Genomic DNA, 72089 nt, shown 5'->3' on the forward strand with positions numbered 1-72089 from the left:
ACACCTAAATGGGAACAGCTCTGATTGGATTTCCAGGACAATATTCTAACCTGGAAAGTCTCAGACTATTCACATACAGTATAATAAAGTGGATACACAGCCCTCAAAACTGTTCTTGAAAGGGTTTTTTTCTTTTATACAGGTTCCGTGCGTTTGGGCCAGTGAGATGTAACATGACTGGGTGATACATTTTTGAATCCTTTACAAACTTATTTTGAGAAACAGCATTCTTTATATGTCAACTTTCAATTTAGTTGTGCACACAAAACAAATTGATGTAGGTTATGATCTTCCTTATCACAAGGTTGGAATGTGGCCACAAAAGGTGCCTTACCTGGGGGGTGCCAAAATGGCCAGAAAAAGCTATGTAAAAATCCTTAAAGGGAAACCAAGGTGAGAGGGATACAGAGGCTGCCATATTTATTTCCTTGTAAACAATGCCAGTTTCCTGGCAGCCTTGTGGGTCTTCTGGCATAAGTTGTGTTTGAGTCAAAACCCTGGAACAAGCATATGGCCAATCCAGTAAAATCTGTGTCAGCTGATTCAGAGTACCTGATCTACTGCATGCTTGTTTGGGGTGTATGGCTAAAGCTATTAGAGACACAGGAGGACAGCCAGGCAACTGGTATTGCTTAAAAGGTAATAAATATGGCAGCCTCGATATCACTCTCACCTGAGGTTCCCTTTAAATCAGCAGGCAGAAAGCTGTCAAGTATATTAGACGTAGTGAAAAAGTATTTAAACACCCCCACAGGTGCAGCTGATTGGGGGGGGGGGGGTGTTAGGAGGAGGTGAGAAAACTACTGTCTGTAGTAGATGAGCCAAAATTCTGTGCCAGCTTGTTATTTTTTAAAGTGACAGGTTCTCTTCAGCTGTTTTTGTTGTTATGTAAAATGAGTAGTATATTTGGCCAGCCCCCTGAGCCTGAGATCTCTGATACCATCCAATGATGTGGCTGTGAAATAAACATGTTTTTTTTAAAGATGACATAAGAGGACAGCTCCTGTTTTTTTATTTATATTTGTATTTGAAAAGAAGTGTAAAGTGATAGTAAACATTTTTCCAGCCACCCTGAACTTGTGCTCTCCTGCAACAGCCAATCATCTTGCAGGGCGAAAAACAAAAACAAATCTCTCAACTCGATTGGCTGCTGGAAGTCAGCCTGCATGGACAGAAGTGATAAGACAGTCTTATCTTCTCTCACCACGAATGACATCTTCACCCACTTTATCAAAAAATAAGTACCAGCAGGTCACGGTCTCCTGTGTTTTTGAAATTATGCAATTTTGTAAATTTTTTTCAACAGCAGTATTCTGAAATGACCCCCCCCCCACAAGGAAAAAAGAAACTATTTTTCGTTGGGAAAATATTTTTGATAAGTAATCCTACATTATTTATCTTTTTTTTTTGGGGGGGGGGGGGGGGACACACAATTATCAACCAAAATAACTTTAGAAATGACTACAGAGTACTTCCTATGTCTGAAATAGCACAGAGTACCACTAACATTGCAAATCATAATTATAAAAATAAAAGGCATAGAAAAAACAAAACAACAATCTAAAAGCAAAATAAACAGCTCTCCTCCTAAGGTGGAAAAAATACTATTCTTTCTCCTTCAGCATATAAAGCTGAATTTTAGCTACTTATTGTTCCAGAAGACCCTTAAAGAAACTACTTACTACAAAGTCATATTCAATTTAGAACTGTCGTGAATTAAAGAATGAAAGTAGCCAGCAATAAAGTGATATGCTGAAAAAGTACAAAAATAGTATAATAAAGCATGAAGGAAAAACAATAAAAATAAAGAACACAATAAAACAAAAGGTCATTAAACTAAAACAGTAGAAGAAACAGGACGGAGTGAAAACTTTCCTGGAGTTTGGATGGAGTTTCCAGCAGAATCTGCAGCTCACTGAAAGCATTTTGTATACTGGAGTTTATTATCTGAGAGAGGCAGAGGGAGGCAGAGCTGGTGGAACATTGAGAACGGGAGAAATTGGCAGCCTGGTACAGACTCTCTACATCTATGCAAATCTCCCTTCCTTCTTTTGTGGAACACCCCTTTCCTCTCACAGACCACCCAACCCCTATAAATAAACCACCAGCCCAACTTTTTCTCTCAGAGTTCTACTCAAACTTTGCTGGGAAGAACTTTTAAAGTTTTTTTTTATTACTATTATTTTTTTAAACTTATTCCTAAATTAGGGGAAAAAGGTTTACCAGCCCAAAATGGCAAGTGAAATCAAGAAGAAAGCTTTCTGGAGGGCAGTCATTGCCGAGTTTATCGCCATGACCCTCTTCGTCTTCATCAGTATTGGGGCAGCTTTGGGGATCCATGTCCCCATCGTAGACCATTCCAACAAGACCGTGAGTCGGTCGCAAGACATCGTCAAGGTGTCCCTGGCCTTCGGAATTTCCATCGCCACCATGGCTCAAAGTGTGGGCCACATCAGCGGGGCCCACCTGAACCCGGCCGTGACTCTGGGGTGCCTCATCAGCTGCCAAATAAGCATCCTGAAGGCGGTCCTGTACATCATCGCCCAGTGCCTAGGGGCCGTGGTAGCCACCGCCATCCTGTCCGGTGTCACGTCTGGCCTTGCTGGACATGAGCTCGGACTCAATGGGGTAAGCCAATCTTTTAATTTCCCAATTTCATACTGAAATCGTATTCAGGAACTTTTTGGGGCGGCAGTGATACTTTTTTGGTAGCAAGCTTTTGTAGATTATTGATATAAACTAATATTGGTTTTGTGCTATCAGTACTGAGGCTGACTGTCAACGTCAGGTGTGAAGAATCCCAGGGGCGGGGCGCTAGGCGCAGAGATCGACCAATCAGGTTTCAGCTACTAAATAAAAGAAGGATTTTGGCTGATGGTTCTGGGTTGCACTTCTTCTTCGCCAGTTTTATTTGCACCTGTCCTTGCAATCTCCCTCCACTGTCCAGATTCAGAAGGTATCCAAGATCTTGTGCACTCTACTGCAGCATGGAATAGAGGGGGCAGGAACAGGAAGCAGATTCGAAAAATGTGATTATTAAAAGGAGTTGTAAGATGGTCAATGAGGGCATAGGGAATAATAGGCAAATGTCTATCTATCTATCTATCTATCTATCTATCTATCTATCTATCTATCTATCTATCTATCTATCTTTTCCTCTCATCTCATATATGTATCTATTTTTCTATCTATATCTGCCTGTCTATCCCTCTATCTATGTTGCATTTTATCACATATATAAATGGCCTGGGGTCTAGTAGGACGCATTAGCTATTGGGCTATCCTTTGCGATTTTCACATTGCAGAAGTGCTGCGATTTCCTTTGCAATTCCTGGAGCGTTTGCGTTTTTAGCCGTCACTCCGCGATCGCAACACTGCTGTGGAATCAGCTCCATAGGGTTCCATTGGCGATGCAAAAGCACTGCTAGGGGGTCCCTAGACTATATGTATATTTATATCCCTATCTATAGCACTGCTAGGGGGTCCCTAGACTATATGTATATTTATATCCCTGTCTATAGCACTGCTAGGGGGTCCCTAGACTATATGTATATTTATATCCCTATCTATAGCACTGCTAGGGGGTCCCTAGACTATATGTATATTTATATCCCTGTCTATAGCACTGCTAGGGGGTCCCTAGACTATATGTATATTTATATCCCTATCTATAGCACTGCTAGGGGGTCCCTAGACTATATGTATATTTATATCCCTGTCTATAGCACTGCTAGGGGGTCCCTAGACTATATGTATATTTATATCCCTATCTATAGCACTGCTAGGGGGTCCCTAGACTATATGTATATTTATATCCCTGTCTATAGCACTGCTAGGGGGTCCCTAGACTATATGTATATTTATATCCCTATCTATAGCACTGCTAGGGGGTCCCTAGACTATATGTATATTTATATCCCTGTCTATAGCACTGCTAGGGGGTCCCTAGACTATATGTATATTTATATCCCTGTCTATAGCACTGCTAGGGGGTCCCTAGACTATATGTATATTTATATCCCTGTCTATCCATTTATCCATCCATTCATGAATTTTCCAATGATCTTATCTATCTATCTATCTATCTATCTATCTATCTATCTATCTATCTATCTATCTAATCTAAAGCCTGGCACACACTTTCAATAATGAATGGCCAATCACTGACCAATTATGCTTCCTCATGTAGTATGAGGGTCATCAGGTATTGAATACTATGAGCAAAGCAGATTGTGTTGCGTTTGTACAGCCCTTGTCTTGCCATTAGGACCCATTCACACTGGGGATCGCAAAACGCTAGCGATTATCACAGTAATTTGTGGTGGCGGTTTTTTCACGGTAAACACATTTTTTTTAACTGTACATTTTCACGATTTTTGAACAATTGGGACAAGCCCTTTTTTCACATTTCAATCACAATCACTCAAAAATCGCAAAAACACTGCATGCATCGCGTTTGCGGCAAATCGCAGGCGATCGTGGCTGTGAGATCAATGCCATATAATTTACATTACACTAGCGCTTTTAAAAGCACTAGCGATCACCAGCGATCCACGGTAAACGCCAGTGAATCGCCCCAGTGGGAATGGGCCCTTCGTTGGTTGTAAACGAGTAGTAACCTTTGCAGCACAGGCAGCTGTGACTCCAGTCCTCCCAGCCAATGAGCCTCCCGGTGGAGATAACGGTCCCCCTTGCTCAAGGCTGAGCACGGCTTGGGTACACACAGCCTGTACATTAGTATTCATGTCAGCTGTGAGCACACTTTGATGTTCCCTGGGGAAGAAAACCACCACTGTTCCCGGGGAGAGGGGAAGCTAAACTTTCAGGACAGCACAGAACTCCCAGCTATAACTCTTCCCGACACCCGGTGAAAGCCTCTCCTATAAATTTGGGAAAACTTTATTGCTTGGTGCTACTGAACACATTAACACAGCGATTAAAGTTGACCTTCAGTCTAAAATTTAAGCTGAGTGTCTAGCAAGTTCCCAGGTAAAAGATACGAGGTCACAAGGGGCGGCTACCGTGGGAATGAAGAGTTTGCGTTAAACGCTTGCGTAGACCTCGGTGTCCACTCCAAATCACTTTTATGTGTTGCTATGGTGATTAAAGGGGAACTGAAGAGAGAGGTATATGGAGGCTGCCATGTTTATTTCCTTTTAAGCAATACCAGTTGCCTAGGAACCCTGCTGATCCTCTGCCTCTAATACTATTAGCCATAGCCCCTGAACAAGCATGCAGCACATAAGGTGTTTCAGTGGTTCAGACTTTAAAGTCAGATCTGACAAGACTAGCTGCATGCTTGTTTCTGGTGTTATTCAGATACTGCTGCAGAGAAATAGACCAGCAGGGCTGCCAGGCAACTGGTATTGATTAAAAGGAAATAAACATGACAGCCTCCGTATACCTCTCTCTTCAGTTCCCCTTTAAAAGCAATTTCCTATAAAAATGTTTGCATCAAGGGAATTAGCAATTTGTGAGTTTCTAAAATCGTCTTATACTCGGTACACACCATGCAATTTCCCGTCAGATTGACAGGTCAAAACGATAATTTCTGACTCCAAATCTGATTTCTGATTGTTTTTTTTGATCGATTTTGTATTGAAGTGATCGGAAAATCAATAGGAAATCAGATTAAACCTGTTGGATATTATCGATTCAACCTGTCGATCTGATGGGAAATTGCATGGTGTGTACCAGGCATAAGGCGCAGTTCAGACCAGCGTCCTGCATCGTTGCGTTTAGCCGATGCTAAACACTTCTTTGCAAACGTCGTTTGGCAAACGCGTCACGTTTTTACTCCTACAGGGGGACACAGAAGTGCCGCAGTTACCGATTCTGGATTCCACATGGAGTGTTCAGGACAAAACGAGACGACGGGAAGCGATGGGATCGGGCGCGGTGTTTGCGGCAACAATGGTAAATGATCGTACCAAGCACTGTCCATTCATTAGAATAAACAGCGCTTGACCGATGAGTGCTGCAGCCATTGTTTAACGTCGGTTCACCGCCCGTCTGAACCGGTCGATATTCATCGTGTTTTATTTTGCGGTACAGTCGTACTACAAACATTACATGGTCACATTCAGTGCCTGCTCTACGGTCCAGGCACACAAGCTCAGAGGCGGGGTTCACACCCGAGCACCTTTTGTGTGCGCCTTCCTCGCATGCAAATTTGCATTAGAACTGGCAGCCTATTTAAATGAATGGGCTCGGTCACGTCTAAAGCCATTAAAACGTAGGCAGTGAAGCATTTCTTCTGCAGACTGCGTGCATTAATACAAGCATTAGCTACTGTCACTTCTTGATAGATTGTTAGGGTGACAGTTTGGGGAGCAAGGGCTGCGCAGACTCGCTGTTTGGCTACAAATGAGCAGCATATGATGTTTACTGGCAAGGGCAGGAGGGACCACAGGTGGCACACAAGCAAGTGGCATGGATAAGTAAAAAAGATTCATTTTATGTCCAACCTCTGATTGGATTTGAATGCTTGAAAATGTTTTTTTTTACTTAAAGATATTTCAAGATTTTGCTATCCTTTGTGACTGGACGCCAAAGTGGCTAAAGAGGAGCTCTGATGGCGTATGCTGAAGAAGGGTGTCACTGTAATTTGGCCACCAGTGGAAACCACTAGAATATCTGTAAAATTGCCAATATTCTATTATTGGATACTAGTAGTAGGGAAGGGGTGAATCTGCTTGTATAGAATACTTATATATGTAACTAAGGGGTTGATCCACTATAACAAATAGCGTGCCTTATCAGAATTATCATGCCTTATCAGAGTTAAAGTGCCTTATCAGAGTAGCATAGCGAGCGCTATAAACTTATGCCTGCTAATTGGCAACGGCACTCGTCCTGCCCTGAGCCCCTGCGGGTCCAATCACTTTAAAAAGGACATTATCCCCGCACTTTGATTGGCCCAATAGGCTGCCTCTCATTTGACAGGAAACTTGACAGGCAGCCTATTGGGCCAATCAAAGTGCGGGGATAATGTCCTTTAAAGTGATTGGACCCGCAGGGGCTCAGGGCAGGACGAGTGGAGCTCTCATCATTGCCAATTAGCAGGCATAAGTTCGTAGCGCCCACTTTGCTACTCTAATAAGGCATGTTAACTCTTATAGGGTGCCTCAACTCTGATAAGGCGCATTAGCTGATAATGGGCTTGATTCACAAAGCGGTGCTAACCTACTTAGCACGTCTAAAGTCTTTAGGTACGCTAACCAGGGTGCTAAGTAGGTTAGCACCGGTTTTCTCAATCAGTTCACTCGCTAAGTACCGTGCGCAAAGTTTTAAAGTCTTATGCGCACGCTAAGTCCCATAGGCAGTGCGCGCGTAAAGTTTTACGTGCATAAAATTTTGTGCGCGTAAAGTTTTATGCGCGAAAAGCTAGTTTAGACGTGCTAAAGTGGTTTTTACAGGCGTGCTAACAGTTAGCACCGCTTTGTGAATCAAGCCATTTATATGTTAACTCTGATAAGGCGTGTTAACTTTGATAAGGCATGATAATTCTGATAAGGCACACTATTTGTTACAGTGCATCAACCCCTATGCATCAGCTGCAAATCTAAGGAGAATCGGGAATGTGAAGGGAGGTTTTCTACAAGTTCCTCCTGATGATTATTTGGGGTAGGATTAGTGGGACAGATATTAGTCGATGGACTGCAGATGATGTAGATTCAGGAGAGGAGCCACACATGGGATTGAGTCACGATTGTAGTTCAATGAGCTGGATAAGTCACATCCTGATAGTTCTCTGGAAATAACCACTGAGTTGCTGAGCTAAGCATTAAGGGGTGAGGGGGTTTAAGGATAGGCACTTTATAACATCTTGAGATGCCAGTACACTACTCCCTCTGTATAAATCACTTGTGAGGTCACATCGGGACTCGGGAGTATGGAATACAGGTTTGGGTACAAAGATTACTATTATTATTTAGTATGTATATAGCGCCGACATCTTTCACAGCGCTGTACAGAGTATATTGTCATGTCACTGACTGTCCCTCAGAGGGGCTCACAATCTAATCCCTACCATTGTCACATGTCTATATATGTATCGTGTAGTGTATGTATCATAGTCTAGGGCGGATTGTAGAGTGAAGCCAATTAACTTATCTGTATGTTTTTGGGATGTGGGAGGACAGCAGAGTACCCAGGGGAAACCCACTCAGGGAGAACATCCAAACTCTGTGCAGTTAGTGCCCTAGCTGTGATTAGAACCGGGGACCCAGCGCTGCAAGACAAGATCGCTAACCACTACGCCACCATGCTGGCCACTACACACCCTCCTGCCCAAAGATGGGCAACTAATCAGTGGAATGGAAGGTTTCACTTACCAAGAAGATTTGGAAAACTAGATTTATTTAGCTGGGAAAAAAAGACACAAGGGATATTAAACATGTATAAATTCATCAGAGGACAATAAACAGCTTGGCAGATAAGCTATATGTCCTTTGACTTGTTGGGGACAAGGGGACATGAGTCGGAAAAAAAGTTGTCCATTTAGTTAGAAAGGGGTTCTTGATAGGAGTACAATCACTGGGCAGCTTTACCACTTCCATGTAGTATGAGGGCAACAGATTCTGAGAACTATGTACAGATTGTGTAGATAAACTCTCATACTATATAGAAGTGATAAAATTGGACAATCATGGGCCAATCAAAAACTGGGCGTGTGCACACATCTAAAGGCTGTACTATGCCGTGGGAGGAGAAGAAATGGTTAATGAGATGTTAAAGTGAACCTCCGGACTAAAAATCTACTCAGCAGCACTGAAAAGGCTTGGTGTTACTTTAACAGTTTCACAGCATCAGAACTTTGTTTTTCTTACCAAAACATCATTTTTAGCTGCATTTTTATTTAAGCTCCACCCATCAAAGAAAAAAAGCCCGGGCTTGAGCATGATGGGATTTCCTATGTTGTTATTCATGTTGCCTAGCAACTGGGAGAGGTGCTCATGACACAGGACAGTTGGAACTGTGTCTCATGCTCCCTGTCACCTCCTTTCAACCAAAAAGATGGCTGCCCTCATGAATCACAAACATTTGCCTGTTCTTTTAAAACAGGGTGGGTAAGAGATTATATTACCTATCTATTCGAATTAACATAACTAATGTAACTTAATGACATTATGTTTGTTTAGGCTGAAGTTCCTCTTTAAATCTGGCTCACAATCCAGATTGTATGAAGCTTGGATTTGGACCAATGAAATGCATTTCCTGATGATTTTGATTGGCCCAATTTCAAGCTGCCTACAGCTGACAGCCACGTCCATCCGAAGGGGAAAAATTAGGTTTGGGAGGACAGACCCTTTACATTGGGGCGTGACGGTCATATGTCTCCCTTTCGCTAGGTGCACGATTGTCGCATAGTAGTCATTTTGCAGCGAGATTCAGAATTACAATGTGGAATCATAATGGAAAATTTCAGATTATTGTGAAATTAATTTCACGTGTAATCGTAATTTTAATGTGTAATTTTGCAAGACTTAATAAACCTCTGGGGCTCTAGTGGTTAAAAGCACACCTAAAGTGGGAGGTATTTGGAGGCTACAATCATGAATGGAAGTGTATACCAGGCTTTACTAATCCTCTGCCCAGACAATCATTTTGCACTGTCTCACTCGATCATCTCGCTTAGCGATGTATCGCACATATGGCGCACAGCAGGATTGTGTCATTCATCATGGTTGGCTAAAGCTTGATCTACAAAAGTGCCGCCTTAATGATCGATTAACAGGCCCGGATTTACATCACAGGAGCCTATAGGCACAGATGTCCTGGCACCCTAGACTTAACCCTCCATGAACCTAGAAATCGCCACTGAACCGCACCCAGGGGCGTATCTGGGTAATATGGTGCCTATGACAAACACTGAAATTGCGCCCCATATCCATACTGGAGGTTTGACTCCAGTATGGATATCCAGAGTTGTGTACACCCTAGTATAGTTAGCCAGAGGTGCCCCCCTCCCAGCATAGGTATTTAGAAGAGCGCCCCCCCCCCCATATAAGTAGCTGCCCCAGTATAGATTGCTAACTCAACTATAACCCCAACTATAAGTAACAAGTGGCATCCTTCAGTATAGTAGTGGAGCACGAGAGAGGAGGGGGCAAAGGGAGGAGGGGGCAGCAATAGCGCCCATGTTGCTGCGGCGCCCATGGCATGAGCCATGCCTGCACCCCTCTAGATACGCCTCTAAGGTCCGCACCGCAAGTGTGCAGGCTGTCCCACTGTCACTCCTCCCTTACTTCCGCTGCCCGGTGTAGTTAGCCACAGGTGCCCTTTAGTATTAGCCTATTAGGTATCCAGAAGAACCCTCAATATTAAGAAGCTAGAGGTGATCCCAAGTATTAGTTACCTACAGGAATCTCAGTATTAAAGAGAAACTCCAACCTAGAATTGAACTTTATACCAATCAGTAGCTGATACCCCCTTTTACATGAGAAAAAAATATTGATTTTCACAAACAGACCATCAGGGGGCGCTGTATGACTGATTTTGTGCTGAAACCCCTCCCACAAGAAGCTCTGAGGACCGCGGTACTTTTGGCAGTTTGTTACAATGTAACAAGGTTCACAGACAGGAATTAGCTGTTTACAGCTGTCTCTAACAGCCAAAACAGCTAGGAGCAGCTACATAACCTGCCCACAGTAACAATGTCACCATGTAATAAATGTCAGAATGTAAATCAGGGAGAGGAAAGATTTTACAATGAGCAAAAACGGACTAAATCATTTATACATAATTATGGTAAAAATAAAGCACTTTTTTTTAACTACATTATTTTCACTGGAGTTCCTCTTTAAGTAGCTACAGGTGCCACCCAACTGAAGGGAGATCTTGTCAGTGGAATGCCAAGAGCAGGGTGAGTAACCACTTATTTACGCTCTGCTCAGGACTCTGTATAGGGATGCAGGGAGGGAGGCACTAGGTAAGGGGAATGAGCTAACCTTTCCATCATCAGGCGCCTGTAGGCACAAGCCTACAGTGCCTTATGGTAAATCCGGCCCTGTCGATTAACGATGCGGACGGCAACCTAGGGCATGCACAAGATTTTTGCCCTATCAAACACAGACACAGCAGCATTCATATTTGCAGGTTTTGCTAGCGTTTGCATTTTTTGCCACTTCGTTATGTGGATTTGTTCGTATTTGATAATATTGCAATCCATGTACGTTATAGAAACTATGCAAACCACATTGATTTTTAAGGAAGTAACAGAAATTGAATGAAGGAAGTAACAGAAGCGTGGGAATATATGCCCTGTACTATGAAGGACGTGACAGTTAAAAATGGCGCACAGCGCCAGGGGAACGAAAACGGCGCCGCATAGACTTACATTATATAACGCTGTTTAGCGCTATAAGTGTTAAAAAATGGCGCAGGCAGTGTGCCTTGAGGTGGCCACACACAACACAATAAAATGATCCGATTTTACGGTAATTCGATAAAAACGATCGGATCTCCCGAAAAATCGAAAGCTTCTTTTTCATTCGACTGAAAAATCCGATCGGATTTCCCGTTTTCTTCGATTTTAATCGATCCGGACTGCCAGATATTTTTCTTCAATCTTTCTAAAGATTGTATGGTGTGTGTTGGATTGTCAATGTATTAATATACCCACTCTAGCAATTTTTTCAGTGTTTCCATTCATTTTTATGATAATTGGGGGGAAAATTGAACATAGGTGTGTGTGGTACATTGGTCATATTTTTGAAATGTTACAATCAGTCAGAAAAATTGATTGCAATTCTTAAATTGAACAGATATTTAAAAAATTGTATGGTGTGTGGCCACCTTTACACTTATAACACTGAATAGCATTATAAATCTTAAAAAATGCACAGGCCAGAGGGGTCGGGAGGGAGAGAGGCAGCGGGACACTGGAGGGAATAGGTATCCGGGGAGGATGTGTGTAACATGCATACATTACCTTGTCCCGGCCGCCGATCGCTCCTTCACTTCTTCCGTTAGTTTGCTGTAGCCGGCCAATCACCATGCGGGGACTGAAGCCACATGGTGATTGGCCGGCTGCAGGACTACAAGCAGACGAATGGAAGAAGTGCAGGAGCGGAGGGAAGGAACGATCGGCGGCCGAGACAAGGTAATATATGTATATTACACACATCCTCCCCCGCTGCCTATTCCCTCCAGTGTCCCACTGCCTCTCTCCCCCCCGACCCCCGCTTCCTGTACTAGCCCCCTGCATTTTTTAATGGCGCACCGTTCTGCAATAAATGTATCATAAAACGCTATTTACCGTTTTAATGTATTTACATTAAAACGGTAAATTGCGTTTTATGATACATTTATCGGCAGAACGGTGCGCCATTTTTCTCCCTGCGCCAATTTTAGAGTAACGCTATGAAGGAGGCTGGCCCGTGGGTGTCCACAGAAAGCAATGTGTATATATGTTTATTTACAAAGGTGCCTGAATAAAAGTTACACCAGTTCTGCCACATGCTTGTTCAGGGTCTATGGCTAAAATGGATCCATCTGAAAATGGCGCCTGCGAATAATGGCGCACGGTGTTGCCGCTAATCCATTTGTCGCTTATCGTTATTTAGCATTAAAGCCTTATCGTTATTTAGCGTTAACACACAGAACCCTCTCTGTACCTATCCCTATCCCTGGTGGTGCCAAACCCTAACCACCCCCCTGGTGGTGCCTAACCCTAACCAACCCTAACCACCCCCCTGGTGGTGCCTAACCCTAACCAACCCTAACCACCCCCCTGGTGGTGCCTAACCCTAAGAACCCCCAGTGGTGCCTAACCCTAACCTTGACAGTGTTACATTAAATCCATTTACCGTTTTGCAGTTAAATAACATCTGCAGTTTGGCTTATGTAGGGCGCTATTGATAAATAAAGTTACTGTGCACAATAACATCTGCTGCTTGGCATATGAACTATATGCTATATGCTATTACTAAATAACGTTAGTGTGTGCCACTATTGATAAATAACGTTACTGTGTGCCGTTTTCCATCTTTTTTCCCTGTGCGCCATTATTATGCAGTACTAACGATAAATAGCGATAAGCGTATCCTTTTAATGTGGCGCCATTTTTATGCATAGGCGCTGTGCGCCATTATTCACTGATCTGGGCTAAAATAGAGGCAGAGGATCAACAGGGCTGCCAGGAAACTGGTATTGCTTAAATGGAAATACATATGGCACCCTCCATATTACTCTCACTTTAGTTATCATTTAGGACTTGTTCACATCTAGGGCACTTTTGTAATTTTTTAAGTGCCGGTGATTTGCAAAATCGCCCTGAAAGCTCTTGTGCAATGATTTCCTATGAGAGAGTTCACATCTGAGCGGTTTGTTTCCGATCCGCTCAGCAAAGCGCTGCCTGCACCATTTTTAGGGCAATTTTGCTACAATGGAAGGTATAGGAAAAGCGCAAAACACTCACAAGATCGCTTTGTGCGGCGATTGCGTTTGCGCGTTGATGGTTAAATACATCGTATTTATTCATTTCCGGGTCAAAGAGTTCACTTCCTGACGTGTATCAGGAAGTGAAAAAACAAATCGCTCTACAAAAGCGCTTTGAAAAGCGCTGTACACAAAATCGAAGTGCGCAGGTAAGTGCCGGGAGGAGAAAAAAAAACTTGCAAAAAATTGAAAATCACTGGCGTCAGCGATTTTAATTTCAAAAGAGAACAAAGCCTTAAAGAGAATCCGAGGTGTGTTTAAAGAATGTTATCTGCATACAGAGGCTGGATCTGCCTATACAGCCCAGCCTCTGTTGCTATCCCAAACCCCACTAAGGTCCCCCTGCACTCTGCAATCCCTCATAAATCACAGCCATGCTGTGAGGCTGTGTTTACATCTGTAGTGTCAGTCTCAGCTGCTCCCCCGCCTCCTGCATAGCTCCGGTCCCTGCCCCCGTCCCTTCCCTCCAATCAGCAGGGAGGGAAGGGATGCAGGCGGGGACTGGAGTTCTGCAGGAGGTGGGGAGAGCAGCAGACTGACACTATAGAGATAAACACAGCCAGCTCTGACAAGCTGTTTGTCAGCAGCGTGGCTGTGATTTATGAGGGATTGCAGAGTGCAGGGGGACCTTAGGGGGGTTTGGGAAAGCAACAGAGGCTGGGCTGTATAGGCAGATCCAGCCTCTGTATGCAGATAATATTCTTCAAACCCACCTAGGGATTCTCTTTAAAAGGGGAACTGAAGTGAGAGGGATATGGAGGCTGCCATATTTAATTCCTTTTAATCAATACCAGTTGCCTGGCTGCCCTGCTGGTCTATTTCTCTGCAGTAGTATCTAATTAACACCAGAAACAAGCATGCAGCAAGTCTTGTCAGATCTGACTTTAGGGCTGGTGCACACCGAGCGGCTTTTTGGGCGTTTTCAGATCCGCTTGCGGCTGCGGATCTGCTTGGTCAATGTATCTCAATGGGGTGGTGCACACTAGAGCGGCAGGTGTTTTGCAGAAACGAAAAATGCCTGGGTGAGGCATTTTTTGGATTTCGGATGCGTTTCTGCCTCAATGTTAAGTATAGGAAAAACGCAAACCGCTCTGAAAAACGGCTGTTCAGAGCGGTTTTGCAGGCGTTTTTGTTACAGAAGCTGTTCAGTAACAGCTTTACTGTAACAATATATGAAATCTACTATACTGAAAACCGCAGCAGCAATCCGCAAAACGCTAGCAAAACGCCTCATAAAAATAAAAAAAAGCGTTTAAAAATCTGCTAGCATTTTGCGGATCTGCTAGCGGGTTTTGGTGTGCACCAGCCCTTAAAGTCTGAAACACCTGATCTGCTGCATGCTTGTTCAGGGGCTATGGCTAATAGTACTAGAGGCAGAGGATCAGCAGGACTGCCAGGCAACTGGTATTGCTTAGATGGAAATAAACATGGCAGCCTCCATATACTGTACCTCTCTCTTCAGTTCCCCTTTAAAGGTGTCCATACATTACACGATTTGCGGCATAAATATCAGGACCATTGGATCATAATGATTGAATCTGGCAAAGGTCTATGCTGCAACACAGCTGTTCAATCAACACTTACGGTACATCTATTTCTCTGAAAATCTTGTTTAAAGTGGACCCAAATTAAAAATACAAGATTTCAGAAATAAAATCTATTTTCTAAATTATAATAATAAATAGAAGTCTTTTTTCAGCTGCATGATGACAAATATAAAATATGTTACATTTATTGGAGAAACCCCTCCCTTCCTTTCAAATTGCCGGGATTAACTGGTGGAGTAGATGGTGTCCGGCAATGGAGGAATTGCTAATGGCTGCCACCTGTGTAACCCTAGTTATGAAAAGAGAAGGGTGAAAAGCATGCACTGAAATGCTCATAGGCTTGAAGGAGTGTTTATTTATCTTTGTATGTGTCAGAGCGGTGCAACTACATATTTTTAATTAAAAAAATATTTGGTTTGGGTCCGCTTTAAAAGGGCTCAATTGGGTGTGCAATGCTAGCAGAATTCAATGTCCTGACATATGGGCTCTATCTAGTATTTAAACAGAGCTATGTGTGGCAGCTGCACTGGTAACCACGGGGATTATCAGAAACAAATATAGGTACTTATCCGTTAGCCGGGCGCATCCTCTAGGTGGCGACAAAACTCCACCAGAGTTACATCTTTCCCTACTATCCATGTCGGCCTGGAGGGGGAATAGTAATTAGCGCCACCTGCCGGATGCGCTCGGCTAACGGATAAGTACCCAAATATATTCTGATAGCAACACCATATTGATAAATTATACATTCATTTATTCAGTAGTTAAAAAAAAAAATCTATATTCAGTGGAGTTCTTCTTTAAAGGACATCTGAAGTGAGAGAGATTTGAAGGCTGCCATATTTATTTCCTTTTAAACCATACCAGTTGCCTGGCTGTCCTGATTATCTCTCTGGTTTCCAGTAGCATCTGGATCACACTCCGGAAACAAGCATGCAGCTGGCAACTGAAGTCCGACTAGATTAAGACAGACTTCATTAAGAGCACCTGATCTACATGCTTGCTCAGGGACTATAGCTAAGTATATTAGAGGCAGAGGATCAGCATGGCAGCCAACTGTTTTTTTTTTTTTAAAGGAAATAAATATGGCAGCCTCCATATCACTCTCCGTTCAGGTTTTTTTTAAGTCATACCTACCAACTTTATGAGATGAGAAAGAGGGACACTTAAGCCACGCCCCTGTCACACCCCTGATCACGCCCCCATCACACCCCTAGTCACGCATACCATAAAGATTTCATAAGAAAAAATATGTTGTTTTAAAATTCAAAACACACTGGTCCTTTTTATCCTGGTTCGTTTTCCTTCATATCAACATTTTAAAATTAGTAATAGATCAATTTAAAGGCTGGGAATAAAGTTTACAGTCAATCAAACACATTTTTTTTAGTAAAGAAATATATATATTTACATAGAAAGCGGGACAAAATCCTGAAGGAGGGACAAAAACTGAAAACCAGAGGTGAAATTGTGGTTGGACCTGTGCATGTTGAGAGTTGGAGGCAGGGGAGCAGTCCCTGCGTTTGCAGGAGGGCCCTGAGCTGTGGGGGACCCCAACTACTAACCTTCCCTCCCTCCGATACAGGGGAATATACTTCAGACATGGCTCGCAACTGTCCCTCTTTGGGAGCCCTGTCTCTCTGTCCCGCTTTCCTCCTCATTTGTCCCTCTTTCAGGACTTTGCCCCTCTTTCTATGTCAATATTTGTATTTCTCTACTGAAAAATGTGTTTTATTGACTCTAAACTTTATTCCCATCCTTACCATGTTAACCTCCCTGGCAGTACGCAGTTTCAGAGGCTGCGTCCGCGGGAGGATTTTTTTTTAATAAAATGTTTTTTTTAAAAAAAAATGCTTCGCTAGCTAACTATGTCCCCCAAGCCGCGCCGCCGGCAATATTTACCCCTCCACGATCCCGCGAGAGCAGCAGCTTCACTCGTCGCTATGGTGACGATCGGACATGACGTCTGACGTCATCCACGTCATGCGCAATCCCGATCCTCCCCATAGTGAAGCCGGGAGCTGATTGGGAGGCTACGCCATCGCGGGATCCCTGGGGGGGGGGGGTACGTATTACAGCAGCGATCATGGGGGATCAGTGGGGAGCGGAGAGACTTGGGGGACATAGTTAGCTAGCCAAGTGCTAGCTTAAGCAGATACAGCCAGTTTTATAAAAAACAAAAAATCCTCCCGGGGCCATGTGATCCTTTTCGGCGGCTAGCCCGAGTGTAGGTTGGGCTTACCGCCAGGCTTGTTAATATGAAAGAAAATGAACCAGGATAGATAGGACCAGCCACGTGAGTTATAAAACAACAAATTTTTCTTATGAAATTTTTATGGTATTCATGACTAGGGGTGTGACTGGGGCGTGATCAGGGGTGTGGCAGGGGTGGGGCTTAAGAGTCCCTCTTTCTCATCTAAAAAAGTTGGGAGGTATGCTTCAGGCCAGGTGTTTTTGTGGCTACACTTGTTATAGATGTGAAGATCACGATTGCCGCACTTGTTTTATGACCCTTGTGAGATGGGCCCCAAGGCCGTGAAGGGCATCAAGGGGAGGCAAGCAAAGGGTTGTGAAAATTGAAGGGGGGGGGCCTAATCAAAGTTTCACTGGGGGGGGTTGTCCATGACTTGTACGGTAGTTACACCACTAGTTGGAGTAGTTTTGAATAAAGAGCCATACATGGTCCAGGCTGGCTTTAGTTGAAGAACTCGACACACATGTAATTCAATGTCTTGTGTTTGTCTTGTAACCCTTGGGAACCATATTCTCCACAACAATTTCCTATTATTTCACTGGCGGGTGACACAAAAACAAAGAATTTCCGCATGGCCGTATGCAGAAGAACTCAGACGAAGTGCGCCCAGTCGCTATGTATTTCCAATCCTCCCCATCGTGCAGGCAAATTCTACTGCAAACTAATATTATTATACGTCTTGTTCCCGTAGGCAGAACCAAATTCTTCCACTAATATCAAGCAGAAAATTTGCTAAATGTAAAAATATGTGTCCCAAGGCAAAAGGAAGCGGTTTGGCCATATAAAAGACATGAACTGCAGATCTGTTAACTGGCATCTGATCAATGAACACAGCAGGACCGTTTCCAGGCATAGGCGTACAGAGCTATGGGTTATTGATCCGCCTAAACACGGTTTTCATTAAAACCCTGGTTATATCATTCTGATCTTTTGGTTGCAGTAGTGCTTGAGTCACACGTGGAAGAATCTTAACCCTCCTGGCGGTTTATAAAAAATCCGCCAGGGGGCATCAAAGTCTTTTTTTTAATTTAATTTTTTATTTTTTTAAGTAGCGAGACAAAGTCTCGCTACATGATAGCCGCTGCTCAGCGGCATCCCCCCAAAGAACGGGATCTCCTGGAGGGCTTCCTCCGTCGCCATGGCGACGGGCGGCATGACGTCACCGACGTCATCAACGTCGTGACGTCATTGGGAGACCCGATCTACCCCTCAGCGCTGCCTGGCACTGATTGGCCAGGCAGCGCACGGGGTCTGGGGGGGGCCTCACGGCGCAGCGAGCGCCGCGTAATCGGTGCAGAGCGGCGGCGATCAGAGGGCACAAGCAGCTAGCAAAGTGCTAGCTGCGTGCTGCAAAAAAAAAAAATTATCAAAATCGGCCCAGCAGGGCCTGAGAAATCCCCCTGCGCGGCATAGCCCGTGCTCAGCACGGGCTTACCGCCAGGGAGGTTAAAGAGGTTAACCTATTTTGGTTTCTGGACGTAGAAACTACGTCCAGAAACCATGTGCGCTACCGCGCGCCCCCGCGGCCGATCGCGCGCGTGCACGCGCACTCCCGGCCGCGGATTCGGTAGTCAGGGAATCAATATATCGGGCTATGAAGCCCGATCACTGATTCCTCTCCCCCGCTGAAAAAGCGACAGCTTCTCTCGGAAGCTGCACCTCTTCTGGCTGTTCCCTTCCTGATGCGCCACTCTAAGCGTGTGTTACGCTTAGAGTGACGTCATGTAAACAAACTCATGGCCGCCATCTTGTGGCCAAAAAGTAATACTACACCTGAAAATAAATTAAAATCAACACACATTTACATTATAAATCTATTGTTTACCCCCCACCCTCCCAAAACTACCCAAATAAATTGTTTACTATAAATAAAAAAAACCATTACAATAATAAAAAAAACAACATGTAAATATTTACCTAAGGGTCTAAACTTTTTAAATATCAATGTAAAGATTAAATATTTCTATATTTTTTTTTATTTTAAACTTGTTAATAGTGATAGATGCAAAATGGAAAAAATGCACCTTTATTTCCAAATAAAATATTGTCGCCATACATTGTGATAGGGACATAATTTTAACGGTGTAATAACCAGGACATATGGGCAAATACAATACGTGAGTTTTAATTATGGAGGCATGTATTATTTTAAAACTATAATGGCTGAAAACTGAGAAATAATGAATTTTTCCATTTTTTTCTTATTCTTCCTGTTAAAATGCGTTTACAGTAAAGTGGCTCTTAGCAAAATGTACCCCCCAAAGAAAGCCTAATTGGTGGCGGAAAAAACAAGATATAGATCAGTTCATTGTGATAAGTAGTGATAAAGTTATAGGCTAATGAATGGGAGGTGAACATTTCTCTCGTGAAAACCACGGAACCTGAATGGGTTAAAGAGAAACCATAACTTCATTGAACTTCATCCCAGTCAGTAGCTGATACCCCCTTTCCCATGAGAAATCTTGTCCTTTTCACAAACTGATCATCAGGGGGCTCTGTATGGCTGATATTGTGGTGAAACCCCTCCTACAGTGTGATGTCAGGACCATGGTGTTGACATCACACTGGGAGCCTTGTTGCATTGTGGGAAATAACAGCTGTTTCCAACTGCCAGAAAAACAAGCAACATCTCCTTCCACTGATATCACCTGCCAGCAGTAAAAATGTCACCATGTGATAAATATCAGAATATAAATCAGGGAGAGGAAAGATTTTACACTGTTTGTTTTACAAACACGGACTAAGTCATTTATACATAATTATTGTAAAAATTAAGCACTTTTGTTCATTCCATTATTTTCACTGGAGTTCCACTTTAATCCTACCTAATAAAACCTAAGTGTCTCTGCGTCCCATGTTATTAAACGGGCTAAGGTCACTAGTAGTTTTTATGATTTTTCAAGGTGTCAAACAAGCCAGACAGGTGTAGAAGAGGTCAGTAGAAGTAGAGAGACAAGGAGCCCAATGGTGCTGAATCGTTAGGTATAGGGGAACGCAAGTATAAATAATTATATGCTGGCAAAGGTGGGATGCAGCTCCTACAAACACTGTATAAGCCTGCAGGGAATTCCCCGTCCCGCTCGGAGCTTCAGACGGTCGCTTTCCTGTAGTTCGATACAGGGCTGGTTTAAGCAACAATGGGGCCCCAGGGAAAAATAAACCTGGGGGGCCCCCCAACAGATACCCCAGAACAAAAATTGTCATTAAGGGACTTTTTTTGCAGCTGGTATAGTCAGGGTGTGAAGCCCCAATCGGTCGGAGCTCCACATTCTGGCTATCCCAGCCTGCATGGGGGACAAGGGGTTAAAAGGTTTCAGGAGTGGGGACCCCACATAATTAAAAAAAAAAAAAATTCCCACACTCTAAACATAAAAACAAAAAATTGGGAAAATAGGAAAAAATGCCAGGGATCTTCATACAGCCATATCGCGGCTGTATAGCGATCCCTGGCCAAAGCGCTGCGGCTGCGTATGGACCCCCTGGAAACCCCGTCAGGAAATGTATTGCTCTTTCTTTTGATACATGTAAAATTACACTACCGTTAGGCTTGCTACTAAAAGTGACATTTACCGCATTTAAATGTATACTTTTTTCCTTCAAAACTTTAAAATCAATTTTCTCAAAAACTATAAGGTCTTTTTGAGAAATTGTTTTTTCTTCTTATTCCCAATGATCTCCTTAACATATCCTGCAAATTTAGGGTTTCTAGCATTTAAGGTGGATTTGCTATTAACCATTAAAGTCGACTGGTTTTTCAATGTGTATTTTTTTTTCATTTGAAACTTTAAAATCGATTTTCTCAAAAACTATAAGGTCGATTTGAAATTCCTCTTGTAGCCACTGGGGGCCCCTACAGGCTCTGGGGCCCTGGGGCAATAGCCTCCTTTGCCTCTATGGTAGCGCCGGCCCTGGTTCAATGCACTTTCCAGAAAACTACAAAACTATTAGCTCCAAAGGAGGTCTGACATAGAAGGGTGGGGTGGAGGAGCACACAATATATGAGTGTTACAACTTTAAAGCATAACGTGTAAATGTAATCACCTACCTTTCGAGAAGATTCAGATACCAGTTCAACTAAAAAAAATGTATTAAAAAAACTGACAACGCGTTTCGCGGGATATGGCTCGCTTCCTCAGAACAATACAAAACTGCTCCTTATGCCACTGGCCAGTGGCTTCCACAAACATTCAAACCGCCCAAATCAGCCCACAAACAATTACTGTGTGACTGACAGCGCATGTCTCTGGTCAGCATCAGCACACGAGTCAGCAACTGTGTTCACACTGGGGGGAGACTCCCCAACCAATGAAAGGCCTGGATGGTCCCCGCAGAGCCTCAGGTAACTTAGCTAGTCTTCCCCAGCGTGAACACTGCTGCTGACTCGTGTGCTGTCCGGAGACATGCGTTGTCAGTCACACAATAACTGTTTGTGGGCTGATCTAGGCGGTTTGAACAGTTTGAGGCAGGGAACACACTTAACAGTTTTCGTGCGCGTTTTCTGCACAGAAAAACTGAGAACCCATGTTAATCAATGGACTAGTTCACACTTAATATGTTTTTCGCGAGCAGAAAAAAAACTGACATTCTGCATCATGATTCTGCACATTTTGTCAGTTTTCTGTATCAATCACATCAGCTGCTGTGAAAAAACGCACAGGTTTTTCTGCATAGAAACACACTTGGTGTGCAGAAAATGTATGCAGAAAAACGCATGCAGAAAACTGAAAGACAAGTGTGATCCCTGCCTGAATGTTTGTGGACCCCGCTGGTTTGAGATGCACCATATACAAGGTATGCAACTTTAGGGCATAGTAGCACTGCATGGACCAGGAGGAGTCTCATTACTGTAATCTGACAGGATCTCATGCCGAGACCATTGTTGTGATTGACACTGTCATATTTTTTGAAGGGAATGTACTCTGGTGATGTCACTTTGGGGGGGGGGGGGGGGGGGTTAGGGTTAGGTCCGTCTGTATATAATGCCATTGTCTGTCCGTATCCCACACGCCTTGAGAGAGGGGGACCCTGCGAGGCCCCCCCAAAGCAATTGCTGTTTTTTGTGGCTTGCTGCACAATAGTAGGTGCGTTGCATTGGAAAACTACAGGTGTGCTGACAGACAATGGCCTCAATTCACTAAGCTTATCTCCTGTCTTTAATAACTCTTCTAGAGTTGATACCATGGTGATAAGGCATGTAGTATTCAGGAAACATTTTACTTCAGGCATACCTAAAGTTAACTCTTCTGTCTTTAAGTTAACTCTTTAATCCTTAAAATAACTCCAGAGTTAAAGACAGGCTGTTCATTAACTGCGTGTGAAAATAACTACAGAGGAGGTAAATTAACTATAGAGGAGGTAAATTAACTACAGAAGAGGTAACGTAAGGAATGAAGAGATAAGATAACTCTCTTACTGTGTGGAGGTAAGTTTTCTCTTGCCTTATTATCTCCAGCATGATCTTAGTGAATTGAGGCCATTCACGAGGCTTATCTCCTGTCTTTAATAACGTTTTTATAGTTATCACCATGGTGATAAGGCAAGTAGTATTCCGAAAACATTTTAGCTCAGGCAAACCTAAAGTTAACTCTTTTGTCTTTAAGTTAACTCTTCAATCCTTAAACTAACTCCAGAATTCTAAAGTTAAAGACAGGCTGTTAATTAACTGTGTGTGAAAATAACTACAGAGGAGGTAACTTAAGGAATGAAGAGATAAGATAACTCTCTCACTGTGTGGAGGTAAGTTTTTTCTTGCCTTATTACCTCCAGCATGATCTTAGTGAATTGAGGCCTTTGTTTGCTATCATAAAAATACTACAAGGAAAATATAAACACCATTGCACACACAAAAAAAGTAATGTGCAACTTTTCAGACACGTGCTCAGTATATATCACGCTAGAAGGAAGGTAGAGGCAGAGGTAGGGGTGAACCATAATGTCAGAGCTGCTGCCTTCTCGGTGTCTGTACACCAAATCCGTCCTGTGAAATCCTACCAGGTGTTTCCCTCCATCGTTATCAGCCAGCTAAGTCAAGGTCGCGCTCTAGAGCTTTTCTCAGAAGCTGTGTGTTGTACCGATATAGGTGGCATTTCAGACGAGGGTTACATTGTTACATCTAAGTGTGAAACAAAAGCTGTGTGCCCATCAAGTTCCACCTTTTGAGCCTGACTGCACCTCAGTACAGAGGAAGTAAATTCTGCAAGGGTTGAAATGATCTCCCGACTGGATCAAGGTATCTTCCCACACCTAGTCGTCATAGCTGTGGTTGTGCTTCTATCATGTAAGGAAAGCATCCAAGCCCCTTTGAAATTCAAGTACTGTATAGAATTCACCATAACTACTTTCTGTGATAAGATTAGCCACATTTAGGTGGTAAAATCTCCTTTCCTCCATACGCAATTCAAGTCATCTTATCCCTTGCATATACTAAAATAAAAATCTAATTATTCAAGCTCTTACAACATATTGTCCTTGGAGGATGTATGTATGTATACATGTTCACCTCTGAGTTGCCTCTTTTCCATGTTGAGTAAGACCAGTTAGTTTAACCTTTCTTGGCAAGTGAGACCTTCTGCGTACGTTAAAAAAGGGCGCCGGGAAAAAAGGGCGCAGGGTTTTAAACGGTAAGCATGAATAACGTTTAAAAAAAATTGTGCTATATTTCGTTTAAAAATAATGTTTTATAAAGTTATAAATCATGAAATAATGTTTATGAAATCGGGAATTGTAAAAACGTTAATCTTCCCTGTTTAAAAAAGTGAAATGTATAATAACGTTTTATAAAAGATTAATAAGAATGTTACTAAAACTATACTTAACCCTACTCTCACACAGAACCCTCCCTGTACCTATCCCTAACCCCTAGACCCCCCTGGTGCGGCCTAAACCTAAGACCCCCCTGTCCCTGATGGTGCCTAAACCTAAGACCCCCTTGTGATAAGCATTAATAACGTTTTTAAAAAAAATAGTGTGCTGTTTTTCGTTTAAAAATAATGGTTTGAAAAAATATTGTACTGTTTTTCGTTTAAAAATAATGTTTAAAAAATTATAAATCATTGAATAATGTGTAATCATGAGAAGCAGTTATAAAACATTAAAAGTCTCCGGGCGCCGCTTGTAAAATGTTATTTTTCTCCGGCGCCCTTTTTTCCTGTTGGGCGCCCATTAAACGATATTTATTATAGGAGTGAATGGCGGCGCCCTTTTTTGTCCACCTGCCTCATGCGCCCAAATTTCCTGCTTCCAGACCTTCAATCCCTTTGATTAATTTAGTTGTCTATTTTTGTACCCATTCTGAAAACCTCAATGGCCCTCCTGTAATGTGATGCCCAGAACTGTATCCTATACTGCAGATGTGGCCTTATAAGTGATCTCATAATGTTATTTGATTTAGCTGCTGCTGCTTGGCACGGATTATAAATATGTTGGAGATTTGGACCCAGTTCTGAACCTTGTGGGACACCAATACTACGTTTCCATTTTGAGTATCATCTTTTTTTCTTTATGTCTTTTTATCAGTTCTCTATCCAGGTACAGATATTTTCCCCTAGTCCCATGGGGAGCAGTGTAGAAAGCTTTAGCGTAGTCTGAGTATATTACGTCTATTGATATCCCAGTATTACAGGACACTATACACAGTGGACGATATACATATACGCATTTAGGAAACTTTAACTGAGGGTTATATGGAATGTGTCCAACTCATTATCACATGGAAGAGGGGGCTGCACATGGAATGGGAAGGGGCTGCTGTACATGAATGTTACACATGGAGAAGGAGGAGGCTGCACATGGAATGGGAGGGGGCTGCTGTGCAAAAAGGGAGCCACAACATACTTGGGCTAGGGGCAGAAAAAATATAAATCCAGCCTTCACCGCAATCCGTGGTGGTATCATCTACCATGGCGCTATGCAAAGTGCAAAAACATTTGTGCGTAGCACAGTTCATTCTAAAAAAAATGTGACAGAGACAAATACATATCGTTGTCCAATGAAAACAAACAGCAAGGATAAGAAACATTAAGGGAGAAAGCCCTGCCCTTATGAGCGTACTATCTAGAAGGATAGGGCGGGAACCATGAGATAAGGCTGAGAATTAACTTGATCTGGTGGCTGAGTTCCTGGACCTGGTTCAATAAACTTTACTCCTGAGCCTTCTCACTCAGATTTTTTCAATCGTATCAATATAATAACTTTTCAGCCCACAACAAAAGTAAAAGTACCCAAAATGTCTTGAGAGATAAGATAAACTGGAACCTTTAAAAAACGCAACAGACAAAGGGAGCCCAAGTGGTGTAATATGAACTACTTTAAATGTTGCAGGCAAAAAGGTAAACGACTACTCACAAAATTAGGTTGCCTTGAGGGCTACCAACCAATATTGCGTATGGCAAAAGCCCGTCTTCAGTCAAGTGCACTAGAATTATTATTATTTATTGGGTTTATATAGCGCCAACATATTAAGCAGTGCTGTACAATACATAGCATTACAGACAATGATAACAGGGGAGACAGCACAATACAGGTAATAGACAATAGATAGAACCATACCGGTAATAAGATACACAACACAACACAGGTAGTAATACAATGCCAGATCATACACGGGAGTGGTAGTGCTAATAATACAAGTTGACATTCTGGGTAGGGTGTACAATCAAGTATGATACACAAGGGGAGAGGGTCCTGCCAAAGGCTTACAATCTAGAGGGAGGGGGTGGTGTCAGGAAAGGAGGGGGGATGCAATGAGAGGTTCTCGGTAGAGTGAGTTAGGGCAGTGATGGGGTGGGGTAGGCCTTGAAGAAGTGAGTGTTGAGTGCTTTTTTTGAAGGTGTTGAAGGAGGGTGAGGGCAAGCGTGACGAGCAGTGGGAGAGAGTTCCACAGAATGGGGGCAGCTCTAGTAAAGTCCTGTAGTCGAGCATGTGGGAGTGTGAGATGCGTGGGGTGGTTAGGAGGAGGTTGGTGGAGGAGCGAAGTGGGTGGCCAGGTGTGTATCTACTGACCAGGTCAGAGATGTAGGTCGGGCAGGACTTGTGTATAGATTTGTAGGCCATGAATTTTTGTGTTTGTGGTCTCTCTCTTCTTGAAAAACTGGGATTACCAGCTTGGTGAACCCAAGTTGGGGACGACCTTCTGGATGGGGGTTACACAATGCAAAAGGGGTAAAACAGAACCCAGTATGGAAAAAAACAATAAAATATAGAAAAAGACGTTTCATGGACCAGGTGTTTTTTGTAGACCAGGTGTTTTTTGTAGAACAGGTGTTTTGTGGGACACACACTTCCTCAGGCCAATATTCAGTGCCAGCCACAACAACAGCCGAGCTTAGAGAGTCACAGTGCTCGCTTCCTGTTGTGGCTTGCAGTAAATATTAGCCTGGGAAAGTGGGCGTCAGGACCCACGAAATTCCTGGTCCACGAAAGCGTTTGGTTTCATGAAATGCATACTTTTCTATATTGTCACCTATTTCTTGACAAAGGGTATGGTCCGTTGTGCTGTGCCTGCTGTGATGTAGTCAGGCACCAGTGTCATTACTGAAAATCTTGGATTGCAAGACAAGCAACATTTTTTATGAAGTTTCGACTTTATAAGCAAGAAACGTCTTGCTATACAAGAATGTCAATTGGTAGCTGCTGACAGGTGGTAGTTCGATTATTAGGTTGTGGACAGCCAGGGGTATGAATGACGGGGGGTAGTCTGGGGAGGAAACGCTGGTTCAGAAGGCAGAACTAGACAAAACTTATACTGGTAGTCCCCGGTTTAACGAACGAGATAGGGACTGTAGGTTCGTTCTTAACCTGGATCTGTTCTTAAGTCAGAACATTGGGCCATCTCTGTCCTCTGTGCCTCCAGTGTCCCCCTCTGTGTCACCTCTGTCCTCTGTACCTGCTTATGCAAGTTTAAAAGCCATTTTTTTCTTTCAATTTTTTAAAATCGATTTTCTCAAAAACTTCAAGTACAATTTGAAAATGTTATTTTGGCTTGTTCCCATGGAAACACAGAATCCATGCCGTTCGTATTGGCGGGTCATTCATAAGTCGGGCGTTCGTAAGTCGGGGACTACCTGTAATACATTGCACATAGTACAGCACCACTAAGGAATACGGTATTATATATACTGCTGCGTATGCATGCCAGGATCTCCACAGAAGTGAAGATCCCTCCCCTTGCAGAACAAACGTCTCGTTGCATCGGGGACAAATATTTTTTACTACTTGCTTTCTGCTAGCTTATGAACCAATGAGACAAAAAGAAATTGGACCACCAAACCATGACCTGTTGCCATGGTTTCCAGCAAGTTTACTAAAGCACAAATTTACAGCAGTTGCCTTCAATGAGCCGCTGAGTCCATTATATGTTTCTGTTCTCCAAACACCTGCTGGGTAACCACAGTAACCAGAGTGCAGCATACAGAATGTACGGCCATAAGCACTGTCACTGAAAGTCAGACAGACGCTTCTGCCGAGTCATGGAAAGTGTGACAAGAGGGTGAGGCCTGTTGTGATGGGGGGACCCGGGAGTGGCCCTTCATATCAGAAAGACTTTGCTACGGACAGATAAGGAGCTGCGTGAGAAGATGTGAAGAAACAACCCAACTTGCTGCTCAAGTAAATTCTTTTTTACACATTTCAGCTCTATCTCTGTAAATCTGTAAAGAAAGCGCGTCGCTGGATTCCTGCCGAATTTATTTAAGGGGAACCTAAACTTATGAATAAAAAAAGTTTTAACTTACCCGGGGCTTCTACCAGCCCACCCGTGCCCGCGTCGTCACTTAGCAATCTTCCATTCCCCCCGGAGTGACCCCGATGGCCACTGCGCATGCGTGGCCGTAGGGGTCCTCAATCACGCTTCCGCCGCCAGGAATGTTCTGCGCGTGCGTGGCCGCACGGGTCCTCAATCACGCTCCCGTCGCCAGTAGTGTTCTGTGCGTGCGCAGTAGAGATTTTCTCACATTGCGCATGCGCAGAGCGCTCCCATCCATGAAGCATGATCTGGAGGCGAGCAGACCACTGCCGTGCATCAAAACAAAAGTAGAGCGCTGCGGGGAACCGAAGGAGCGCTTTGTGACGGCGCGGGCACAGGGCGGCTGCAGGGGTCTGGTAGAAGTCCCGGGTAAGTTACATTCTTTTTAAAAAAAATATAATTAGATTCACTTTAAAGTGAGAATGTTCCGGCGTGTCATCAGAAGCGGTATTTAATAAGAATTACATTTTAATTACATTTCTCATTTATGGCTGGCTAAACTTTTTTTGTCTTTTAAAACTTATCAGCAGGGGTGTAGCAATAGGGGGTGCAGAGGTAGCGACCGCATCGGGGCCCTTGGGCCAGAGGGGCTCCGAAGGGCCCTTCCTCAATTACAGTATTAGCACTCTATTGGTCCTGTGCTCATAATAATCACTTCTATAGATACTTTGAATAGTGGTAATCCTTAACAAGCTGCTCCCCATCCCCTTCTTGTACCTCTGACACTGTAGTTGCCATTGGCAGGTTTTGGTGCGCCGTATCAATTGTTATGTATAGAGTGCTTGGGGGCCCCAATGTAAAACTTGCACCTGGGCCCACAGCTTCTTAGCTACGACACTGCTTACCAGCTGACATTTCTCTAACCATACATGATTTTATGTTTTCTTCTATCAAAACAACCAAATGTATAGAGTGATTGAACAGAATTGTCCACCATGCCCAATCAGGAATTTTGTAAAATCTTCTACAAAATAGATAGATATTGGGTCAACGTGGAATTCCCTTTTTCTCCTGAGTTTTCTCCTAAGTCAGTGATCTGCAAACTTGGCACTCCAGCTGTTAGGGAACTACAAGTCCCACAATGCATTTGCCTTTATGAATCATGACTGTGGCAATGCATTGTGGGACTTGTAGTTCCTTAACAGCTGGCGAGCCAAGTTTGCAGATCACTGTCCCAGGTGATATTTTCACAACTTGTTATAAAATGCCCTTTTAAGCCACCAGCAAACAAGCAAATACTCAAATTTGAAAGTACTTTTTTCAGCTACTTTTATGCACTTTTTTCAATTATAAAATGCTTAAAGAGGAACTGTCGCAAAAATCTTAAAATTTAAAACACATACAAATAAGAAGTACATTTCTTCCAGAGTAAAATGAGCCATACATTACTTTTCTCCTATGTTGCTGTCGCTTACAGTAGGTAGTAGAAATCTGACATTACCGACAGGTTTTGGGTTAGTCCATCTCTTCATGGGGGATTCTCAGCATGGACTTTATTCTTTATAAAGACACTCCCCTGGAAAAGGTTTATACAATGAAGCTGGTCAGCCTCCCTGATCGCTGCACACTTTTTTGGCAGTTGGACGGAGCAACTGCCATTCACTAAGTGCTTTTAAAAATAAAGAAAACCCTGACCCCCCCCCCCCCCCATGGGAAGATGGGCTAGTCCAAAATATGTCAGTATATGTCGATTTCTACTACTTACTGTAAATGACAGCAACATAGGAGAGAAGTAATTTATACTTCTTGTTTGTATATATTTACATGTACATAGTTACATAGTTACATAGTTACATAGTTATTATGGTTGAAAAAAGACATACGTCCATCGAGTTCAACCAGTATAAAGTACAACACCAGCCTGCTCCCTCACATATCCCTGCTGATCCAGAGGAAGGCGAAAAAACCCTTACAAGGCGTGGTCCAATTAGCCCCAAAAGGGAAAAATTCCTTCCCGACTCCAGGTGGCAATCAGATAAAAATCCCTGGATCAACATCATTAGGCATTACCTAGTAATTGTAGCCATGGATGTCTTTCAACGCAAGGAAAGCATCTAAGCCCCCTTTAAATGCAGGTATAGAGTTTGCCATAACGACTTCCTGTGGCAATGCATTCCACATCTTAATCACTCTTACTGTAGAGAACCCTTTCCTAAATAAATGGCTAAAACGTTTTTCCTCCATGTGCAGATCATGTCCTCTAGTCCTTTGAGAAGGCCTAGGGACAAAAAGGGACAAAAAGCTCATCCGCCAAGCTATTATATTGCCCTCTGATGTATTTATACATGTTAATTAGATCCCCTCTAAGGCGTCTTTTCTCCAGACTAAATAAACCCAGTTTATCTTACCTTTCTTGGTAAGCGAGACCTTCCATCCCACGTATCAATTTTGTTGCTCGTCTCTGCACCTGCTCTAAAACTGCAATATCTTTTTTGTAATGTGGTGCCCAGAACTGAATTCCATATTCCAGATGTGGCCTTACTAGAGAGTTAAACAGTGGCAATATTATGCTAGCATCTCAAGTTTTTATTTCCCTTTTAATGCATCCCAAAATTTTGTTCGCTTTAGCTGCAGCGGCTTGACATTGAGTATGATTATTTAACTTGTTGTCGATGAGTACTCCTAAGTCCTTCTCCAAGTTTGATGTCCCCAACTGTATCCCATTTATTTTGTATGGTGCTAGACCATTGGTACGACCAAAATGCATGACTTTACATTTGTCAACATTGAATTTCATCTGCCATGTATGTGCCCATATAGCCATCCTATCCAGATCCTGTTGCAATATGTCCCTATCTTCCTGAGAGTTGATGATTCTGCACAATTTGAGATCATCTGCAAAAATAGCAACATTGCTCACTGCTGCATCTACTAGGTCATTAATAAATAAATTGAAGAGCACTGGACCCAGAACAGACCCCTGTGGGACCCCACTGCTAACAGTCTCCCATTTTGAGTACGATCCATTGACCACAACTCTTTGTTTTCTGTCCATTAGCCAGTTCCCTATCCATGCACACAAACTCTTCCCCAGTCCTTGCATCCTCAACTTTTGCACCAGACTTCTGTGGGGAACAGTGTCGAAGGCCTTTGCAAAGTCCAAGTATATAACATCTACAGCACTCCCAATATCCATATTAGCATTCACTACCTCATAAAAGCTAAATGTATTTTACATTTAATGAAAGCTAATGGGAATCCACACCTAAATAAAAAAGTCAGATACTCACCTAAGGAGAGGGAATGCGCGGTCCTAATGAGCCATCCCTCTCCCGGTGCCCTCTGTGCTGCGCTGGCTCCCCCGGTCACATCCCCCGCCGCAGGGACTTCGGAAGTCTTCGGGAGCCGAGTCCTCCCGAAGACAGGCGGCTCCACACTGCGCATGCGCGAGTGCGTCATAGAGGGCGCTAGTGTAGAGCGGCTCGTCTTCGGAAGCACTCGAGCTCCCAAAGCATTTCAGAAGCCTTCCTTCGGTGGGGAGACATCGGTATTTGACCGAAACGGTCGAATACCATTACGGGGGAGCCAGCGCAACAGCGGGGACCGGGAGAGGAGAGGGAATGCTCTATGGGACCCAGATCCTCCCTCTCCTTAGATGAGTATCTGACTTTTTTATTCAGATTTTTGTTCCCATTCACTTTAAAAGAGAATATGAAAATGATCTCCTAGGCAATAACTCAGGTGAAAAAGTTAATTGCAAATGGGTCCTGGTTTCTTATCTACACAATCATTTTATCGAAAACACATCCAACAATGTGGTGGTATTGTGTCTGTCTAATCTAATCGATGGTCTATGTTAATGGGGCTGTGCTAGTCTGTTTCATGCAAAAGGCTTAAAGAGACTCCGTAACAAAAATTGCATCCTGTTTTTTATCATCCTACAAGTTCCAAAAGCTATTTTAATGTGTTCTGGCTTACTGCAGCACGTTCTACTATCACCATCTCTGTAATAAATCAACTTATCTCTCTCTTGTCAGACTTGTCAGCCTGTGTCTGGAAGGCTGCCAAGTTCTTCAGTGTTGTGGTTCTGTGATGCATCTCCCCCCTCCAGGCCCCTCTCTGCACACTGCCTGTGTATTATTTAGATTAGGGCAGCTTCTCTCTTCTCTCATCTTTTACAAGCTGGATAAATCCTCCTCTGAGCTGGCTGGGCTTTCACATACTGATGAATTACATATGGGCAGAGCTGTCTGCACTCTGCAGTAAGAAACAGCCTGACACTTCAGTGGAAGATAGCTGCAGGGGGAAATAAACACACAAATGATCTCTTGAGATTCAAAAGGAAGGGTGTATACAGCCTGCTTGTGTATGAATGTATTTTCTATGTGTGGACATACTGTACATCAACCTACTTCCTGTTTTGGTGGCCATTTTGTTTGTTTATAAACAAACTTTTTAAAACTGTTTTTAACCACTTTTAATGCGGCGAGGAGCGGCGAAAATGTGACAGAGGGTAATAGGAGATGTCCCCTTACGCACTGGTATGTTTACTTTTGTGCGATTTTAACAATACAGATTCTCTTTAACAGGAAGTCGCATCAGAGACTAGAGAGAGGAACGCAGGCTGGAGCGCAAGGAAGGTATGTATCTGTCTGCTGCCCGCCGCTGCCCGGACACACGTTTAAGCTGGAGGGGAGCGCTATTGTCATGCCAGTGCAGTGTACGTAGTCATGTCACTGACTGTCCTCAGAGGTTCTCCTACTCTAATCCTACCATAGTGATAGTCTAACATCCAACCATATAAGTATTATGTATTTATATAGCACTGACATCTTCTGCAGCACTTTACAGCATGCATAGTCATGTCACTGACTGTCCTCAGAGGTTCTCCTACTCTAATTCTACCATAGTGATAGTCTAACATCCTACCATATAAGTATTATGTATTTATATAGCACTGACATCTTCTGCAGCACTTTACAGCATGCATAGTCATGTCACTGACTGTCCTCAGAGGTTCTCCTACTCTAATCCTACCATAGTGATAGTCTAACATCCTACCATATAAGTATTATGTATTTATATAGCACTGACATCTTCTGCAGCACTTTACAGCATGCATAGTCATGTCACTGACTGTCCTCAGAGGCAGTGGCGTAGCTAAGGAGTTGTGGGCCCCGATGCAAGTTTTACAATGGGGCCCCCCACGCACTCTATATATAGCAATTGATACAGCACACCAAAACCTGCCAATGGCAACCACAGTGTCAGAGGTGCAAGAAGGGGATGGGGAACAGTTTGTTAATGATTACCACTATTCAAAGTATCTATAGAAGGGATTTTTACAAGCACAGGACCAATAGAGAGCTTATACTATAGTTGAGGGAGGGCCCTTCAGGGCCCCTCTGGCCCAAGGGCCCCGATGCGGTCGCTACCTCTGCAACCCCTATTGCTACGCCCCTGCTCAGAGGTTCTCCTACTCTAATCCTACCATTGTGATAGTCTAACATCCTACTATATAAGTATTATGTATTTATATAGCACTGACATCTTCTGCAGCACTTTACAGCATGCATAGTCATGTCACTGACTGTCCTCAGAGGTCCTCAAATCTGATTGGCTGTTTATGGCTCCACCCCCTTTAGTGAATTCGGACTCCAGTCATCCAATGACTGATTGTATCAGGTTTGAAGCCTCTGCCATTAACAGTGTAAGAATGGTAGCAATGTAAATATTCCCTTTGAAAAACCAATAGGTGAATTTTGATTGGCTGTTGTAGGCTCCACCCACTTTCTAAATATTAATCCCAGTCACCCAGTGGCCAACTGTGTCAAGTTTGGGAACCCTGCCATTAACAGTGTAAGAATGTTTGCAGTTTATATTTTCCCATGTACAAAATGTACAAAATGTAGTTGTTGGCACCGCCCACTTTTTCTAACCTTGACATACAGTCACTCAGTTATCAAGTTTATGGGCTTTGGTGTCCTTGGTATCAATAATTGTTATATTCCCATTGAAATTATGCAAATATGATTGGCTGTTTGTGGTTCCGCCCCTTTCTGAATTTGAATCCCAGTCACCCTGTGACCAACTGCACCAGGTTTGAGGCATCTGCTATTAACAATGTAAGAATGGCAGCAATTTAAATATTTCCCATGAAAATCAACAGGTGAATTTTGATTGGCTGTTGTAGGCTCCACCCATTTTCCTTAATACTAATCCCAGTCACCCAATGACCAACTGTGCAAAGTTTGAGAACCTTGCCATTAACAGTGTAAAAATGGCTGCAGTTTATATTTGACTAGTGAAATCTGTTTTTGGTTCCGCCCACTTTTTGTAACTTTGACACACAGTCACTCAATGACCAAATTTGTCAGCTTTCAGGTGCCTGGCATAAAAAATGTGTGAATGGAAGCTGTTTATCCAGCAAGGAAATTTGATTGGCTGTTTGTGGCTCCGCCCATTTTGGTGAATTTGAACCCCAGTCACCCAACGACTGACTGGTGCAAGTTTGAAGCCTCTGTCAGTGTAAAAATGGCAGCAGTTTCAATATTCTCCTTGAAAATCAATAGGTGAATTTTGGTTGGCTGCTGTAGGCTCCCCCTACTTTCCTGAATCTTAATGTCATTCACCCAGTGACCAAGTGTGGCAAGTTTGAGAACCTTTCCATTAACAGTGTGAGAATGGCTACCCTTTACATTTTCCCATTAAAATTGAATGGCTGAAATTTGATTGGCTATTGTATGCTCTGCCCACTTTTCCTGGATTTGTAACCTCAGTCACCAAGTGACCAACTGTGCCATGTGTGGGGACTCTGGCTTGATTACTGTGAGAATGGCAGCCTTTTACATATTTTTTCCATTGACATGAATGGGTGGAATTTGATTAGCTGTTTGTAGCTCCGCCCAGGTGTGCAGGGGGGCCGCGAGACCCCCAGAACATATCATCCCAGGTAGTAAGGTATCTGCATACCAAGTTTCATTCAAATCGTTTAAGGCGTTTTCGAGTGATCGCGACACATACATACATACATACATACACACACACACACACACACACACACACACACACACACACACACACACACACACACACACACACACACACACACACACACACACACACACACACACACACACACACACACAAAACACACACACACACTGTACACACACACACACACACACACACACACACTGTACACACACACACACACACACTGTACACACACACTGTACACACACACACACACACACACACACACACACTGTACACACATACACTGTACACACACACACTGTACACACACACACACACACACACACACCACACACACACACACACACACCACACACGCACACACACACACACACACACACACACACACACACACACACACACACCACACACACACCACACACACACACACCACACACACACACACTGTACACACACACACACACATACACACACACCACACACACACACACACACACCACACACACACACGGATGCTCGGATACCCCTTTTTAAGCTTAAATTGCTTCCAAACTCTCTCTCTCTCTCTCTCTCTCGGACAGAATGCCTCCAAAGTGATTTTTGCCATTGAAAGCCTCTATTCGGGCATCCGAACTCGCTATCCGACCGCATTCCAGATTTCAGATAGATATTCGACTTTGATCGGATAATGATATTCAGATTTACACAGATATCTGGAATCCGAATATGAGTTCGGATAGTGGAAAAAGTTCGGATTATCTGAGTAGTTCGGATACCCGAATATTGGATGAGCATCCCTGCACACATACATACATACATACATACGATTTTATATATATGGATTTATTTATATAGCACTGGCATCTTCTGCAGCACTTTACAGAGTACATAGTCATGTCACTGACTGTCCTCAGAGGATTTCACAATCTAATCCTACCATAGTCATAGTGTAATGTCCTACTATGCCAATGTCATTATTATGTATTTATATAGCACTGACATCTTCTGCAGCACATTACAGAGTACATAGTACATAGTCATGTCACTGACTGTCCTCAGAGGATTTCACAATCTAATCCTACCATAGTCATAGTGTAATGTCCTACTATGCCAATGTCATTATTATGTATTTATATAGCACTGACATCTTCTGCAGCACATTACAGAGTACATAGTACATAGTCATGTCACTGACTGTCCTCAGAGGAGCTCACAATCTAATCCTACCATAGTCATAGTCTAATGTCCTACCATATTATTATTATGTATTTATATAGCACTGACATCTCCTGCAGCACATTACAGAGTACATAGTCATGTCACTAACTGTCCTCAGAGGAGCTCCCAATCTAATCCTACCACAGTCATAGCCTAATGTCCTACCATATTATTATTATGTATTTATATAGCACTGACATCTCCTGCAGCACATTACAGAGTACATGGTCATGTCACTAACTGTCCTCAGAGGAGCTCCCAATCTAATCCTACCACAGTCATAGCCTAATGTCCTACCATATTATTATTATGTATTTATGTATTTATATAGCACTGACATCTTCTGCAGCACATTACAGAGTACATAGTCATTTCACTGACTGTCCTCAGAGGAGCTCCCAATCTAATCCTACCACAGTCATAGCCTAATGTCCTACCATATTATTATTATGTATTTATATAGCACTGACATCTTCTGCAGCACATTACAGGGTACATAGTCATGTCACTGACTGTCCTCAGAGGAGCTCACACTCTAATCCTGCCATAGTCATAGTCTAATGTCCTACCATATTATTATTATGTATTTATATAGCCCTGACATCTCCTGCAGCACATTACAGAGTACATAGTCATGTCACTGACTGTCCTCAGAGGAGCTCACAGTCTAATCCTACCATAGTCATAGTCTAATGTCCTCCCATATTATTATCATGTATTTATATAGCACTGACATCTCATGCAGCACTTTACAGAGTACATAGTCATGTCACTGACTGTCCTCAGAGGAGCTCACACTCTAATCCTGCCATAGTCATAGTCTAATGTCCTACCATATTATTATTATGTATTTATATAGCACTGACATCTTCTGCAGCACATTACAGAGTACATAGTCATGTCACTGACGGTCCTCCTAGAAGCTCACAATCTAGTCTCTACCATAGTAATACGTCCATCATAGCCTAGGGCATGTTTTTTTAGGGGGGAAGCCAGTTAACTTACCTGTAGGTTTTTGGGACTTGGAGGAAACCAGAGTACCTGGAGGAAACCCACACAGACATGGGGAGAACATACAAACTCTTTTAAATTGCTTACTTTGCCTCTCTGGAACAGCTGGCCCTGTCTACAGCCTGCCCCCCTTCCGCTGGCTGAATACAAACTGAGCGAAAGCAAAAAGGTTTTTTAGGGAAAATATTTAATCTGGTATCTCATAAACACTTTCCTCGACCTTCCTACATAAACAGACTATCCGGTAAGGATTAAAAAGGAAAGAAATATAATATGCAAAGGTGAAAGCCTACAATATAAATTCAGACACTGTGTGGAGTAACATAAGCAAAGTAAGCTAAACAACATATATTTCTAGTAAATGGGGAGAGATAAGAATGCGGAGGAAGAGGGAATGACGTACACCTGATAACACGCCCACGTGACATCAGATATAATGTGCTCACAGCAAAAACTGCTCAACAGGCCCATAACCAACACTCACAGAACTCCCAGGTGATTAGCCTCAGATCATTCAGTGATGTCATGCAGTCACTTGCCAATAATCTCTGACCATTCAGTGATGTCATGCAGTCACTAGCCAATAATGTCTGACCATTCAGTGATGTCATGCAGTCACTAGCCAATAATGTCTGACCATTCAGTGATGTCATGCAGTCACTAGCCAATAATCTCTGACCATTCAGTGATGTCATGCAGTCACTAGCCAATAATCTCTGACCATTCAGTGATGTCATGCAGTCACTAGCCAATAATCTCTGACCATACAGTGACGTCATGTAGTCACTAGCCAATAATATCTGATGATTCAGTGATGTCATGCAGTCACGAGCCAATAATGGCCTCTATTCACTAAGCTTATCTCCTGTCTTTAATAACGTTTCTAGAGTTGTTACCATGGTGATAAGGCATGTATTATTCAGGAAACATTTTACCTCAGGCAAACCTAAAGTTAACTCTTCTGTCTTTAAGTTAACTCTCCAATCCTTAAAATAACTCCAGGGTTAAAGACAGGCTGTTAATTAACTGCGTGTGAAAATAACTACAGAGGAGGAAAATTAACTACAGAGGAGGTAACGTAAGGAATGGAGAGATAAGATAACTCTCTCACTGTGTGGAGGTAAATTTTCTCTTGCCTTATTATCTCCAGCATGATCTTAGTGAATTGAGGCCAATGTCTGACGATTCAGCGATGTCATGCAGTCACTAACCAATAATGTCTGACGATCCAGTGATGTCATGCAGTCACTAGCCAATAATCTCTGACAATTCAGTGATGCCATGCAGTCACTAGCCAATAATCTCTGACCATTCAGTGATGTCATGCAGTCACTAGCAAATAATCTCTGACCATTCAGTGATGTCATGCAGTCACTAGCCAATAATCTCTGACCATTCAGTGATGTCATGCAGTCACTAGCCAATAATCTCTGACAATTCAGTGATGCCATGCAGTCACTAGCCAATAATGTCTGACCATTCAGTGATGTCATGCAGTCACTAGCCAATAATCTCTGACAATTCAGTGATGCCATGCAGTCACTAGCCAATAATCTCTGACCATTCAGTGATGTCATGCAGTCACTAGCCAATAATCTCTGACAATTCAGTGATGTCATGCAGTCACTAGCCAATAATCTCTGACCATTCAGTGATGTCATGCAGTCACTAGCCAATAATCTCTGACAATTCAGTGATGTCATGCAGTCACTAGCCAATAATCTCTGACCATTCAGTGATGTCATGCAGTCACTAGCCAATAATCTCTGACCATTCAGTGATGTCATGCAGTCACTAGCCAATAATCTCTGACAATTCAGTGATGTCATGCAGTCACTAGCCAATAATCTCTGACCATTCAGTGATGTCATGCAGTCACTAGCCAATAATCTCTGACGATTCAGTGATGTCATGCAGTCACTAGCCAATAATCTCTGACGATTCAGTGATGTCATGCAGTCACTAGCCAATATTCTCTGACGATTCAGTGATGTCATGCAGTCACTAGCCAATAATCTCTGACGATTGAGTGATGTCATGCAGTCACTAGCCAATAATGTCTGACGATTCATGATGTCATGCTGTCACTAGCCAATCATGTATGACAATTCAGTGATGTCATGCAGTCACTAGACAATAATCTCTGACGATTCAGTGATGTCACACAGTCACTAGCCAATAATGTCTGACGATTCAGTGATGTCATGCAGTCACTAGCCAATAATCTCTGAGGATTCAGTGATGTCATGCAGCCAATAGTCTCTGATCATTCAGTGATGTCATGCAGCCAATAGCATCTGATCATTCAGTGATGTCATACAGCCTATAGCCTCTGATCATCCAGTGATGTCATGCAGCCAATAGCCTCTGATCATTCAGTGATGTCATGCAGCCAATAGCCTCAGTGATGTCATGCAGCCAATACACTCAGTGATGTCATTCAGCCAATAACCTCAGTGATGTCATACAGCCAATAGTCTCTGATCATTCAGTCCCAATTTAGTAGGTCACTCCTGGTGATAAGGCACAGCCACCCGGAACTCCTACCCCCTCCAGATGTGCCTTTCCCCCTACCTATTATCCCACATTTCAGATTGTAAGCTCTTTGGATCAGATGCTCTTTTTTTGTCTTCTGTCTTAGTAATTGTCGCAAGTCTCAAATACAACTGTTTGTTACGGTGACTTGATTCTCCCCCTGCCACCCTGCGTTTCCTATCTAACCTCCTTGCCACTTGGCGGGGGTCATCTATGGCCCGTTCCACACTATCAGCAAAAACAAACTTATACTTTCCAATGAAAACAATCTGAGCAGAGGCAGAAGGAAAAGAAAAGAACAGATATCTTTAGCTCAACTTCATTAAGTATCATTTAACCTCCGAACCGTTTATCGTAATCGCAGCTTTCATTTAATAAGCAGGAAAGGCTCGATTTCTTTTTCCACGCTGGTATTCGTCCGCGGGACGAAAACAAGGACAGCCGGCCGCTATCCCATCCACCCGCCATAAAGTTATTTGTGCGCAGGATTCCAAAACATTGTTCCAAGTTCTGAATGTCACCGCTTAATACGCTTACACGGTGGTGTTTTGCCGACAAATGGCACGGTTTAGCACCTATAGTTCGCAGGGCTTTCTTTAAAAGGTTAGCGGAGGAATGCGGACCCGGGACCCACTTTCAAGGCAATGAATAGAGGGCTGTGAATCGAGTCGTTGTGCCAAGGCATTTATTCCGACGTGATGGAAGCTAACACGCCCGCCTCGGGCCTGAAAGAGACGCTTTTATTTTGATTCCGCCCTTGTGTTCCTTATAAACAACAGGGATCGGACTCTTCAAAAAAGAATTCCTTGCGGTGTGAAATCATGAGACCTGCGTCTCGAGCACAAATACGTCAGTGGGAACGATTTGCGTTGCCATATCGGCGCTGGAAAAAATTGCCTGGAATTAGTTAAAGAAAAAGTTGGGGGTGAAATAATAGCTATTCATGACATCGCAACAACAAAAAAAGCAGCCCCCTCAAAACACGGGAAGAGATTTTGATGAAGTCACCCCCTAACTCGCTGGGCCATTCGCAGGAGAGCGCTCCGCAGGGAGGGGGGGAGGGGGATATAGATAAAGGGGGCGGCATCGCATTCTTAATCTTTTGGGGCGATTTTCCAGCTGTACATTCAAACCTTTTTGCATTTTTGCGATTACGTGCGAGATGCGAAAGGGATTGTAAATAAAGTAGCTTTTTTTTTTATTCCTCCTGCACAAAGGGCCAAACGGATAAAGGGCTGATTATTAATGAGCGTTTTATATACAGCCGGGTGACATAATAGGCGCCATGGTAACGGAATTCTTGGAGAGGTGTCGGGCGGTCCGATGGGTGCGCGGGGTGTGAACGAAACAGTAAATTGTCTACATGATTACAGAGGACTCAGCCGGTGACAGCGGTGTAGATTGTGTATCTTGGCTCAGAGCTGAAACACTGACGATGCTGAACTAAATTAATCTGTTTTTTTTCCACCTTGTCTGCAGTCTCGTTCTTGTTTTTTTTTTTTTTTTAACCAGTGATTCTCAGCCTGAGCGAGAAAATATACATTGTCTATAGGATACAAGCTTTAGGCTACTTGCGCACCAAGACGTTGCGTTAGGTGCTACGTTAAGGTCGCATAACGTGCACCTAACGCAAGGCCTGGTGCACTTCGATGTGGACACAGAGTGAGCCGCGTTGTGCAGCTCACTCTGGCGTCCGTGATGCCGTGATGCGTACTCTTGGACGCATGCGGCATCACGTGGTCCCGCCGGCCAATCGCCGCACAGAGCGGCCGCTCCAGGAAGTAAACACTGCACGTCACTGAGTGCAGTGAATATTAATTAGCCATGTGCCTGACCGCTCTCCGCTCCTCCCCAACATGACTGAGCATGTGCAGACAGTCTAACGCGGCTATAGCCGCTGTAACGCCGTAGCATGCTGCACTTTCACTACAACATGCAGCGTTACATGTAACGCAACGTGGGCAGTGTGAACAGCCCACTTGTGTTACATTGCTGTGCGTTGGGGGAGCGTTACAGGCTGCTCTAACGTGCACCTGTAACGTCCCTGTGTGGAAGCAGCCTTATACCATCTAATAGGAAATGTGTTGCAGCGGCAAGCAGGTTTTAAATGTTAGGAAGGCATAACAGGGACCTGAACTATTAGGGCCCATTTCCACTATCGCAAATTCGTATAGCAATACAAGTGAATGGGACTGTTTCCACTTGTCAGGATTCCTTTGCGTTTTTCTGTGCAGAAAAAATTCGCATGGCAGAGCCATCAGAATTCGCATACCGCACACCGCTATGCGAATCGCATACAATGTATTTAATAGGAAATTCGCATGCGGTTTGGGGATGCGAATTTTCATGCAAATTCGCATAGAAACAATGGAAAATCACACCAGCACTGCTATGGTTAAATTCGCATACATCGTCATCCATGCGAATTTGCATGAAAACTCGCATAGACCCGCATGCGAAATCCACACCCGCATGCGAATTTTTCCCGCCACGATTCCCACCGCACAAGTGGAAATGCAGCCTTACACTGGACAGAAGGAAAACAGAGAGTAATGCACTCTGTATGTATTTAGAGAGTTTAGCTTGTCTAATTCTTCCTCATCTGTGACTAAGTACAAGTTGTAATTTGATCCCTTAGCTGTGTCAGCTGACTGCTGCGGCAGAGGGCTAATTGGTAATCACAGGATGTTAACAATATGCCTGCTTCCATGATAGCAGGAAGTAGACACACTGCAGGTTTATTGCAGGATTTGTATCAGCTGTAACAAAGAAATGTTTTTCTTAAAAAGTAATTATACAGTTGCTTATCTTTTAGAGCTGAGATGAAGCTCTGAGTTCAGGAGTTCAGGTGTGCTTAAAGGGGAACTGAAGGAAGAGGTATACAGAGGCTGCCATATTTTATGTCCTTTTAATCAATACCAGTTGCCTGGCAGCCCTGCTGGTCTATTTCTCTGCAGTAGTATCTGAATAACACCAGAAACAAGCATGCAGCTAATCTTGTCAGATCTGACTTTAAAGTCTGAAACACCTGATCTGCTGCATGCTTGTTCAGGGGCTATGGCTAATAGTATTAGAGGCAAAGGATCAGCAGGGCTGCCAGGCAATTGTTGGCATTGTTTAAAAGGAAATAAACATTGCAGCCTCCATATACCTCTCTTTTCAGTTCCCCTTTAAAGTGATAGCAATGTGGAAAGTGGCATTGCTTAAAGGGATACTTAAGTCAAAAATAAAAAATGATTTTTACTCACCTGGGGCATCCCTCAGCCCCCTGCAGCTGTCCGGTGCCCTCGCAGCCTGGCTCCGATCCCCCTGTCCCCGCCGGCAGCTACTTCCGGGTTCGGGGACAGCCGCCGACAAGCTAGGAACGCGAGTGATTCTCCGCGTTCCCAGCCGCTATATCACCCTCTATGCTGCTATAGCATATAATCACTCGCGTTCCCAGCCTGTAGGCGGCTGTCCCCGAACCCGGAAGTAGCTGCCGGCGGGGACAGGGGGATCGGAGCCAGGCTGCGAGGGCACCGGACAGCTGCAGGGGGCTGAGGGATGCCCCAGGTGAGTAAAAATCATTTTTTATTTTTGACTTAAGTATCCCTTTAAGTCTTTTGACCATTTCAGCCTGCTGGTATTTTTCACCTTATGGACGAGTCAGTGCTCCTCCCTTTCATTCCCCAATAACTTTATCACTACTTACTTACTTTAAATGTTATTGCTTATCTTTTAGAGCAGAGGGGAAGTTCTGAGTTCAGGTCTGCTTTAAAGTGAGATAATTACTTTTTTTGTTGAGAAAAATAATCTATGCCTTGAGTATGGGGCTGTATATTACAAGGAATAAAGAGAACCTGAGGAGAACCTAGAGCAAAAATAAGATACTTACCTAAGAAGAGGCTTCCCATGCCCTCCTGGCCCCCAGCATTGCCGTGCGAGGACCCCAGGAGCATATATGACAAGCGCTTGTCAGGAATGTTATGTCCCTCCCTGCACCCCTCTTTATGTATGAGCACACCCGGGCGGCATCTGCGCGAGTACAGCTGCGTCTGAGCAGCAAGCTGGAGCCACTTATCTATTTCATCTTGATTTCTGATGGTCTAGATTGGGCAGCACGGTGGCGTAGTGCTTAGAATTATCGCCTTGCAGTGCTGGCTCCCCAGTTCGAATCCTATCAAACTGGGCAAGTTAATGGAGTTTGTATATTCCTCCAGTTGTATATTCCTGCGTGGGTTTCCTCCGGGCACTCATGTTTCTCCTCCCACATCCCAGAAACATACAGATAAGTGAATCCCTTCCCCCTAAATTGGCCCTAGACTATGATACGTACACTACACGATAGATACTATGGTAACGATTAGATTGTGAGCTCCTCTGAGGGACAGTTAGTGACAAAACAATATACTCTGTACAGCGCTGCGGAAGATATCGTTGCTATATAAATACTAAATAATAATAATCTTGGTAATGAGTAACAGTGGCTCTCATCCACTGTGCTTTTGTGTCTTAGAGCTTGGTACAAACATGACCCTTCTGATGAATCATGCTGATTACTCTCCTCTCTAACTCCCTCCTTAGCCCCTCCCTTCTGGTGAGTCATGCTGTCCACTTTCCCCCTGCTGAGTCTCTCCTCAGTCCCCCGTTCTGATGAGTCATGCTGTCTGCTCTCCTCTCTGCTAACTCCCTTCTCAGTCCCTCCCTTCTGATGAGTCATGCTGTCCACTTTCCCCCTGCTGACTCCCTCCTCAGTCCCCCGTTCTGATGAGCCATGCTGTATACTCTCCTCTCTGCTAACTCCCTCCTCAGTCCCTCCCTTCTGATGAGTCATGCTGTCTAGTGTCCTCTCTGCTTACTCCCTCCTCAGCCCCTCCCTTCTGCTGAGTCATGCTGTCTGCTCTCCTCTCTGCTGACTCCCTCCTCAGCCCCTCCCTTCTGATGAGTCATGCTGTCTGCTCTCCTCTCTGCTGACTCCCTCCTCAGCCTCTCCCTTCTGATGAGTCTTGATGTCAACTGTCCTTATTGAATACTATTTTCAGTATAAATTATTATTATTATTATTTCTGGGAATATCATTAATTTCCTGCATGTGCTTTTGTGTCTTACAGCTTGGTACAAACGTGTCCCCAGGCCAAGGATTGGGGGTGGAGATCATTGTCACTTTCCAGCTGGTGCTCTGTGTTGTTGCCGTCACAGACCGTAGGCGACACGACATTTCTGGATCCATTCCTCTCGCCATTGGGCTCTCTGTAGCTCTGGGCCATCTGGTTGCGGTAAGTGTACATTGTTGTTCTCGAACATTCCTTGTTGCCAGAAAACCAACTGGGTGATGGGTTTTTCTTTTTGGAACTAATTAACTAATTAGAACGGGTTTGAAGTGGTGGGAGGAAATCAAAGCACTAAGAGGAAGCCCAAGCATACATATTCTATTGTGGAAAGTAGTAAAAAATAGGTTGCTGCTTTTGATGGGCTTGTCAATATTTTGTGAGGGCCACCAGGGAGTGGAAAGTTAAATTTTCTTGCCTGGGGTCCAAGAACACCCTGCAATCATTGGCAACTCAATGCCAAAGGCAACACAGCACTGAGTACTTTTTAGGCTTTTAGAAAACTGAAGAGAGGCGTGGCTTTCCAAAACGGGAGGGGCTTCCTTGATGGGTCCTTGTGTAGAATATCGCCCCCTGTATTTGCAAAAAACAATAACACAACGTGAACTAACATAACGTTAAATGTTTTGTTTGCACAGATTGATTACACTGGATGCGGAATGAACCCAGCAAGATCTTTTGGTTCAGCTGTTGTCTCCAAGAACTTCACATATCACTGGGTAAGATGACTTAGAAGCTATGCTGAATGGGACAGCTCTGCATTGTGGTGATAATACATGCAGTGGGTGGTGTGTCCTGAGAGCACTGTGCCATGCAGAATATCAGTATGTCTATCAGACACTGCTGTCTCTGCACTGCCTGGAGTTCCTGTGCATCGCACTCTGAGAACAGTGCTGTATCTAGGGAAAACAGCACCCATGGCAAGCAATGAAGCTAAGACATGCATGCTGCTTAATTATGTTATTTGGGGTAAAGCCTGCCAAATGGCCTTGGAATGGGGAACAGGAACAGGAGAGGGGGCACACCCTCTCTAATTTTAAGGTGTATTCTCAATTATGATCTGTCACCCTCAAAAATGTATCCCGCAGAAGAATGCCCGCCAAATAACAACTAGTATATAACATTTGTGATAAATTTTTTTACACAAAATTGTGTTGAAGATATCCTTAGTATGGAGATCCACCACACTCAAGTAGACTACTTGTTTGTATATGAAATAGGAAAAATCAATAGAAACCGCAAAAAATAAATGAATAAATAAATAAAAAAGTCTGAATATTAGTTTAACTACTTTAAGCCAACTTTGCACCATAAGTGATTTTCATGGAATGGGTTAATGTTATACCATTATAAGCCACCATACACAGCAGGTGTTTTTCATGAAGATCCATCAATTATTCAAAACAGTTTCTTGAATCTTTTTGTATTTTTGTATAATAGCTGAAAAGATTTTGGGACTTAAATATTTTTTGTAGTTTCTATTGATTTTTTTCTATGCTTCATATATACCCAAATAATAACTAGGCAACAGAATAACAAATTTGGCAGGCTGTTCCCCATATAACATAATTAGGCAGCATGCATAAATCTCTGTAAAACAAAAAAAAACAACAACAAAAAACAGATCATGGGATAGACCCTAGTAACACAGAACACTAGAGCACGCTCTATAGGCAGTAGCAGTGTTAGGGAGTCTTGCTCTAGGAGATCATTTTTCATCTTCTGTTTTAAATAACATTTCTGCACTCTGCTATTGAAAAAGTATAAAAAAGTAGGTGAAAAAGTACTATAAAAATTATTTTGAGTATTTTCTTGCTTGCTGGTGGCAAAGAAATTTTATTGAGAAAGTGTAAATATATCACCTAGGAGAAAATTCTGGAGAAAAAGCTAAAGAGAACCAGAGATGAAGCACCCTCTTGTATTCTACCTTATAAATCAGTGGGAACATGACAGTAAACACCTAATCTGCTCTTTGTTTCATTGTTCTCTGTTTAATCTGACTGTTTTATTACTTCTGATAAGAATCCCTGACTGAGCACTCAGTCTAGCTTTGCTACGGAAAGATTATAGCTGAGTCTGTCTTCTCTGGCGTCTTTTCAAGCCCAAGCCTGCCCCCTTGTGGCTCTGCTATAATAACTCAGCTATAATTATTCCCTTCAAAGCTAGATTGAATGCTCAGTCCGGGATTCTTATCACAGCTGCTAACAGACACTTTTAGCAGTGAGTATGAAACAGAGGGCAGGGTAGGTGTTTTCTCTAATGTTCTTACTGATATATATGGTAAAATACACAAGGGTGCTTCGTCTCTGGTTCCCTTTAAATGAATAATGGCCATAGTGTTCTAGTTGTACAGATACAGAAGATTGATTTTCATGAAACAGCCTGTGCTGGTAGGACTTTTGGATATTGTCAACTAAACAACAAGCTGTACTGGAGCTAGTGGACACACTACATGTTTCGGGCGGTGTACCTGTTGGTTGCTGGTCACCAGCTGACCGGATAATTACCAGTTCTTTACCTTAAGTTTGAATCTTTTTTCCAAGATATTGTCAAATAAGCCAGAAGAGAAAGTCGAGAATTGAATCTGCATCTGCATGGACAATCTGTTTTTTTCTGTTTTCCTCTCTTTATCAAATTATTATTATTATATTTTATTTTTTTACATTTAGTGGAGACTAGAGAGGTGTTCTAAACCACTTAAAGTGTACCTGAGATGGTACACTGTGCCTTATTTATACGTACCTGAGGCTTCCTCCAGCCGCATGAGGTCTGTGGCCTTCCACGCTATTCTCTCTGGCCCCTCCATTCACTAAATATCCTCATGTCAGTCACCATCAGTTGTCAGCCTGTGCACATGCGCGACTCCGCTGGGGGTGTGCCCCAGCCGCGCTCTCATGCCTGGGAGCATTCTGCATCTGCGCAGTACTGCACAGGCGCAGAACTCTCCCAGGCAAGGGAGCGCGACGGGGAGGAAAGGGCGGTCAAGCCACGCATGCGCAGAAGAGCGCAGTGCAGCCGGGTTACTGATGAAGATATCTAGTGATTAGTGAATGGATGGGCCAGAGAGGATGGCCACTGATCATGGACCTCATGGGGCTGGAGGAAGCCCCAGGTAAGTATAAATAAATGCATTGGGGCCATCTCAGATCCGCTTTAAAGCATTCCGAGCCACGTAGAGCTCTTGTTTATAATAAATAGGAGCCCTGAATTACTTGAAATGCGCTCACCTTTGCAGTGTTTTTCTTATGGTATTTAAAGTGAACCTCCGGACTAAAAATCTACTCAGCAGAACTGAAAAGGCTTGGTGTTTCTTTGACAGTTTCACAGCATCAGAACTTTGTTTTTCTTACCAAAGCATCATTTTTAGATGCATTTTTAGCTAAGCTCCACCCATCAAAGAAAACTGCCCGGGCTTTTTTCCCCTGATGCTGTGCAGAGCATGATGGGATTTCCTATGTTGTTATTCACGTTGCCTGGCAACTGGGAGAGGCGCTCAGGACACAGGACAGTTGGAATTGTGTCTCATGCTCCCTGTCACCTCCTTTCAACCAAAAAGATGGCTGCCCCCATGAAATCAAACATTTGCCTGTTCTTTTAAAACAGTGTGGTTAAGAGATTATATTACCTATCTATTTTAATTAACATAACTAAGGTAACTTAATGACAGTATGTTTGTTTAGGCTGGAGTTCCTCTTTAATAAAGAGTGTCTGGATAATGCATGATGCTGTGCTGGCATTCTTGTTTTGGGTTAGATGGTTCCATATTGAATGCCACAAGTTCTCTGGATCGGTTCTCTGTGATCTTCAGCTAAAAGTTACATTTAGGCCGATAGCAACTTAAAAATAATGTTCCCTAAAAAATATTGCCAATGTGTAAAAAAATATAAAATAAATAAAGAAAACCCTAAACCATTTTTCCTTTCTTCCACAGATCTTTTGGGTTGGGCCAATGATTGGTGGCGCTGCTGCAGCTCTTATTTATGACTTCATTTTGGCGCCAAGAACTAGCGATTTAACAGACCGCATGAAGGTGTGGACCAACGGGCAAGTGGAAGAGTATGAACTTGATGGGGAAGACAACTCCAGGGTGGAAATGAAGCCAAAATAAAGACAAAAAAAAAGAGATGTCAGTATTACGGACTTATTTGTATAAAAAAAAGTATTTTAAAAAATGGTTTGTTATTTTCTTTTTTTTTATTTCAATTTGCTTTTTTGCCTTCGTGTTGTATTTCCTAACCTCATATTTGCATAAAAAATGTACTGTAATTCTTTCTATATTTTATAGGCCGCTGCATGAAAGTGAAGCATGACCACTAATTACTTTTCATATAGTAATGAAACTTTTTATTGCAATGGAGGAAATTACTTTTTTTTTTTTTTACAACAAGGGACTATTTAATGTGGCAGATAAAAATAAAAAAAACATTTTTCTAAGTCATAAATGCATTCAATGGGGAATTACTAATATTATCGTAGTTCAGGAGCTGTGAAAACAAATTTTAGCATCACAAAGGTAATTTAAAAATGGCTCCCCCCTTAGCTGCTGATGATCACTTTAAGTATCTAATTAAGTTCAAAGAGTTAAAGGGTAACCCCAGAAAGCATCCTTTAAATCCAAAAAATATAATTTTTTTTCAACTGCTAATAATACAGTTATACTAACGTAATTAAAATACTAATTATTTACGGCAATCCGTTTGTATCAGTAGATTGAAACTGTACATTGTACTTTATGAGATGGAATTTGTAAGTTACTGAAAGTTGAAAAACAAGCAGGAAGCAAAATGTTAAAATTGATAAAAAATTATATTTGGTACAAAGCAGGTAAAATAACTGAATTTGTCATCAGAGTCAAGGGAAAATATTGCAAGTTTTTGGAAAAAGAAAATCATAAAATAGAGGCACATAAATGATTTTAAAAATATTTTTATATGTCAGGTTATTCCTTTGATTCTGTTAACTGGCCAATCCATACACTAAGTTATAAGTTATAATAAGATATGAGATTTTCTTTTTTAATTGATATTAAATATCAACAAGGGGAAAAAAATACAGAAAATAGGTTAAAAAAGTAACAGATAATAGTAATATATATCTATGGAGAGAAAATAATCCACTAACTTTAACTGACTTAAATAACGAAAAAAGTGACTTATTTTATCTAGCATCATACCCTTACTATAGAGAAATCAATGGGTTATCTATACATTTGTACATATCAATGATCATCTAGAAGTTCAATATTACCATTACTTAAAGCGGAATATAACCCTGCATTTCAACTTTGCTCTAAAATATTATTTACAGCATATTATATGCAAAAAGCATTTTTTTTTACTAGACCAGCATTGGAAGGGTTAAACACAGAGGATTAAAGTTCCGTGGAGAGATATGCAGAAGTTCAGATTGTTACATTCTATCTAGTTATATGTATCTATTGATAAATGTTACACACTCTTTGGCTGTCCTCCAAGCTCCTTCTCAGTCAGAGAGATGAGTCACATTTAACACTTAGATACATTTATGTAAACAAAATGTATCTATTTCAGCTTCGGATGCGTCTGCAGAAATCTCCAGGAACTTTAAAGCCCTGTGTAACCCTTCCAATGCTGGTCTAGTAAAAAAAAAATGCTGGTTGCATATAATATACTGTAAATAATGTTTTAGAGCAAAGTTGAAATGCAGGGTTATATTCCGCTTTAATAGAAGCAGTAAAGTGTTGTACCGTGTTAGCCATTAGTAAAAGCAAGAAGTTTTGAATCAGGATGATACCATTTATTGGCTAACTTAGAGATGGATAAACAGTGAGCTTTCGACTTATAAAAAGCGGACTGGTTCCTGACCAAAACTGAAAAACACAGCTTATATACACTGACATACAGAGGAGAAAGATTCTTTAGCAAACATAAATGTAATCAGAAGCCTCCTCAGTAACAGTTGAGGCATCTAATTACATTTATGTTTGCTAAAGAATCTTTCTCCTCTGTATGTCAGTGTATATAAGCTGTGTTTTTCAGTTTTGGTCAGGAACCAGTCCGACGAAGGCTTTTTATAAGTCGAAAGCTCACTGTTTATCCAACTCTAAGTTAGCCAATAAATGGTATCATCCTGATTCAAAACTTCTTACCATTACTTAATGTAACCCTTTCAAGAGGACTTGTCATGATGGAAACAGAACATCCCTCATTGCTGACTGTTAGTTTCTTGGCTGTCATTCTTATCTCCGAGTTCTTTTACTGGAATGTTTTTGCAATCAGGATTTAAAAAAAAATCAGTAGCTGCATGAATGTTTGTTCAGTTACTGACTCTGAAACCATAGGACCAGCATGACAACTGTGTATCTATCAGCGTCTGAAAAGCGGTCTGCAATGGTGGCTGTTGTGTTTTATTTAATGACAGGTTCACATGAAGCCCTCTGGGTCACGGTGTTTCATGGAGGAGGACATGCCATATATAATAAAAATAAATATCTATATATAAAGAAACATCTCAGGATTGTATCAGGCTTAATATATAGTCTATACAAAATAATACAAAATCATACTAGATAACGCCGGATAAAGAAGCAATGACAAGTCATAAAAATATAACATGAGAGAATTTTTTTGAGGTTTTTTTTCTTTTTCTTTTTTTTGCATAGCTGCATTGTCTTGTATTATAAAACACCACAATATTGTAAATACATTTCAAGATGTTGAATAAAACAAGCTTGTACTAACAGACCTCAGCTTTGTGTTTATTTCCATTATTCTACGTTGCAAACACATTAGATAGTTGAGATTCCCTTTCTCTCTCTCTCTGTTAGGCCCGGTTCACATTAGCGTTCGCTGTCTGGATCCGCCTGATCGGATCCGGACCGTATACTGTACAAACGGAACGTACGTTCCGCATAGCAATGCAAAGTCTATGCGGATGTTCACATGTGTCCGTTCCGTACAGAACGGAGCTGGATCGGATCCGGACTCCGGACACTTTTCCAACATGCTCTATTTTTTGGGTCCGGATCATCCGGCCCACGCACCCGGACCGGAGCCTGACTGCACCATCAGGATATAGAAACCAATGGGGAACGGAAAGCACAGAACACACTGGCTATCAAAACCGGACGTTCTACCCCACTTCCTATGCGTATTCTAGCGGCTATTTTGGATGGGGACACATGGGCACAGCATTCCTGGAGTGGAGCAGCAGTGACTTTGTGCTGGAGCTGTTGGCAGTATGTCGGACGTGGAGGTGAGGCCTACAGCGGAGGACCTGATTGTACAGGTGTACCTTCTGCTGACCTCCCACACCCCAACAATTTTAATAGTTTATTTTGCTATTTTTACCACACGGATCCGGATGGCAGCCTGATTCATGCCTGATGCAAACGGACCGGATCCGGAACCGTACGGTTCCGGTCCGGATCCGATCCGCATCCGGTCCGTTTGCATCCCAGAACGCAAGTGTGAACGGGCCTTAGGACCTGATCCAATTTACTTTTTCTCCTGAGATTTATCCCAGTAGAGAATTTTCATCATTATAATCGAATTGAATGAAAATCGGTGCCGCCAAGTACATGCCTGACCGACAAAGCTACCAATTTCGGGATGGAAATTGGCCGCATGGTCGATCGTGCAGTGCATGCCGCAAGATGTCGGAGTTCAAAAACAGAAGTTGGAGGAGCACTCATCCATAGGAAGGAGCTATTGTGTGCCCAAGCCTTGGATTCCTGTATCCTCAGAATCCTCAGTAGTCAAGTGTAGGCACCACCAGAAGTAGAAAAATGAAAAATTAGCTCTTTATTGGTCAGTCATTAAAATGACAGCATGGTCAAAAATAAGGCTTTGGCCGGATGTCGGAGTTGTTTGGCCGGGTGTACGGCGGTACGGCGGCGATTTCCGGACCGAGCGACAATGTATACATTTGCCTGTGTGAGCATTTATACGTTACCTGTCCCGGTAGCAGCCTCCGCATGGTGTCCGTAATCTCCGGGCGGCTCTCAGTACACGCTGCTGGCGCATAGTGTCTGACGTCGGCGCATAACGTCACACATCAGACGCTATGCGCCAGTGGAGTGTACGGAGAGCCGCCTGGAGGATTATGGACACAGAGGCTGCTACAGGACAGGTAACGTATAAATGCACATACGCGCACATTACACATTGGGGGCAGCGGCGGGGCGGACTCAGCCGATTCCCTGAAGATTTCATGCTGAAATCGGACGGGAATCGGCCTGTAGTGTATGGGCAGAGTCAACAAAAAACAAATGTATCTCTAGTCAGATTCGATTAGAGATACATTTGTCTCTTTGTCGAATCTGCCCATACATGGCTAGATGTATGGCTACCTGTAGTATTGTCTTGCTTGCTGGTGGCTTAAAAAGCATTTTATTGATAAGGTGTAAAAATATCACCTAGTAAAAAAAACTTGGAAATAAGGTGAATTGGATCAGGCCCTATTAGTTAAACTTAACACCTTTTTCTAGTTTTCATTTTTTTTAATGAAAAGGGAAAAAAATAATAATAATTAAAAAATGGAGGTACAGAAAAAAAACATAACAAGTTCCCCTGTAATATACAGCATTTGCTTATGTACTATGTTTTTGTTTTCTCCTCTTTCTTGGTGGGGTGGGTGGGGAATCATTCATGATGGCCACATTTGTTAAAATGGTAGAATCATGGTGGTCACACTTGTTGTGGGTGGGGGGAGTCATGTTGGCCACAGTTGTTGTGGGTGGGGGGAGTCATGTTGGCCATAGTTGTTATGGGTGGGGGGAGTCATGTTGGCCATAGTTGTTATGGGTGGGGGGAGTCATGTTGGCCATAGTTGTTACGGGTGGGGGGAGTCATGTTGGCCACAGTTGTTATGGGTGGGGGGAGTTATGGTGGCCACACTTGTTATGGGTGGGGAGATTCCTTGTGGTCACACTTGTTATGGGTGGGGGGAGTTATGGTGGCCACACTTGTTATGGGTGGGGGGAGTTATGGTGGCCACACTTGTTATGGGTGGGGGGAGTTATGGTGGCCACACTTGTTATGGGTGGGGGGAGTTATGGTGGCCACACTTGTTATGGGTGGGGGGAGTTATGGTGGCCACACTTGTTATGGGTGGGGGGAGTTATGGTGGTCACACTTGTTATGGGTGGGGGGAGTTATGGTGGCCACACTTGTTATGGGTGGGGGGAGTTATGGTGGCCACACTTGTTATGGGTGGCAGGAACCATGGTAGCCACACTTGTTATAAGTGGGGAGATTCATGATGGTCACACTTATTATGGGTTGGGGAGTCATGGTGGTCACCAGGCCCGGATTTACCGCACAGGAGCCTATAGGCACAGATGTCCTGGCACACTAGACTTTGCACTCCATGAACCAACGAACCCCCACCGAACTGCACTTCAAGTGTGCTGGCTGTCCCAACTGTCATTTCTCCCTTACTCCCCTTGCCTGTCATATTTAGCTAGGAGTGCCCCTTAGTATTAGGTAGCCAGAGGTACGCACAATATTAAGTAGCTAGACGTGCCCCCGGCTAAGGGGAGATCTCATCAGTGGAAAGCCCAGAGCAGGGTCAGTAACCTTTAATTTACACTCCACTCAGGACTTGGAATAAGGAAGAAAGGAGGGAGGCACTTGAGGTGAGCAGTGTGAGCTGTCTTTCCATCATAAGGCGCCTGTAGGCACGTGCCTAAAGTGCCTGATGGTAAATCCGGCCCTGGTGGTCATACTTGTTGTGGGTTGGTGGAATCATGATCGCAACTCTTGTTGTGGGTCGGGGGAATCATGGTGGCCACTCTTTTTGAGGGCAGTGGAATAATGATGGCCACACATGTTATATGACTCCAGCCAGATGGATTTCCAGGGCAATGAGGAAGGTAGAAAGGTTGAGGAAGATTGGTGGGCCGATCTGGAAGCACCACTCTCAAAGTTTGACATCTAGATAACCAGGCTCAGTAATACCTTCAGACACCTTCACAGATATTGGTCACTAGGTTAAATCCTTCTACTTTCTGGCCTTTTACAGGTCCCCAGCGACTATCTGCACGTAACATGTCTCGATATGGAGAGATTGAAGTAACTGCCAATTGTTCACAATGCAGCTGATGGCAGGCTTCAGAGAATTAACGTACACAAGAAAGACTTCAATCCGTATACCGTAACTTTAAACCAGAGAAAATTATAGATTACAAATTCTACAAAAAGTTACTATTTTAAACAGCAGATTTCATTTTAAGATGTCTAATTACACTATGTGACTGAGCACATGGGAAACATTTCATTAACTTTTTAGAGGCTGTTAAATACAGTTCAGCTCAATTGAAAGAGAACCCGATGTGGGTTTTAAGAAAGCTATTAGGACACTGGCTGGTTCTGCATACAAGAGCAGCCTCTGTTACTATACCGTGCCCCCCCTGCGCTCTGCTGCCCCCCCCCAATAAAACAACCGCCGTGCTAGCGACATGCAGCATGTCGCTAGCCGGCTGTTTACATCCAGGATGCTACTCTCCGCCGCTCTCCCGCCTCCTCTATAGTGCCGCTCCCCGCCTCCTCTATAGTGCCGCTCCCCACCTACATCCCTTCCCTCCCCGCCTCTGTGAGCTGATTGGAGGGAAGGGAAGCAAGCTGGGAGCAGTGCTATAGAGGAGGCGGGGGAGTGGCGCTATAGAGGAGGCGGGGAAGCGGTGGAGAGTAACATCCTGGATGTAAACAGCCTGCTAGCGACATGCTGCATGTCACTAGCACAGCATTTTGTTTTTTTTAGGGGGGGGTCAGCAGAGTGCAGGGAGGGCCTGGGGGGGGGGGGGCACAGTATAGTAACAGAGTATAGTAACTGGTGATAGTATGCACAACCAGCCTCTGTGTCCTAATAGCTTTCTTAAAACCCACCTCGGGTTCTCTTTATTAAGGAACTTTTACCCAGGATTGAACTCCATTCCAATCAGTAGCTGATACCCCCTTTCCCAGGATAAATATTTACCTTTTCTCTAATAGATCATCAGAGGGGTCTGTATGGCTGACATTGTGGGGAAACCCCTCCCACAGTGTGATGTCATGACCATGGTCCTGACAATTTGCTTTCTGTTAACCTTGTTGCATTGTGGGAAATAAAGGCTTTATTTTCTACTGCCAAGCAAGCTGTATCTCCCTCTGTGCATAGAACTCTCAGTAACAAACATTCCGTACAGATCCCCTGGCAGGACTAAAGATGTCACCAGCAGTGATACATTTCAGAATGTAAATCAAGGAGAGGAAAGATTATACACTGGGCAAACACTGACTAAATAATCTATGCATTAATATTGTAAACAATAAGCAATTGCATTCATTATGCCATTTTCACTTCAGATCTTCTTTAAAGGGAAACTTAAGTCACATAAAAAAGACAGCTTCACTTACCTGGGGCTTCTACCGGCACCCTGCAGTTGCCCTGTGCCCGCCCCGGTACTCACCGATCCTTGAATTTTGAGCAGGGCAGATTGTCAAAATAATAGTGCTATTATTGAAAAAAGTTTCCTTCAGAAGTACTTGGCTAGGTGGTTGGCATGCTTTAAAGGGAACCAGAGATGAACGTTTCACACAAAATAAACATATCAGTCGATAGCTTGTAAAGAATAAATGCTCTACCTGATAATTTTGCCGCTCTGGTGTGCCTTTTTTAGTGTTTTTTATCCATTATTGCTCCAGGAAAAATCAAATATGGCCGCCGGCTCATATCCGTTCTCCTTCCGGGTTATGAGTTGTTCTGGATGTGCTGTCTAGGCTATATGAGACTATGCTGCTATCTAGGCTATATGAGAAAGGCTGCTGTGTGCTTTCATTTTGGTATGATGTGCAGCTGCCTGTAGGAAGTGTCTCTCATAGGAATGAAACTGCAGTCATCATCAGTATCTACAGTATGCAGACAGTGCACACAGAGCACACAGGGATCATATTGCAGCCACAGAGCTTCTCTCTCAGCAGGGGCAGCCCCTCCCATGTCATCACAGCTCTCAGTATGCAAAGCAGGAAATCTGAGCCAGGAGAGGGGAAGGCTTGGGCTTGAAAACACTTCACAGAAGAGTGACTCAGCTATAATGATTCCAGGTCAAACCTAGACTGAGCCAGTCGGGGATTCTTATCACAGCTGCTAATAGACTAATTAAGCAGATAACAATAAAACTAAAAGCAGGGTAGGTGTTTACTGTCATGTTCCCACTGATAAATGTAATAAAATACATGAGGGTGCTTCGTCTCTGATTCTCTTTAATCCTTGCTAGCTAGCAAGCTGCTCCTGTGATGACAGATCACAGACAAATCATTTCAGCCACAGCCTGTGACTCTAGAAGCAAGGAGAAGTGGAAGAGGCAGGAGGGAGAGAAACCCTGTGTGTGTAATTCCTTATCTTAGTAGCTAAGCATTGTATTTACAGACAGGATTATTATCCTGATCCAAAACTTTCTGTCTGTACGAGATCTAGTTTATTGGCTAATTTAAAAGAAAAACCAGTAAGCTTTCAGCTTGTAAGCCTTCTACAGACTCCATACCGTAATCTGACAATGTTAGAACATACAGTCAGAAGGAGGTAGTGTTAATTACAAGGGTTCTTGCAAGGATTGTGAGGTAATTATGGCAAATAGAGAAGACCCTTGGCTTACTTAACGCCTGCATAGAGTGACATGGAGAGTTTTTACAGACCCTCTCCTGTTCACTGTACGCTGCTGGAGCCTGGACACAGTTAACTGTATGTTACTGAGCAGGGGGGGCACTCAGGGGAGCAAAGTGATGTCCAGGGGGGGGGGGGGGAAGGCAGTTCCCCAGCATGCCTCAGTGTAGTGCCAATGGGTTTAAATACCTGGCTAGATGGTTCTTGGTTTCACGGTTCAGTGTTGTGAAAAATGAAAACCGGTAATGTATGTTTAAATTAACCTTCTTGATGCTCAAATATTGTATACTTTGCATGAGTACCAATAAAACGAAAATAAAAATCTCCCCAATGGGGGTGCCAACAGCAGGAAAATAATAATAATTATAAATAAAATAATTTTTGTCTGGAGATATGTTTAATCCAATATTCCTGGATGTGCTGCCTGTGATGAGAGGAGCCTCAGACTAGAGTGAGATCTCCGCCCAGGAGTCTTGCCTCTCGCGGTTTAGCTGGCTGGATTACATTTACTGACACATTGTGTATGATGAGCGTCTGATTAATGACGCTTCCATCTGGAGATGGGACTAATGTAAATCCGTCACCCTCAGTGTTGTGCTGCAGAATCCCTCCAGCCTAAACAGTAACAATAACAGCGTTCTTCCAAGTGTACCGGTCACAGTTTCCTTGGCCTCTGTTCAAGCTGAGCGCATTGCGGTGAACTTTCACGTTTCACGAAAGCAGCCAAAAGGCACAGAGCAAGGGCCAAGATATTTTACTGGTGTCTGTTCCATCAAGAGTACTGCAGAGTACCATGCATCAATACCATGTTTCCCCGAAAATGAGACACCAGGGATGCTCGGGTAATGTTTTTTATTACCCGCCCGGACCTGGGTACCCAGATATCCGGATCCGGGTATCCGGATCCGACCTTGCGGATATCCGGATCCGATCCGGATATCCGACCAAATCACCCACGGGTACCCGACCTATTCGGGTATCCGGATAGAAAACCCGGAAGTGCCAGAACCTATTTCAGTAGGAGACTTTGGGCAAGTCTCCCTAACACTGCTACTGCCTATAGAGCGCGTCCTAGTGGCTGCAGCTCTGGCGCTTTGAGTCCGCCAGGAGAAAAGCGCAATATAAATGTTCTGTGTTTGTTTGTTAAATAGCTTTAAAATGGTTTTTAGGGTAAATGATGCATGTAGAGGGAAATACTAATTAATTTTTTGGTGGACATAAAATGAAAAAAAAAAAAAGCTGTCAATTAACATCAGGACTAGGTTCCCGACAGCGGTCGTGCAGCCCACATTGTGTCCAAAGTCCAACCGCACAACTGGGACATGACAGTTTTCAGCCCAGACACCTCCAAAAAAATGACACCGCAATTGTGATTTGGGTTGAATATAGGTGGCGGTATCAGCAGCAGTGGCCTGTGGCACCGTGGCGGCCAGATTGGGGAGGTGAAGATTCTCCTGCGGCCTGAATGGGATGCTGCGGCTTTTCTCCCTGTGGGGGTTGAGTGGTGCGGCTGGTGGTAACGGCAGAAGGATGTGGTGGGTCCCGCATTCCACAGCCACTGTCTGCAATGCTGATCCTCCGTGCCAAACCCACCGACGCAGAGCTGACATCCCCATCCTGTGGATGGTAGTCACGGTCCTTCATCCCATCATCAACATCATACCCCCCCTCCTCAAAACCCAGAACATCCTCCTCAAACTCCTTGCGGCTAACAGCCCTGAGTTCAATCGCGGCGCCTGGAGCGAAAAGCTCGCTGACTGAGGGTAGGCTGCCCGCTGGGGTCGACACTGACACGGCAGACCTTCTGAGGGTGGCAGTAATGTTGCTCCCTGTCCTCTTGCCCTTGCTGCCCCTCCCCCAGCTGCCGGTGCCAGCAGACATAGTACAACTTATACGTGATGATGTCACCAGATGATGTGGGGAACTCTTACTTTAATAAAATCGGGGTTGGATTTTACATCAAATCAACACGGAGTGACAGACCGCAGAGTAGAGGACAGACAGTGCACACTGTGTTATGGCGCCGGCCTGGCGGGTACACGCGGTGCGTTCCTGCACTCGATTTCCCGCTCGATTCCCGTCGACTCGATTATTTCCAACATGTCCGATTTGCGTATCGATGGATCGTTAGGTCGATTTGGCATACTTTACATGCGAATCGACCTAACGATCCATCGAAACGCAAATCAGACATGTCGGAAATAATCGAGTAGACGGGAATCGAGCAGGAAATCGAGTGCAGGAACGCACCGTGTGTACCCGCCAGGCCGCCGCCATAACAACTAACTGCAGTACTAACTACAATGCAATAACACAGTAATCCTCCTATTCCCTATACTGTCCTGCTGGCCTACACAGACAGGACCTAACTGAGTGTATGAAAGCAAACAATTACAAGCTAGCTAGCTAAAAACACAATAGAACAATAGTGTAGTGAAGGTGTTTAGCACTTAGGTTTATCACTGTATACAGCACTTGCTAAGCCAGCACTGGAGCAAGTCTGTCAGTGACCAGCCAGCCACACAAGCAAGGACGATCTGTCTCATCATGCCAGCCCTCCTTGCTACTATAGTGTTGTCCGGATCATGAACGATTCGGATCTTTGATCCGAATCTATTTTGTGAGTCGAATCATCCGAATCATCAAAATGAGTGATTCGAATCGAAAAAGGGGCGGGGCAAGGAGCGACACGCCCCCTCTCAGCGGGCAGCGGGGTCCTGGAAGCAGAGCAGGGATGGATCGCTGAGTTGGAGGGGAGCCAGCCTTGCAGCCACAGGTAGATGAGAGAGGGGGGACATCGGTGCCACTGCCAGATATGTGTAGAGCACACATACTGGCTGCAATGTGCTGCCCATTATAGGCTGGCTGTTCCGTAATGCTGCACAGTGATCACATTGGAAACTTTTGGCTCAGCTCAGCACAGCTCAGTAACTTTGCAGGCACTGTGATTGAAAGGCAATATGATCCTCCTGCACTGGGCACTAAACAGCTGCACTTCACTTCTGGGAATGCTTTGGGAGATGCTTTCTTTCACTGCGACGTTTGCATTCAGAGTACACAGATGAACATATAGGTGAAATATATGTAAAGCATATGATTGCAGCATGTGGGTATTGTGTGCAAACAAACATTTCTGCTCTCTGCTCGTCCCTCCTCCCTTCTCTGTCCACTCCCTGCCCTCTGTCCATCTTCTCCCCTTCTCTGTGTGTGTCCACCCACCTCCCCTTCTCCTGTCCACAGCAGGGAAAGGACCTGTCCTGCTATTCATTTCACCCCCGAATGTGCCGGTAGTAAAATGATCCGAGATTCGGATCAAAGATCCGGATCTCTTCAATGAGCCGATTCGAATCATCCGGATCATTGAAAAGATCCGAACTTCCCATCTCTACTATACAGGGGAGCTGGCCAGGGTTCCCTTCTGTGATTGGGTGCCAGGACTTAGGCTGGGAGGCCTCTGATTGGCACAATGAGGTCAGGTGGGGCTGGCCAGGGTTCCCCTCTGTGACTGGTTGCTAGGGCTTCTGCTGGGAGCCCTCTGATTGGTAGAGATGTCGCGAACCTCCGATTTTCGGTTCGCGAACCGGGTTCACGAACTTCCGCAGAAGGTTCGGTTCGCGGAAAAATTCGCGAACCGCAATAGACTTCAATGGGGAGGCGAACTTTGAAAAATAGAAAAAATTATGCTGGCCACAAAAGTGATGGAAAAGATGTTTCAAGGGGTCTAACACCTGGAGGGGGGCATGGCGGAGTGGGATACATGACAAAAGTCCCGGTGAAAAATCTGGATGTGACGCAAAGCAGCGTTTTAAGGGCAGAAATCACATTGAATGCTAAATTGGAGGCATAAAGTGCTTTACAACATCTTGCATGTGTATACATCAAACAGGGAGTGTAATTAGAGTACTGCTTCACACTGACACACCAAACTCACTGTGTAACGCACCGCAAACAGCTGTTTGTGTAGTGACGGCCATGCTGGACTACTGCGCAACATGGCGTGATTGCTCTTCCTCACTCAGTGATGTCAGGTAATGTGTGACTTCCTTCTCAACTTTCCATGGCATTGTTAAAAAGCTTACGTTTTGTTTTTAATTTACATTTTCTACTTGCTGTGTACTTGTTCAGTACCGCTACAATGAGAATCCTGTGGAGGCGGGCAAGTCTGCCATTGTGACCCCGGGTAATGGCCGGGGAAAGAGAGTTTGAATCCGGTGTGGAGCCTGAGCAACGGCTACCACTACACATCCAAGGAGGGCAGCGGGCAGGCATGCACGCCCGCCCGCCCCGAGGTAGTGACCAAAAATAACAATACAGGAGGAGGACTTTCGAGGCCCTGCTGTGTATTTGAAATGAATGTACTTTAAATCCTTTAACGAGAACCAGTTATGGCGGGCAAAGATGACACCACATTCCTTTCACGAGAATCATATGGAGGCGGGCAAGTCTGTCATTTGTGACCCCGGGTAATGGCCGGGGAATGAGGGAATGAGTGAGGTGGGTTCTCACTCAACACAACAGGTAGTTAGATGCAGTGAGCTGGGTTCACTCAACACCACGCTAGGTATATGCAGTGATGATGTGGGTTAAGTAAACACAACAGGTACTGGGTAGTTAGATGCAGTGAGCTGGGTTCACTGAACAGTATACAGTAAAGGTACTTAAGATGCAGTGAGGTGGGTTCTCACTCAACACAACAGGTAGTTAGACTTAGATGCAGTGAGCTGGGTTCACTCAACACAACGCTAGGTATATGCAGTGATGAGGTGGGTTAAGTAAACACAACAGGTACTGGGTAGTTAGATGCAGTGAGCTGGGTTCACTCAACACAAAGCTAGGTATATGCAGTGATGAGGTGGGTTAAGTAAACACAACAGGTACTGGGGTATATGCAGTACTGGGTAGTACAATGTGCAGCTCCCTGTCACACACACAGGCAGTCAGTCACTGAATGTGCTGGGCTGCTGGCAGTGGCACACACACTATCAATTAGCAAGGCTGTGCATGTAACAAAAGTGTCAGAAAAAAAAATGTACAGGTTGAGCTCTGAAAAGAGCTGTTGCTGGGTGCTTTAAAAGCAATATTAATCAGTCAGGAACAAGCAAAGCAGCCTAGAACCTAACTAATCTGTCCCTAAGAGAAAAAGTCTGCAGCAGCTGTCCCTTTCCTCTCTCTAGCAGGCACACGAGTGACTGTAATGGCCGCCGGAGGCTGCCTTATATAAGGGGGGGTGGGGCTCCAGGGCTTACTGTAGCCTGAGTGGCTACAATGTGCCTGCTGACTGTGATGCAGAGGGTCAAAGTTGACCCTCATAGTGCATTATGGGGCGAATCGAACTTCCGGAAAAGTTCGCCTGGAGCAGGCGAACGCGAACCCCCAATGTTCGCCTGGAACCGTTCGCCGGCGAACCGTTCGGTACACCTCTACTGATTGGCTGAATAAAATCATCTCCTTACTAGTTACACTATCCGGAACTGGATATCTGGACGGATACCCGCGGGTATCCGGATTATGCAGCTAGCTATCCGGATAGAATCCGGATAGTGCTATCCGGATAGTGGCCCAGGTATCCGGATCCGGATCCGACCCGGATAGCGGAAAAATGGTCGGATACCCGGGTTTACCCGGGTACCCGGATCCGGATGAGCATCCCTGTGAGACACAGTCTATATTATTTTTACCTTTAAGAGATGTGCTAGGGCTTATTTTCAGGGGAGGGCTTATATTTTTGTGGGGTATAAAATCTAAAGCTATGTCACTGTATGGTGTGCCGTAAGGTGTGCTGTCTCTAACCGCACCTCCCGTGTGGCTGACTCCCCCCTCCATTCACCTGTAAACGGCTCCAGTATCCTAACACGGTTATAGCCCTTTAACCCGTTCGCCGCAGATGCGCTGTATGCTGGGACGGCACCTTGACCACGTTTCCCTCTCGTCATAATCATTGTGCGCCCGGGATGCATCAGGATGTGCGCACATTGATCATGACGAGAGGGGAGCGCGGTCACAGAACCGATTCAGCATACAGTGCATGTGCAGAGAACGGGTTAAAGGGCTCCGACCGTATTAGGATATTAGAGCCGTTTACAGGTGAATGGAGGGGGGAGGCAGGGGTAACAGACTGCACACCTCCCAAATACACTAACATAGAGTCAGATTTTCTACAAGTATACAGCTAGGGCTTATTTTTGGGGAGGGCTTATTTTCGGAGAAACACAGTAGAAATTAAAAATAAATCTGCACAATGCATTTTGGTGCAAGGAACCTGGGGTCCACGTCCCCTGCTGATATCATGCTCCTTGGATTTTAATTATGGTAGCATGTATTATTTGAAAGTTATAATGGCCAAAAATTGAGAAATAATGAGAAATTATTGAAATTTGAGAAATAATGATTTTTTTTTTCATTTTTTTCCTTAATATTCCCATTAAAATGCATATAAAAAAAAGAATTCTTAGCAAAATGTACCACCCAAAGAAAGCCTAATTGGTGGCGGAAAAAACAACATATAGATCATATCATTGTGATAAGTAGTGATAAAGTTATTGGCGAATGAATGGGAGGTGAAAATTGCTCGGATGCATAAGGTGAAAAAACACTGAAGGCTGAAGTGGTTAATCCTATACAATAATCTGTCTGTGTCCCCTGTCCTTGCGTTTGCGCTACTGCGCATGTGCAGTGCGGACAGCCGTTGGGACAGGGGGAGGATGGGCCAGGGGGCCAGGCGGGAGGGCGCGCGCATGTGTGCTAACTGCTAACATGCGGCGGTGACAGACCTACAGCCTGTTTTGAAACGGGCTTAGGTCGACTAGTAATATATAATTGATTTATTAGCACAATGCGGCTGTTCGTACAGCTAGTGGTTGACATCCACATACCATCTGTACCATGACAAGTCAAAGAATAGATTTTCCTGTCTTTTACAGCACAGTCAGGTATCTATCATGTGACAAGTCTTTAGTTACAAATTCTATTTTTATTAAGCTCTCCATCCACTTAAACTCTACAGGTTTCTCCTTTAAAGCAAATATTTATTTTTAAATTGATTCGCACTATCCCGAGTAGAAAGGAAAACAAAATTCTAACCATAAATTTCTGGTATTTTGACTTTCTAACCAGAATTTCCATCTTGTGGGACTCTCGATGTTTCCAGGCTCGTCGTTCCGTGTCTCGTTCTGCCTGCACATCACATCTGCAATTATAACGTGCCAAAAATAGTCCCGGTGGAGGTTGTGCGAGTCATCGGTGAGTGACATTTTCCTAGAGAGTGGGATGTTCTCCCTGTGACGACGGGCACTTCTGCCCCCGTACTGCGCGCCTGGCAGGTTGCGGTTTATGTACGGGCAGACTCCTTCGAGTGGGAAGGAAACTTCGGCTCAGCCGTATAAATAGCCGTGATTCTATGGAGACGACTTGTTGTGCTCGCCAACTACTCATCCGTGGATGTCTGTAGCAGTAGCCGTGGCAACAGCCACAAACAAACTTACGAATGTTGTATAAAATCACAGAACAACGCCAAGACGATATTACAGGGTATGGAGTCTTTCCACATGTTTCACTCCCTCACTACAAAAGGTAAATAGACCATATTTGAGATAAAAAATATTAAAAATCTGATATAAGGTTTATAGAGACTATAAAGCCTAAAATACACATTGTACATATTCCTTTAGCGTTAAACGTTATAATAACCTGCCAGGTCTTTTCTGTTTAGCTCTTCCTCCGTGCAGCTTATGCGCCGACTTTTGGCGTGGCCGGGAGCGTTCTGCACATGTGCGCCTACGAGGATTGAAGTAGTGCCCGTGCACAGAGCCCTCGGTGATGGGAGCGCAATGAAGGATGTGTGCGCTGGGCCAATACATGCGCAGTACTGCGAAACTTGGGCAACTCAGCTGCAGGAGCGGGACATACAGCTGAGCAAGGAGGTGGACCGGGAGCATAGGCAAACGCAGGGGGGATTACAGCTGCCCGGAATCCCCCTTCTCACCAGGGCCGATGCAGTGTCTGGGGACAGGCACAAGTTGAGACACCAGAATGTCTGCAGGTATGCTGCAGCTCACAGCCCCGCCCCCTTTCTTTCCATGCTACAGTTGACTTTGGATGGAGCAGCAGCGTGTGTACAGAGCATGGAGCAGCTCTGGGGAACATAATAAAGTCTGGTATGAGCATAGCCCTGTGCCCTGCAGTGTGAATGCTTCACTTCACTTTCCCTTTCATTACCAATGTTGGCTGTCCTCATTATTATCTGTATCCAAACTGCTCCTGATTAGGGATGTCGCAAACCTCCAATTTTCGGTTCGCGAACCCTGTTCGCGACCCTCCGCGGAAGGTTCGGTTCGCGAACCGCAATAGACTTCAATGGGGAGGCGAACTTTGAAAACTAGAAACACTTATGCTTGCCACAAAAGTGATGGAAAAGATGTTTCAAGGGGTCTAACACCTGGAGGGGGGCATGGCGGAGTGGGATACACGCCAAAAGTCCCGGGGGAAAATCTGGATTTGATGCAAAGCAGCGTTTTAAAGGCAGAAATCACATTGCATGCTAAATTGCAGGCCTAAAGTGCTTTAAAACATCTTGCATATGTATACATCAATCAGGTAGTGTAATTAGTGTCCTGCTTCACACTGACACACCAAACTCACTGGGGTGCAGCTAAGGTTTTTGTGGCCCCAAACGGACTGTAGGAAGTGGCCCTTTGCGCGCCGCGGCAAAAATGGGTGTGGCTATCCCGCATAAGTGGGCGTGGCCATGACATGAGGGTGGAGCGGGAGGGCAGATTGGGGCAGGGCTGTTTGCGGGGAAAAATGGATGTGGGAGTGATTGCGCCGCGCCGAAAGATGGGCGTGGCCATGGCATTGTATGGGCGGAGCTTAACCGTAGCACAGCAAATATAGCCAACTATGACCATCAAATAATAAATGCAGCAGCAGTTACCCCAGACACCAGAAAATAAAAACGCAATTTGTGCAACATTTCAGCAGAAAACAAACGCAATTTGTGCAACATTTTAACAGAAATCAAACGCAATTTGTGCCACATTTCAGCAGAAAACAAACGGAATTTGGGCCACATTTCAGCAGAAATCAAATGCAATTTGGGCCACATTTCAGCAGAAATCAAACGCAATTTGGGCCACATTTCAGCAGAAATCAAACGCAATTTGGGCCACATTTCAGCAGAAATCAAACGCAATTAGGGCACATTTTCAGCAGAAATCAATAGCAACTAGGGCACATTTTCAGCAGAAATCAAACGCAATTTGGGCAAATTTTCAGCAGAAATCAAACGCAATTTGGGCACATTTTCAGCAGAAATCAAACGCAATTTGGGCACATTTTTAGCAGAAATCAAATGCAATTTGGGCCACATTTTCAGCAGAAATCAAACGCAATTTGAGCACATTTTAAGCAGAAATCAAACGCAATTTGGGCACATTTTCAGCAGAAATCAAATGCAATTTGGGCCACATTTCAGCAGAAATCAAACACAATTTGGGCACATTTTCAGCTTTAATCAAACGCAATTTGGGCACATTTTCAGCAGAAATCAAACGCAATTAGGGCACATTTTCAGCAGAAATCAAATGCAATTAGGGCACATTTTCAGCAGAAATCAAACGCAATTAGGTCGCATTTTCAGCAGAAATCAAACGCAATTAGGGCACAGTTCAGCAGAAATCAAACGCAATTAGGGCACATTTTCAGCAGAAATCAAAAGCAATTAGGGCACATTTTCAGCAGATATCAAACGCAATTAGAGCACATTTTCAGCAGAAATCAAATGCAATTAGGGCACATTTTCAGCAAAAATCAAACGCAATTAGGGCACATTTTCAGCAGAAATCAAATGCAATTAGGGCACATTTTCAGCAGAAATCAAACGCAATTAGGGCACAGTTCAGCAGAAATCAAACGCAATTAGGGCACATTTTCAGCAGAAATCAAACGCAATTAGGGCACAGTTCAGCAGAAATCAAACGCAATTTGGGCACATTTTCAGCAGATATCAAACGCAATTAGGGCACATTTTCAGCAGAAATCAAATGCAATTTGGGCACATTTTCAGCAGATATCAAACGCAATTAGGGCTGCAAAAAGAAAATAATTTACTCACCTGGCACTGGCAGAAGTCTTCTCTCCCCGTCTCCCGGCTGGCTCCTCAGGCGCGCAGTTCCCACGGAGCTCCCTCCCTCCTCCAATCTCCCGCGCTGATTGAATGCAGGGCTACGGGAAGATGGCCACCCGAAGCCCTGTACTGGAGACATAAATAGTCTCCAGAGCAGGGCTTCGGCGGCGGCCATCTTCCCGTAGCCCTGCTCTGCCAGTCCGCGGGGCTGCGGGAAAACACTCAGTAACATCTTCACACCGACGTCACGGTGCCGCTGAGGCCCCTAAGACCTTGAGGCCCCAAGCGGCCGCTTGGTCTGCTTGGTGCCTCGTGGCGCCCCTGGTGACGGCCGTGCTGGACTACTGCGCACCATGGCGAGGATTGCTCTTCCTCACTCAGTGATGTCTGGTTAGGTAATGTCTGTCTGCCTTATCAACGTTCGATGGTTCTTTCTCTACCATTGTTAAAGCTTACATCTATTTTTTTTACATTCACAGAACACAACAGGTAGTTAGTTATATGCAGTGAGGTGGGTTCACTGAACAGTAAAGGTAGTTAGATGCAGTGAGGTGGGTTCACTGAACACAACAAGTAGTTAGATGAAGTGAGCTGAGTTCACTCAACACAACAGGTAGTTAGATGCAGTGAGCTGGGTTCACTCAACACAAAGCTAGGGATATGCAGTGATGAGGTGGGTTAAGTAAACACAACAGGTACTGGGTATATGCAGTACTGGGTAGTACAATGTGCAGCTCCCTGTCACACACACAGGTAGTCACTGAATGTGCTGGGCTGCTGGCAGTGGCACACACACTATGAATTAGCAAGGCTGTGCATGCAACAAAAGTGTCAGTTTGACACACAGAAAAAAAAAGTACAGGATTAGCTCTGAAAAGAGCTGTTGAGGGGTGCTATAAAAGCAATAATAATCAGCCAGGAGCAAGCTAAGCAGCCAAGAACCTAACTAATCTGTCCCTAGGAGAACAATCTGCAGCAGCTCGCCCTAGTCTGTCTGATGGCAGACGAGTGACTGTAATGGCCGCCGGAGGCTGCATTATATAAGGGGGGGGGGGGGCTCCAGGGCTTAGTGTAGCCTGAGTGGCTACAATGTGCCTGCTGACTGCTGGCGAATCGAACTTGCGCAAAAGTTCGCCTGCTGCAGGCGAATGCGAACCACCAAAGTTCGCCGGCGAACCATTCGCTACATCTCTACTCCTGATTGATCCTGTTGTCAGTCGGGAAATTGCATTAGGTGTACCCAGCATGATGTCCTACCACATACTGTATTGTACATGGATGAGGGAGACCTTTCAGGAATCCCCCCCCCTTGAAAATCCTGGGTTTGCCCCTGGGGAGGACGGCAAGAGACGTACAAGCCTACAGGGGGTGGAAGAAGCCCCAGGTAAGTAAAAGAAGAATTTTTATTTTTACCTTTGGCATTCTTCAAAACCACTCATTTGGGCTTCATACCAATACACAGTCTGTATGATGGTTGGACTATTCTGGCTCTGTACAAATGAACAAGCTGACACATCATTGCCTTCCAGCAGTTCTGGAGGTGTGTTTAGCTGCTAAGGGTACAATGGTTAATTTGCATATATTCAGCAGTGATGCACTGGGAGACATCTCAAGCTCACTCCAACCTGAATTATCGCAAATTCTTTCTGTTTTAAGAAAGCAAACTTTTGTTTTTCTTAACATCTTAGTAAGGGGGCTTTTAGGACCATTGTAGTCCCTTACACACTCCAATGAGTTCTGGGTCACCATGAGCTTGCTGGTTAGTCTGTACCAACACACACACACACTATATACACACTATACACACCTATATGCACACACAAAATGGGAGTGGAAATGCAAAAGTGTCAAAATACAAACATAAAATGTGTTATAGGGAAGAGCAGAAAGCAAAGGCTGTTTACATGCTGTTTACAAAAATACAGCATAGCTCCCAACTCTTTTGGAGGGACAGTCCCTCTTTGGGAACCCTGTCCCCTGTCCCTCTCCCTTCCTCATTTGTCCCTCTTTCAGGACTGATGTACAGATCTATGTAAGTATATGTATTTTTCCACACACAAAAAAACTGTGTTTATTTGACTCTAAACTTTATTCCCATCCTTTAAATTGATATATTTCCTATGTTCTTATGTTTTTATGAAGGAAAATTAACCAGGTTAGAAAGGACCAGTGTGATTTGAATGATAAAACAACATATTTTTTTAATGCAATCTTTATGGTATACATGACTAGGGGTGTGTTGGGGGCGTGGTTAGGGGTGTGAGAGGGGCGTGGCTTCAGTGTCCCTCTTTCTTATCTCAAGAAGTTGGAAGGTATGATACAGTACAAGGCTGGCCCTACTTCTTAAAGGGACTCCGAGCTCAAGTAAAAAAAGAAAGTTGTACTCACCCGGGGATTTTTCCAGCCCAGTGCTGGTCGGGAGGTCCCACGACGGCGTCCTGGCTCCTCTCCTAGTCCCCGCTCCGGAATGGCTGACCGGCCGCAGCCCGGGCGACACTCTGCTGAGTGTCGGGCTGTTCCTTCCGCGTATGACGCGGCTGACGTCACACGCCGGCCGCCTCGCGCCATCACGGCGACCGGCGTGAAATTACTGCGCATGCGCGATTAAAGCGCTCATGCGCCGTACTGCCACGCCGGCCGCCGTGATGACGCGAGGCGGCCGGCGTGTGACGTCAGCCGCGTCATACGCGGAAGGAACAGCCCGACACTCAGCAGAGTGTCGCCCGGGCTGCGGCCGGTCAGCCATTCCGGAGCGGGGACTAGGAGAGGAGCCAGGACGCCGTCGTGGGACCTCCCGACCAGCACTGGGCTGGAAAAAGCCCCGGGTGAGTACAACTTTCTTTTTTTACTTGAGCTCGGAGTCCCTTTAAAGTAAACCTTTAGGGAAAAAATGCCTCTGGGGGGCAGAGATGGATTAAGATGTAATGGGGCCCTAGCCAAGGTAGTAGATTTGGGGACCCCTTGTGGTCTTTTTGGTAAGATGAAGTGGAGAGAGGTCGTTAAAGGTGGCTGGTGGGCCCCTTGACATCCATTAGGCCCTAGCCACCTGCCTAGGTGTAAGGCTTGGTGGTGTATTCTCCACAGTCAGCATGCAACGCATGAGCTGGCGTGGAGGAGGTACACACACTAGCACCAGGAAACAGGCTATCCCTAGTATAGTGGAGGGGAGGACTGACTCCAATAGGAGATTGTGGCGCACAGAGCCGGTGCAGATCTGACAGCCACAAAAAATGCTTACGTTATAACGTCTCAGCGCAAAGTAGCGCTGAGCGCACAAACCAGAACTGAGGAGATCAGGACAGGTAGACAGAATGAACGCTTGCCAGCTAGCGGCTACTTAGCGACAGCAAGCGTCCAAAACCAGACAGACTGGAATGAGGCAGCCAATGCGATGCGGCGATGGCGTGCCTCACAAAGACAGGACAGGACAGTCAGAAAATAGCAGGATTAAGATAGATGAACGTAACACAGATAAATATACAATAAGTATGTTTTCCTAGCGTATTACAATTACAGCTATCAATGAAACTATTTGTAACGTCTGACTAACATATGTATATATCGGCAATGAACCGATATATGACATAAGCAGGAACGCTGACTAACACTGGAGCAAAACAGGGAACAGGGCTCAGAAGGATTCGCTATCTCTTCGCAGAGATGAACGCAATCCACAAACGGTAACAGGACAGGATTCAGAAGGATTCGTTATTTCTTCGCAGAGATGAACACAATCCACAAACAGTGACAGAACAGGATTCAGAAGGATTCGTTATCTCTTCGCAGAGATGAACGCAATCCACAAACGGTACCAGGAACAGGATAACTAGCTCAGCACGGGTGCTCACGGTACGCGCAAACTACCAAAACGTGCTGGAAGGCTGACTAACTGCACACAGGATATAAACAGTTCGTGTACGTATACATCAGCGACACTGATGTATTAACGTAACACAAATACAAGGAAAATAATAAACGTGCTGGTATGCATATATATTGGCAATGAACCAATATATGATGCAAAGACCAGCAAAGTATCTTTATAACAAGAAACACAATCGGGGGCTAAAGCGACAGCAAGGCAGGCTTAAGCTGAAGCTATGAAAACCCAAGGAAACCCTGCAGGAAGCAGATCTTTATACTGAGGTCATCCAATGGGAGCAGACATGCAGATTCCCACACAGGTGAATGATAATCAGTCACAAGCTGACAGCAGGGAAAGACAGACAAAGCTATGCAACTTGCATGGAAATAGATCAGAACTGCCTGAGCTGCAGCACTACTTCCAGCAATAGCTGCTGCAGCAGCGATCATTACAGTAATCAAAAAATGCTTACGTTATAACGTCTCAGCGCAAAGTAGCGCTGAGCGCACAAACCAGAACTGAGGAGATCAGGACAGGTAGACAGAATGAACGCTTGCCAGCTAGCGGCTACTTAGCGACAGCAAGCGTCCAAAACCAGACAGACTGGAATGAGGCAGCCAATGCGATGCGGCGATGGCGTGCCTCACAAAGACAGGACAGGACAGTCAGAAAATAGCAGGATTAAGATAGATGAACGTAACACAGATA

General features: G+C 44.1%; 1 protein-coding gene across 1 annotated transcript; it reads left to right on the forward strand.

Annotated features, from left to right (window-relative positions):
• The first annotated feature begins 2112 nt into the window (after positions 1 to 2112).
• Positions 2113 to 49153, forward strand: AQP1 (aquaporin 1 (Colton blood group)). Its single transcript, XM_068235120.1, has 4 exons — positions 2113 to 2628; positions 44779 to 44943; positions 45414 to 45494; positions 48707 to 49153. The coding sequence occupies exons 1-4, from the start codon at positions 2233 to 2235 to the stop codon at positions 48881 to 48883; spliced, it is 819 nt and encodes a 272-aa protein (XP_068091221.1). The 5' UTR covers positions 2113 to 2232; the 3' UTR covers positions 48884 to 49153.
• The last annotated feature ends 22936 nt before the right edge of the window (positions 49154 to 72089 follow it).

Source organism: Hyperolius riggenbachi, chromosome 5 (genome assembly GCF_040937935.1).
Source record: "Hyperolius riggenbachi isolate aHypRig1 chromosome 5, aHypRig1.pri, whole genome shotgun sequence".
In the NCBI taxonomy this organism is placed as follows: Eukaryota; Metazoa; Chordata; class Amphibia; order Anura; family Hyperoliidae; genus Hyperolius; species Hyperolius riggenbachi.

Excerpts from the sequence above, each read along its gene's own strand:
- AQP1 (XM_068235120.1), top strand. The coding sequence starts at position 2,233 with ATGGCAAGTGAAATCAAGAAGAAAGCTTTCTGGAGGGCAGTCATTGCC. Across the intron at positions 2,629-44,778 it reads ATGAGCTCGGACTCAATGGG|CTTGGTACAAACGTGTCCCC; the intron begins GTAAGCCAATCT and ends TGTGTCTTACAG. Across the intron at positions 44,944-45,413 it reads CTCTGGGCCATCTGGTTGCG|ATTGATTACACTGGATGCGG; the intron begins GTAAGTGTACAT and ends TTGTTTGCACAG.